The sequence below is a fragment of the Emys orbicularis genome, chromosome 6 (assembly GCF_028017835.1).
Source record: "Emys orbicularis isolate rEmyOrb1 chromosome 6, rEmyOrb1.hap1, whole genome shotgun sequence".
Taxonomy (NCBI): domain Eukaryota; kingdom Metazoa; phylum Chordata; order Testudines; family Emydidae; genus Emys; species Emys orbicularis.
Window position 1 is genome coordinate 82,805,073 of NC_088688.1, and position 72,089 is coordinate 82,877,161.

Genomic DNA, 72,089 nt, shown 5'->3' on the forward strand with positions numbered 1-72,089 from the left:
AAAAATTTGAGATGATCCAGTAATAACTTCCCTCTTTTTTCCCCGCAAGGAATGGTTCAGGAAGATTGAGGAGTATTTAGGAAGCTTTTACTTGCCTTATTTGCTACAGGAGGAGAATAACTTGCATTTTATACAACTTCTGCTATAGGAAAGGAAACAGAATGAGGTGGAGACAATAAATGATGCTTTGCATCTCCTGAGGTTTAGCTGGAAATTCTCAGGCTTGTCCTTGGAAGTGAGAGAGCTGAAGCCCTAACAGAGGTCAGACAATGCAAGGTAGAAACCAGGCTTGTGTGCTTAGAGCTCAGCCTCTCCCTTAGCGGAATTGACTTTTGATTTTTGCTTGATCCTGTGTTTGATAAATTCAAGCTCTCTCCTCTTGCTGTGTGCTCATTACCTATAGTGCTGGGAGTAAAGTATCATTTCTTCAGGGGAAAATTAAAAAAAAAAAAAAGTTTGGTTATAGGACCACAGCCTGGACCGTTGTTCCTGTAGAGTTAGGGTAAACTACATTGTATTGTTAAGTTTTAATATCATACAAATTTAAGCTCTCTCTTATCTGTGGTTCTTCTTACATTTTGTTCCTTTACTTAAAAATGATTTTTTTTTAAAGTACTGAAGGATCTTAATTTTCTGAAAATAAAGTGCAGTAACTCTTACTAGAGAGGCTACAGTTTGAGGATTGGTAGATGCACTGCCTGTACTCTGATCCTTGTGCATGGAACAGTTGTTGTCACTTAACTTACCCAGTATTGAGAATCTGTCAGATTAGCACTGTATAGTTTGCCATGCTTGAACACACACCTTTCTTTAGGCTTGCATTTTAAGGTCATGGATTTTTGGTAGAGAGAGAGAGGGTATATGCGCTGCACAGCTTTTTATAGCAGTGTTGGCATTCCACTGGTGGAGAATGAAGATTCATCTAGTGTTGCTGTAGGAAGTTTAGGGAAATCCTTATTGCCGGTAACCAATTATATAATAGCATTTTGACTGAAGCTAAAGTGAAACTACCCCCCAAAAAAAGTCCATTTATCAGATTTCCTCCTGCTCCTGTTTCAAGGCAAGGATAAACACTGGGCAAAGTCTATTGGTTTCCGTTCAGAGCTTTTTGTTATAAGGATAGTCTTGTCAATCTCGTCTTTTAGGACCTCGCTGCCCCCCCTCACACCCTCCCCCACATGTTTATTGTCTTTAAAGTAACATAAAATCCATGCAGGTCCCTTGGCACTTACCAGCTCATGTATCAGTTGTTTTAAAACTTTACATTTAATTGCCCTAAAGTATGCTCCAGTACTCTGCTACTTTTTCTACTTAACTCAAGCATTCTGGCTTGTATTTCTGCTTTGCTTTGTCTATTACAAGATGGACTTGTTATGAAACAAATAGGTAAGGTGTTAGTATTCTAAAATATCAGTACAGAGGTTCAAGGAGTATGAAAAACTGGCATGTTATGGAGCAGAGGTATAATAATCCCTATATGTATATGGTGCTTGTGTGACTGCACCTGAAATATTGTTCTAATCTGGGCTGCGAGTGATCAGAAAGATATTGCTAAACGTTGAGTGAATTCAGAGAAAAGCATCAAAAAATTATCAGAGCTGTAGGGAATGACATAGGAGGAAAAATTAAAAGACTAAATATATGTAGCTTGATTAAGCAGTGACAAAGGAGGTAGGTATATTAGGTTACAAATATCTGAAGAGTGTTAAGAGCAAGGAGGGAGGGGGATTATTTAGTGCGGTACACAGAGGTATAACTAGGGTCAATGGAATGAAATTAAGAAAAGGACAAAATAGACTCAGAAAAGCTGCTTGATTGAGAGACTATTAAGCTGTGGAATGCTCTCTCAAGAGAAGTTATGCAAGCTCTAGCTTGCAACTTTTAAAGCTAGATTGGACTAAGCTCTAGAAAATGTAGTCTATGGAACAGTCCTTTACTGGCAGGGCGATGGGCTGCATGATCCAATATATGTACCTTCAGTGTCTAACTTCTATCAGTAAATGTTTCAAAAATACCTAAGTCCCATTGACTTTTAATGAGACTTAGGCTGCCAACTAACTGAGGGCTTGTCTACACTGGCACTTTACAGTGCTGCAACTTTTTCGCTAAGGGGTGTGAAAAAACACCCCCCCCGAGTGCTGCAAGTTTCAGTGCTGTAAAGTGCCAGTGTAGACAGTGCACCAGCAGTGCTGGTAGCTACTCCCCTCGTGGAGGTGGTTTTTTTAGAGCGCTCGGAGTGCCGTGACTACACAGCCACATTAAAGCGCTGCTGCAGCCAGCTCTTTAACATTGCTAATGAAGACATGCCGTTAGGAGCCTGTGTCCCATTTTCAAAAGTGTCTAAGTCATTTAGGCACATCTGAAAATTTACCCCCTATGTCTACTATGTTTAAATGCCTAGGTTTTTTAATTTTTAAAAAGTTTGTTTAGTCTGATCTTCCATCCAAGTTTTTTGAACACCATGGAAAACAGTTACTAGTGGAGAGATTGATTAAAGGAATAGGGAGTAAACATAGATAGATGACCTGGTTAAGAGAGTGAAAGCCCAGCTGATGAGAAATCTGATTTGTAGCCCTTTCAGCAGAAAATGGTCAGTATTAAGTTGTTGTTTGTAGGCTGGGGAACTGAAAGCTAAAGCAGAAGCATGATGGGTGAACGGATGCACCCTTCCTGTTTAAAACACACACACTGGCTCACACCAAGCAAGACTGGGATAGAGGCAATTTAGCTGGCTTTTCAAACAGCAAAATGTACAGCCCAGCCAAAGTTCCTCGGTGACTGACTAAATGTACTTGATCGTGTCCCAGAGAGTTTGATTTTACTTCACTTACTGTAACTGATTTTTTAAAAGATTATTTTGTAAGTGATGGAAACTGACAGCAATAGTATAAATGACACATTTTTATGGAAATGAACAGATCTGATGGCAGACACTGTTGCAAGAATAAGGTATCGTACAATGTCAGATTAAATTAGAAATGGGAATTGTGTAAACTAACTTTGCTTAAATAAAATGACCTTTGGTGAGGTCTGCTCATATCAACTGCTGATGTTTTACTTTTAAGGTCTAATTTTTTTCCCCCCAAGGCCACGATCTTCCTAAGAAATAGCACTGGTGCATTTGACTCATTTTAAATTGGAGTTCAAATGCTATGAATGAATTATTATGTTGACTTACTGTACTAAAAATTGAACCATGCTCCCCCAGCAGACACTGACTAGTCTATTAAGTATTTGTCCATCGTGCCTCTTTCGCTCTATACCATAAATCTGCACATGCTGTTATACTGATTTGTACAGTGGCCTGCACAAAAGAACCATGATCCTGATTGTTGCCTGTAGATGCTTCCACAATACACAGAATAATAATTAGTAGCTATGCTTTTGGAAGGCTGCACCAATTTCCATTGCACTGCTTTTTGCCTTGGAATTATGTGTTAGGATTCACAAAGAGCTCTGTTGAGGAGAAGAAAAGATAGCCTTTCGTTTCATTCTCTCTAGATTGCCAAGTGTAATGTACTGATTTGATAATGTGATGACCCTCAGGAACTGAAAGAATTCTATCTATCAGGGAGTGGGTAGAGAATATGTGATCAAGTTTCTTAAAGCAAATGTAGCTGAAGAGGTTGTGTTTCTGTATTGCAGGACCTATAGAACTGGGTTCTTTGCAACTTCCAGTTGTACTTTAGTAAAGCTTTTTATTCCATTTTTAAATTACATTTTTTAAATGCTCTGCCTCAATGCTTTGCTTTTTTTTCTGCCTATATGGTTTCTGTCAACTGTTCTGTACCGTGCTTCTTGTTCTACTATTTTGTAATACTCTTGCATTAGTACTATACAAATATAAATTGTACTGCTTGTGTATAGGGTATTTGAGACCATATACAAGTTGTACATCAGCTGTTCTGGGAAACTCTGCTGCATGGAGCCCCCCCCCCCCCACGTGAAAACAAAATCTTAAAAATGCAGAGTTGGATGTGGTCTGCTGTAAAACATTGATCTGTGTGCGTTACTAATCAGCACCACTTTGCCCTCTGTTAAATTTGATTTGCATATATATTACTTTTACCCCCGGCATCTCTTCTGGTTAATAATTCCCAAATGTTGTTAATATGTTTTTGAAGAAGCCGGGTAAAATATTTTGCAAACCATTTTATGTGGATTAGGTTTTTACAATTCCCTCCTTACAGTATGGAAGATAATGAACCCACTGTAATACTGCTTGGTGGTGTGTGTTTGGCAGACTAATAAGATCTTTTGAAGCTGAGCTACTTTGAACAGAAATAACTGAATGCAACATGGTGTCCAAATGAAATAGTGGGGGGAGAAAATGATCAAATAAAATATGCAGAACATTTTCCTCAATAAAGTAAATCTCTGGAAAGAGTCTCTACCAGGCAAGGTGTTTCAAAAGGACACACACACACACTCTCTCTCTCTCTCTCTCTCTCTCTCTCTCTCTCTAGTTCTTACTTGCAAACACTGTTACCCACAAACTGAACTGGCTGTTCTTTCCCTGAACTGAATCACATGATTTCCTGCCTTTAACTAATTTATAGCTTCCTTTGACATACTATCATTTACATGTGAGAGCACAACTTTTCTCCCCTATACTTTCTTTCTAGCACTCTGTCCTTACTCCTTTTGCAGTCCTCTTTTCTCTCCTGTTAAGTTTCCCTGCAGCATACGTGTCCTACTATGACTGGGCACTTACATACTGAAAGCAATAACAGGTTTAATATCCTGCAATGTTACAGGGTAGATACCTTTGTCAATAAACAGACCTTTTAGTACTGAATGGAAATGCAAAACTTAATAATCTTTAGTATCCTCCCCTGTGAGCTGATATTTGGGTTGTGTTGATTCCATTAAAATTTGAGATTATTCTGAAAGGAATGTAAGCATGAAAATAGATTATTAGGGTTGTTAAAGGAAAGTCAGAATGGGGGGGAAATTGCCTTGGTTCAGAATAGACCATAAGAGATTAATAATAAAAAAAAGTACTATTATGTGCATATCCACTGCACCATTTTACATCATTTGCTTTTGAGCCAAAAAGTTTCAAACATGTTCAGAATAACTGTAGCCATGAAGGACTAAATCACTGGCAAATTTGAAGATCAACCTGTTTTCAAAGTACACAAATGTCTGTGAAAGTCTGAGTATTCCTTTGATGAAATTTGAGTACAAAACTAAGAACTGGTTATAGATAATCAGTACTCCGCATCCACAAACAATTTACTAGTGAATCCCTAAACCCACCTAAGGAACATAAGTCATATCTGTCAAAACAAAAACCACCAACAAAAAGACAAAGGTGTGATCCTGAAAATACTTATGCTCATATTTAACCTACTCATATGAGTAAAGGGGAAAACGTGGAAATGGTTGCACAATTGGGCCCTAAATTGGGCAAAAAAATTCCTTAGGGCAGAGAAATTTTAAAGGTAATCTAAATTTAGCTGAATCTCTTTCCCAAAGTTTTCATTCCTGGGTTGAGATTAAATTTAAGACATTTCAAGCAAAAAGCTATTCTGAGAAAGTTATGAGGAAGTGAAGGGAAGGGTTTAGGACTCTTAAAAGCTTTGTTTATGATGAATGTGTTTTCATGTGATCCAGCGGAGTAACTTGCAACTCAGGTTCCTCAGGATCTGAGAGAGTAAATGATTCGCAGATCTTGTTTTAATGTAGTGCTAATTACATTTTAGGAGCCAAAGTCCCATAGATGCATGCATAAAACTCCTGCTAACTTCAGTGGGGGTTCTGCATGTGCATCTGAGTGGAGAACTTGGCACTCAGAACAGCTACAGTAAATATTCTTATTGCCTCCTATCAGTTTTCAGAAAAATTTATGGCCTTTGGAAAATCCCTGGTTTTGATATAGGTATGGAATGTGCTGTCCTGTACTGGTAAACAAGGTTCAGGTGATGAGTGACATTCCCCTTTGTTGTCCAAAGTGTACTGTAATGGGGCGTGGAGACAGTCTTAAGTAAATTGATTTAAGACAAGTTGAGATTTAGTATGTAGCTGCATAATTGCATTGCTAGATATCAATCTAAAGAGCTTGTCCAAAGTCTGTTTTTGAAAACAGTTTTTCTTTAAATATAAATGTGGTCTTTCTGACATTGTTTGCATCACTTTAAAAATAGTTTGAAATGAAGGGGAAAAAATAAACATGTGCTTTTCTTTTAGGTTGTGTGAGCTAGAAAACATCCCCCTTTTGGTGAACAGTGGGCCTTCCAACTAGCGTTATACTCGTGTGGGTATGTACACAAAGCAGCAAACCTTTGTCTCCAAAAATAGACACATTACTTAACTACACCTTAACTACTATCTATCAGCTGAGCAGGCAGAGGAAAGGATGTGGGTGTATATATTCAGTTTCAGAGTGAAAAACATTGGGGGAGAACATTTTTTTTTACTATTTTTAATTAAATATTTTAAAAGATACATAAAAAAACAAACTATGCATGAACTTCTCATAATATGTATATTAACCATTTGCCACCTAACCTTAGCTATACACCTCTACCCCGATATAACGCTGTCTTCGGGAGCCAAAAAATCTTACCGTGTTATAGGCGAAACCGCGTTATATTGAACTTGCTTTGATCTGCCGGAGCGCGCAGCCCCGCTCCCCCGGAGCGCTGCTTTACCACGTTATATCCGAATTCGTGTTATATCGGGTCATGTTATATCGGGGTAGAGGCGTACTTGAAACATTGAAATATATATGTAATATGAATGGTTAAAATATAAATCCATGTTTTGTATTACACAATTTGCAAACAAACAAAATTTGTTTATAAAAACTGTGACAAAGTTCCTCCTCTGTCTTGGTGGGTCCTGCACTTTTTGGCGGATTTGCTTGCCTCAGAGTTTCACTGCAGCCCTCAGTTTGGCCACTTCCGCTAGAGGCTCAAACCTGCCATTCACTCAGTTAACCTCATCACTGGCCAGCATGGGGGAAATGAAGAACAATCCCCGCAGTCTCTATGTTCCACCTAGTGGGTCGGGGACAGGCCAGATCCCTTTCCAAATTAGACCTTCCCTTCTGATGTTGCTCACAGACCAGGTCAACTCCTCCTGTGTCCGATCAGGAGTTGGGGGGATAGGGGGAACCTAGGCCCGCCCTCTACACCAGGTTCCAGCCCAGGGCCCTGTGGATAGCAGCTGTCTACGTGTCCTGTATCAGCTGCATGACAGCTACAACTTCCTGGGCTACTTCCCCATGGCCTCCCCCCAGCACCTTCTTTATCCTCACCACAGGGTCTTCCCTCTGAAGCCTGATCACGCTTGTACTCCTCAGTCCTCCAGCAGCATGCCTTCTCACTCCTTGCTTGCCCTCCGCTAACTGATGGGAGGTCCTTTTTAAACCACGTGTCCTGATTAGTCTGCCTGCCATAAGTGATTCTAGTATGTTCTTAATTGGCTCCAGGTGTCTTAATTAGCCGGCCTGTCTTAATTGGTTCTAGCAGGTTCCTGATTGCTCTAGTGCAGCCCCTGCTCTGGTCACTCAGGGAATAGAAAACTATTATCCAGTGGCCAGTATATTTGCCCTCTACCAGACTCCTGTACCCCACTGGTCTGGGTCTGTCACAAAATCCAAATAGTTAAAGAAAAACTATTAAGATAAAATAAAGAACAGAAGCGAAGTTCAGAAGAGGGGTTTAGAGATGGAGAGGGAAGGAAGTGGGTATAGAGATGGGAAAGAAATAAGTGGGGGGAGTCTCAGGCATTTAATAGGCTCATTCAGATCCTTCCAGGAAAGCATCCCGTATCTTTGCTTGGGTTTTCTTTCCATAGTGGTCAAGCTTACAATGTCTGCTCCAGTCTTCAATTGTTGGTCACTTTTTAGATTTCTATTTTTTTAGTGGCAGTCTTTCAGCAATTATTAGTGGTCTGTCCAGCCAAAGTTTTTCAGATTTATTCAGCTTCCAATTCATATCCATTAAATTTAAAATTACATGTTTAGCTTGTAACATAATTTTATTTGGTAGGAAAAAGTTGACTCTGCAATTAAGCTTTGCCAATACATACAGGTATAGGAGTATTCCCACAGCATATGGGTTAAGTTAGCACCCGTTGAATCACAGTCCCAACATTTGTCTGACTTAGCAGCACCTGTTTTGAGTTCGGACAGGGGTCAAATGCCTCCTCCATATGATTTTCCACTGGATTAATCATAAATGGAGGTTCAAGGAACAATTTGGAGCACTGGCTACAATTTGTTTCCACCAGTTAGCAGAGAATAATTGGTCTAGTTCCTCCTCCCATTTCTTTTTTAGGAAATCTGTATTTAATTTAAATTTGCTGGCCAAATGTGCATATAGTGTTGCCATAGGGTTTAGCAATCTGGGTAATATTGGGAGAAATTAAAGCAGTCCAGATGGGTCGGGATAGCTCAGGCATTAGGGCTAAAGAGATGGGAGATGGTATGTTTAAGCTAGATATGTTGCCATTCCTTAGTCTCTAGACCAGTGATCACCAACCCGTTGATCGCAATCGACTGGTCAATCCTGGGGACTCTCCCAGTTGATTGCGATCTCCAGCAGTGTAGTGGGGCTGCTGCTAAGGCAGGTTCCCAGCCTGCCGCGGCCCCACGCCGCTCCCAGAAGTGGCCAGCATGCCCCCAGGAGCGGTGTGGGGCCAGGGCAGGCAGGAAGCCTGCCTTAGCCTCGCTGTACCGCCGACCGGGAGCCGCTCACGATAAGTGCCACCCGGCAGGATGCTGCACCCCAGCCCTGAGCCCCCTCTTGGAGCCAGCACCCCATACCCCCTCCTGCACCCCAAGCCCCAGCCCTGAGCCCCCTCCCAGAGCCAGCACCCATACCCCCTCCTGCACCCCAACCCCCCAGCCCTGAGCCGGTGAGCCCCCTCCCAGAGCCAGCACCCCACACCCCCTCCTGCACCCCAATCCCCTATTCCAGGCTTAGCCCAGAGCCTCCTCCCACACTGCGAACCCCTTGGCCCTAGCCCAGAGCTCACACCCCCTCCCAAACCCCAACCCCTTGCCCCAGCCCGGTAAAAGTGAGTGAGGGTGGGGGAGAGCGAGTGACAAAAAGATGGGGGGATGGAGTGAGCGAGGCAGGGCTTTGGGGAAGGGGCGGGGTAGATCCTGGGTTGCCCTTAAATTCAAAAAGTGATCTTGGGTATAGAAAGGTTGGAGACCACTGCTCTAGACTGAATCTTTCTTTTAATATTATAAAAGGGAGGAAGGTATAATTTCCAATAAATGGACTGATGGTCAAAGTCCCCTTCCTAATCCAATCTGGTCGTATGATGGGGTTGCCTGCTATATGGAGTTTTGAGTTACCCCAGAGAGAGGCCTTGGTATGTAGAAAGGGGTGATTTTTTTAAAAAATTTAGTAGACATTGTACATGAAGTATTTCTGGCTGCCACAGTTCTTTAGGGGATTGACGATAGTATGAATGAAGCACATTGGAAAGGGTTAAAGGAGCAATCAAATCTGCTTTCAGCAGGAGCCAATCCGGGGCTCTACAGCATAAGGGAACGAGCCACTCTATTGCTTGGCTTAGAGTTACTGTCTGATGGTAAAGTTTAAAGTTGGGGAATCTAAAAGCACCTGTTTCGACAAGGAGCTGTAAACTTTGTAAGGAGATTCTGTTTGTTATCAGCAACCCTCGTTGTGAGAGAAGCTCTAATGCCCCCCCCCCATATCACCCCCCAACACACACACACAGTCTTTAGAATTACAAATAAATTTTAACTTTTATTTCAATAAAATGAGGAGGACTTGTGTTCTGGTGAAATGTGGGAGGACCTTGTTTTAAAAAATAAGTATTTGAGCTGCAGAGTGTGGCATGTTGTTGTGGGGTGAGTATAGGGCTCCTTCCTGGCATAGAATAATAGAATGAAATGTTTCAGAATTCTTCAGAGCTAAGGGTATTCCAGGTACCCCAAGGACAAAAATAGCATTAATGAGATCTGATGAATTCTTAGTCTTTCATAAAATCAATATTGGACATTTCTGTGAGTCTGTTGCCTCTTAATTTATACAGTGGATTTTGAATATAAAGACCTGTAAAGATTTACGGGGGGAGGGATAGCTCAGTGGTTTGAGCATTGGCCTGCTAAACCCAGGGTTGTGAGTTCAATCCTTGAGGGGGGCCATTTAGGAATCTGGGGCAAAATCAGTACTTGGTCCTGCTAGTGAAGGCAGGGGGCTGGACTCAATGACCTTTCAAGGTCCCTTCCAGTTCTAGGAGATAGGATATCTCCATTAATAATAAAAATAAAATTTTGAAGATGGCCTGGGAGCACCTTGTTGAAGACCATGAACACATTGAAGAAGTAATGTTGTTAATGTTCTGCACTGGTCTGGTAGTATTCTCTTGCATTCAGACTTCAAGATGGAGGAACTATGTTCCTAGAATTTACTTCTAGGTTTGCTCAGACTCTTGCACCAAATAATGTCAGTAGCGGCCTAAGCAAAAAATTTGTGTTTTTATAAGAGAGTTGTTATTGCAAGTAGTGCTCTATGTGCTGAGTGCTGTACAGCTATGTAGGAAGACAGTCCAGCCCTGAAAAGCTTGACTGAGAAGACAAAGTGTGAGAGGTAGGGACTCAGAGTACAAGTAGAGTGGCTAGGGCAGTAACTGGCACATGGCTTATTATTTCCATTCTTTAATATATTAACTGTCTCCAGAGGTCCCTCTGTCTAGCTATTGTTAAGTGGTCCTCTTCTTTTTTCTCTCCTCCCCTCCAACCTCTCCTTGTGTGTTCCTTCTTGCTATCTGTCCTTGATACAATCATGCCCTCCTTCCTTACTTCCCATTTCCTCTTCTCCTTCAGAGACTATGAGTTGAGTGGGAGAGTTACCACAAGAGAGGATTAACCCCCCAAAGCAACTGTCCAATCAGGAGAGTCATGAAAGTGTTTAGAGTGATTTAAAACATCTCAAGATACTAACTGGGTCTGCAGGGGGAAGGGTATTGAGGCATCATCTCCTGCCCCCATCCAGAGAGTCTCTGGTCAGCTGGAGGAGATGGTTCTTCTGCTCTAGTGTGTAAGTTTGTAGGGCATTGGGGTTGAACTTCATTGTCTCCTCTGCCTCTTTTGTTGCCCACCTTCAGCCCTGATTTTGTCTACTTGGAAACTATTTGGGAAAATGGTAAATTTAATTTTGATTTTGCAATAAGGTTGGAGTAGACAAATGAGTTGTGATAAAAGTATGAATATAATGTTACACATAACTGACCAGATTAGAGCTGATTGACAGTTAATGGCTTGTTGGGAATGCTAATTATGGGGGGGGGTGTCCTTAAATGACCTAACAGTGTAGCAGAGCATGCCTTTTACTTTTTGATCTTTACATATCAAAAGCAGCAAATGTTTGATTTAAGCAGATTGGTCAGGCACCTCCAGTTGGCAGACTTCACAGCTTCCTTGCTGGGTAGTCCTCATTGCAGTTATCAAACAACTTTGACTTCCAAACCCAGCAGTACCCAGATGGGATGGATAGTGTAGACATAAGAGCACAAATATTTAAAATGGAGCTTCCTTTCCAATGACTATATCTCTGTGCAACCTGTGCATGAACTTAGTTGTTAACAAATTCATGTCCCATAAATGACTTAAGTATAAAATAATATTGTTGACAACTTTGTAGATCTATAATATGTAAATGTTCTTTTTGAATAACAATGTGGGTCTTGGTAACAGGGGAGGCTAGTTAAATTCAGATGTGAATAATTTTTCTTCCTGTGGTTTACTGTGCTTTGTATCTGCTGCTAGCAATCATCAAATAGCGCGGTTACCACACTTCCTGTTTGAAGCTTCAGCAAAGAAAATACAGCCAGAGGATAAGGAAGATTGACCTATGAAGGGAGCCTATTAAAGTGCAGGGCTGCCCGGGCGGGGGCAAATGGGGCAATTTGCCCTGGGCCCCACAGGGGCCCCCACGAGAATATACTATTCTATAGTATTGCAACTTTTGTTTTTATGGAAGGGGCCCCCGAAATTGCTTTGCCCCAGGCCCCCTGAATCCTTTGGGCGGCCCTGTTAAAGTGTTTTAAAGTGAGGAAGCAGTTCTTACACTGTAATTACAGAACAACTTGCTTTCTTCGAACCCTCCCCTCCCACTGTCAGCTTGTACTGTATTCCTATTCAGGTCAATTAAGATTAACACTGATTAGCCCCCTTTCTGTGAGGAGTCCTGGAGAGCCTGAAAAGAGAACTTTTTTCTTTTTAAATTTCTTTCTCAAGGTTTATCAAAGTTCAGTAAAGTTGTTAATATGGTTTTAATAAATTAAACCTCTGCTCATACTCCTAATTGCCACACCTTGCTCTACCCACTAATTGCCCGTGACATTTTATTTCTGCATTTTAAATTTAAGATTGCAATGTAACAATTCTGAGTAGTAGTTTCACTTTTGCATTCGATCAGCCATAGAACTCATTTTGAAACAGTGAAAATCTCCTTAGTACTTCAATTTGTGAAAGACAAAACAGATCTGTATATATAGGTATCCTCATCCCTTAGTACTGTTTGTTTAAATTTGCCACGAAAGGCAAAATAAAGTTTAAATATGATACTTTTAATCGTGATTGAGAGACCGTTTGTGTGACACTGTTTTATATGTTCTCTTTAACCCTCAATTGTATTCTCCAACTAAACTGTTGCAAAAGATGTTACTAGGATATAGTAATAAAGTATATGGTTCTCCCTTAGTAAGGCTCTTGTTAAGTTGGTAGTGGGGTCAGGATGAGGATATAGTCTGTCTCATTTGGAGCTGCATTACCCAGCTGCTCAATTAGAACAGCACTGGGAAATTATGTAAGAGCAAAAATTTAGGTTTTTTTTTTTTTTTTAAGCATTCATCTTGAACTGCATGCTTCAGTCTTGTTTAAGAGGATAACCTAGTGGGGCCCCAGTAATCTGGGAGGTCTAGACAGACAAATGCAGCACTATATGTAATGCGGTTTGCTACTCACACAATACCACATTAAGGGCTTGATGCTGTGGAAATGCAGAGCACTACCTGTGAGGTGCTGAGTGTCTAAATCCCCATTAAGCACGTGACGTTTAGGGTGCTCGGCACCTCACAGGATCAGGCCTGGGTACTTTCATGTGAGATCATGATTATATAATTATCTGATTGGTAGCTGTAAGGATAATCAATACCCTTCATATTTAAACCAATAATTAACAAAAAGAACAACTTACTCTCCTTGTTTGAAACCCTGTTTAAGAAGTAATTTAAAGGACATTAAGAGAACTCTGAGGAGTATATCGTTATTGCTAGCTAGAATGTTGATGTCTCTTTTGCCACCTGCTTAATTGCATTTTTTCCATTTTACACAGCAGCTTTGTGCCTCGCCCTACATAATAACCAAACCACAGTAAAAGTCATTTGTTTTACAGGGCAGTGCATATAAAATTCCAGCTTTTTGACAAATAGCCATCACTTTTATTTTCTTTCTTTCTTTTTTGGTAACCTAATTTTAAAAATTAGATAATTAAAATGCCACAACATTCAGTTGTTTCAAGACGTAGAAATTTATTTCTAAAGGGAAAAGGAAGGAAAAATTCTCTTCACATGGAGAGGAAGCAGACAAAAAGGCTTCTTGGCACTGTTATATAGAACTATAAAGACTGAGGTGAATTTAGCATGTACTATATAGGAGCTATCGTGTGTGCTTAACTTTACTTGTTCTAAGAAAAAATATTTGAGAAGTGCTATAAAAGAATATGATGCTCTTTGTAGGCTCATTGTAGTGTAACTTACACTTTGAGGTTCAGTTGTTTAGTGGGTTTTGTTTGCAGACAAAAATAAAAGTTTCAAATAGCATACATGACCAAAATCCTATTTATTAACAGCGGGGGGGGAGGGGGGGATTTTCACAAGCTTTGCAACCCAGAACAGAATTTCAGACGAACACAAGCATGTCCAAGTTTTGTGGATTGTTCCCAGGGCTTCAACTGACCGCAGCTCTTCAAACTGCAAAGAGCTGGAAGAGCATTCTGGGTATTAGAATGCAAATAAGACTATGAGCTGCAGAAGAATTTCCCTATATGTGTGGGTTTAGATTTAACCAGGGTTTGAAAACTGAACCACTGTAACAACAGGAACTTAATATATTCAGTTCTGAACCTGTGCCAAAAAAGCTCTGTTAGACTGAGGGACTAGTGACACTCTATGGCCTGATACTTCATGAGCTTCCACGGATACAGATGAATATGTTATACCATTGCTAGGGAAAAGGGAAACCCAACAATACAGTTCCACAGGGTATTTATTTCTAGCTCTAGTAGGTAATGATACATCAGGCCTTGTAATATTGTCACTGATTCAGCTAGCTTTTCTCTAACAGAGTCTTAGTAGTTAGTATCACCTGAGTTGCAAGAGCTAGAAACCAATGCCTTGCTTCACCTCTGAGCAACTTGGAATCCCAGCTTCTAAACACCATACAGCATTAAGCTTTAATTGTAGATGTTTGCTGTACTATCACAGAGCTAAACAAGAGTCAGAAGTTGCACACCTAACATAAATTAACCATATTCTGGTTGCAAAACCTAAGTTTTTTGACAGTATTGGATATGAAGAATTCTAGAAATCAAGTGGGATGCCTCCTGGGATTAGAGTTATGAGAACCAACTGAAGGTGGAATTTTCAAAATTTCTCTGTGCTGGCCTAATTCTGTTCACATTTAAGTCAATGGGAGTTTTACTATTGACTCCAAGGGGAGCAGAGTTAGGCCTGTGCAGTGAACTTTTGAAAATCCCAATCTAAAAGATCTGAGTGTGCCGTGAGTGTACTTGGAGTTGACTTTTAAAAAACTTCTCCATTGAAGTGCCTTGTCTTTTGGTATTTTTAAAATTTTAATCCAGTGAAATTTTACTGTCTTTATATTACACAGCCTAAGTACTTGAGTCATTCTGTTAATTCTTCCATTTGCATCAGTGTATGAAATAACGCTAGAACAAATATTTCTTCAGATCAGCAACAATGACAATTCTGGGGAATGCATAAAGACAACTCTGCAGTGAAGGCTTATGAACTAATTTCTTTTATTTCTTTGTTTTGGGGGCAGCCAGCTGTCATGGAAACTTGCTGTTTCTTGACTAGCTGGTAGTTGATCCACATTCACCTGGCTGTCAAGTATCAGAGGGGTAGCCGTGTTAGTCTGGATCTGTAAAAAGCAACAGCGAGTCCTGTGGCACCTTATAGACTAACAGACGTATTGGAGCATAAGCTTTCGTCAGACGTCTGACAAAGTGGGTATTCACCCATGAAAGCTTATGCTCCAATACGTCTGTTAGTCTATAAGGTGCCACAGGACTCTTTGTTGCTATTCACCTGGTTGTATTTGCAGATCTGTAACCTAGTGTCTTGATTATGGCTCCTTGAGAGATCAAAACAGGTAATGCACATCTGGACTTAATTGTTGTTGTTCTAGCATAATATAACATCTTGAGGCAGAATGGTGTTTGCTTTCTTAAGAAGCATTTTTTCTCTAGTGAAAATATTCCATGTTTGCATTGCCTCAGTTCCTCTGTTTGAAATCCCTTAGTCTGCTAAAATATTTACAAGTTGTTTTTTTTATTATTGTTTTTTTAAAGCAAAATTGCTTATTGTCGGTGGTGTTGGCAGTGGATTGAGGGAAGGGAGGTAGAATACCGTTTCCATTTTATCCTAATTCTGGGGTTGTTAAATGTAGGCCTGGTCTACACTAAAAAGTTAGGTTGACCCAGCTATGTTGCTCAGGGATGTGAAAATCCACACCTTTGAGAAATATAGTTAAGCCCACCTAACCCATAGTGAGGACCGTGCTAGGGCGACAGAAGAATTCTTCCATTAACCTAGCTACCACCTCTCTGGGAGGTGGCTTACAGCTGTGCCACTGTAGGTTTCAAGTGTAATCAAGCCCATTGTCATGTACAGATGCTGTCAATTATGTTAGTAGCTTCTTCAAATCAAGAATATAGAAATTAGTATTATTACCAGGGGTGCAAGTATGGCGGTACTCTCCAGTACACGGTACCGGGGAGGGGGGCTGCACTCTACTCCTCAAAGGAGCAGAAGGGGCTAGGGAGGGGTGGGGGGGCCGGAAGGTGTTTAAAGAGTGTTTTTGATTCTGTTTCTCCCCATTGGCCTGATTATCCATGACATCCATACTGCATCCACATAAAGTCCAAATCATTAGAGGAATGCCTCTGCTTGCACTGATCAGAGGATGTTTGGATTCTGATGTCAGTCCAGTTCTGCAGCCTGATGGGAATCGGGTGTTGTCCCCAGTGTACCTAGAATTCTTCTTTGCAGCCAAACTAGTCTAACATTCATTTTGTGAACTGGAACTGGAGCAGCAAAACAATGAAAACAAATGCCCCATTTTCCAGCTTTGTGGGTGAGAGAACTATAAGTGAAGATTATAATGCTGGACACTGACAGCCTTAAACCAGCCAGCTGCCTCAGGAATCTGGCAAGAACTTTGCTGAAAATATGTTCCTCATCTTAGCAACGGAGCTAAGACTTATTACGCATCAGTCGACCTTTATTTGAATGAAGCTCCTTCTGATCTGACAGCTCAGGCATTGTCAGTTTCATCCAGAACAATTTACAAACTTGGAACCTAATCCTGTAAACCCTTAATCATTTGATCAATCCCATTGAAGACAATGGGACTATTTGCATGACTATGGACCGCTTTTGTGGACTGGTAGGAGTTTCAAGAGTCTGTTCCTTTTAAAGGAAGTTGAATCCCCCATTGAAATGCAATGTTTGGGTACAATACCATCATAGGCGCTGACTTCCCCTCTGCCCGGTGGGTGCTCGACCCCTGCCCCTGCCCCGCCTCTTCCTGCCCCTGCACCGTCCTCACCACACCTCCATTCCACCCCTTCCCCCAAGTCCCCGCCCCACCCTGCCTTTTCCCACCCCAACCCCTTCCTTCCCGCCCCCATTCCACCCCCTTCCCCCATCCACCCCCTTCCTCCAAGTCCACGCTCCTGCCCTGCCTTTTCTCCGCCTCCTCCCCTGAGCATGCAGCCTCCCCACTTCTCCCCCTCCCTCCCGGAAAGTCTTAAGCACCGCCAAACAGCTGTTAAGTGGCAGGCGGGAAGCACTGGGAGGGGGAGGAGCGGGGACGTGGCGCACTTGGGAGGGGAGGAGGAGGGAGGAGCTTGGCTGCCGGTGGGTGCAGAGCACCTGCTAATATTTCCCCATGGGTGCTCCACGGCTGGAGCACCCATGGGGAAAAATTAGCAGGTGCTCTGCACCTATGAATACCATAATGCAGTTTAGGATACAGTTCTCCTTAAAATTTGTCTTTTAATAAGTCATACATATGCTGAAATGGCTCCTCACCCAACTCCCATATTCCATATAAACAGACTGAAATACTACATATTTGGGGTGAAAGTGAGTAGTTAAGTATGTTGATGTTTGTATATACAAAGGGGGGTGTCAGAGGGGACAGGGAGAGCATGGGGGCCCTGGGTTGGGGTGGGGAGGAGTCACATGGCAGGTCACGTGCCCCCCTTGTGTCCCTCCCATGAGTGCAGTACCACCAAGAAATTATTTCTACTTGCACCACTACTTGTTACTAGAGTTTCTGTTCCTTAGAACGACATTCCTGTACATGAACACAAATATCTAATTACCTTTATTGGAGACAAATTTCATGACATCTAAGTTTCCTGCAAAATTGGAATGCATAAATTTAGACTGTCAGTTCATCAGGATAGAATCTTTCTTTCTTTGTACTGTGTCTAGCCCAATGAGTCCCAAACTTATTTGAGACCTCTAGGTAATGCAGTAGTTTAAATAGTAATGTACAGCAGTTTGTGTATTGGATTTCCATAAATGGATTAAACCATTTATATAGTTACTATTTACATTTTTTAAAAATAATTGTGTAATTTTATAATTTTGTAATCATTTAATTTTCCATTTCTTTACAAAATAAAGATAAGACAGATTGTGCATGGAATGACCACAGTAAAATCACCAGGGAATTACTTGGGGGGCAGGGGATGGAGACTTCAGGTTAAAGGTTAAACAAAAAAAAACCCAATCTATAGTTTAGCAAAAGAATGGCAGGAATTTAATGTGTCAGTTGTTCCACGCCAGGAGTTTGTGTTTTAAGAAGACAGTCCCACATTTCACATGTGTTTTCCCATTATGAATGGAACTGTATACGGAGCGTCAGGGTAGAGGGGAGGGAAAGAAAAGTATTTGTGTTGACAGAATTTGTGCCTTATCAGCTTCAGTTTATTGGTAACGTCTTTTTCAGAATTAGAAAAGGGTGACTTGGATAGCAAGGTCCCCATCTGCATTACAAAAACAACCTCAGGGCAACCAGTTACAAAGCATTAAAATTTGCACTACAGGACCTTAACTGGTTGTTACTGGGCCTAATCTGAGTGAGCTTGGAACAAATTATTGCTTTTATTGAATATTGCTTTTATTTTATTTTATTTTATTTTTAAAGCGAGTGGGAGGAGATGTCAACAGGTAGATTTCCCTCTGAAGTTTTGTCCTTTTCTCCTTTGACTCTGATCAGAACTTGCTTTTTTTATTTATTTATTTTGCTTAAGGGGTTTGAAAGGGAGAATGGGCAGCCAAAAGAAAAAAGATGGCTAGTGTAACATTCTCCAAGCCAGGACACTATTCCTAAATGTAGATTCTGGTTACATTATCTGTAACTTTATTACAAGAAGTCATGGAATCTTTGTATTACTTGAGACTCTGCCTTACACAATTTTTAGTGGTGTCTCTATAGAAACAAAAATGTGATTGAAATAAGTGTGCATCTTTTGGGTCCATATATGATTCATGGTTTAAATATTTGTTAGGGCCTATCGGGTATATATTCTGAAATCTGTCAGCTTAAAAAGACCTATTTTCTTTCTTGCTGACGTAACACACTTTTCTCTTTCAGGTAATTGCCTTTAGAATAAGGACCAAGAGACCATTTATACATGCTTCTTCGGTGCTTGGACTAACACGTTTGGAGAGAAGACTCTTTTACATCTTTGTCACAAACTTGATTATCCCACGACTTAACTGCCATTGGGAAAAGCTCACAACAGAAAAAAAACCTTTCCCACTTTCGGTCCATTACACAGTAGTTGAGCTAAGGAACTTTCTACGTGGAGGCTCTCTAGCAGAGATTTGGAATTTTGCTGCTTGCTCTCATCCTCTGTGTTCACACTTCAGACTGTAAACAATGAGTGAGTTCTGGTTGTGTTTCAACTGCTGTATTGCAGAACAGCCTCAGCCTGTAAGTATGAATCTCTGCATTGTTTCTGTATGTAATCAAGTATATTGTTCTTTTTTTTTTATTCGTACTATTGACTAAGCTCAGTGAAAATGAAAAAATCTAGCATATCTGTTTAGCTGTGCTGTATGAATAATCATATCTATTTCAGGCTGACGTGGATATTTTGATTTGCAAAGATACTAAGGAAGATGGGGGTAAAGGGAGCAACACCACAAATGGCCCTAATGTAGGTCCCAAAAATGGATGGAAAATTGGAAATATAAAAATCCAACTTCAGCTTGTTTTGTTGCTGTTTTAGGCTAAGTTGAAGATGGGGTTGGGTGAGGTTCAGGGAAGGGAATATTTATATTTAGAAATCAAGTGTGAATTCCAATCCTGACCCCATTGAAATCAATGGCAAAACTCCCATTTTTTTGCCATTGACTTCAATTGTAAGGTCAGGATTTCACCCAGTGTTTAGTTGTCACTCTTTAGGATTTTTTGAGGAAATCTTGAGAGAATGTGTATTACAATCAGTTAACTTGATTTGCACCACAATCATTTGAATTTTGCTGAAAAGAGGAATGGATGTGATAATGGCTAAGTAAAGCATGAAGGAATACAAGACAGAAGCATTTCAAACCGTCATGCCTGGAAGACAAAATAAACTATCTAAATGCTGGAACAGTAGAGAAGTGATTTTTTTTTTCATATTGTGACTCAAAAAATAGATTTAGGGCCTCTGCTACCAGGTACTGGATCCAATACTGTTGTGCTTCTGGGAGAAAGCCTACCTATCATGCAGGTAAAGTAGGCCAGGAATTTGATTAGCAGCAGTTCTGGAGATGTCTTCACAACTACACCTGGGAAGATCAATCCTGTTGAGCAGTGCAGCCAGATCACTCCGAGTAGTGGGGTACAGAAAGGAGAGTTCTTTATTCCAGCCAATATGTGGGAGACAGTACAGTGAACATGGGAGAGTATGTTTGAATTAGAAGTAATAATAGAATCACAAAGTGGTGCAGCTCACAGCAACACAGATAATTTGGTTTTGTATTGACTTAAGAAAAGTCAAAGCCACTGAAAAGCGTAATGCCTACTTGCTTTTCTGAGACTATCAGGAATAGTTATTGCCAAAAGATTGAAAGCAAAAAGAATCCTGAAGTAGTAATGGAAGTATCAGTAAACCTAACAGTTTAAACCTCCTTGGTGCACAGTATAAATGTAACTTGCTGTCATTTTTAATGAAACAGAGTTGTGGGAGGAGTTCATACTCAGATACCAACATGGGGAGTTAAAATTCCTCTAATGTGGAATGAATACCTTGCAGTCTTTCTCAAGACTTGCTGTGTCAGTATCCTAATGACTTACATAGTTTGAAGACAAAATGTTTTAATAGGTTTAATGTGAGTTGTGATGGCATTCTGGAATTAAGAGAATGAATACACCCTTAGGCTATATAGTACAATTCCATGTAGTTTGCAGACTCCTAGCATTTTTTTAATTTTATAAATAACAGTAGAAACCAAAAATATGTTCCACTTGTTTTTAGGAGCTGTAGATAGCTGCTTTTCTAAACCCTGATTATAATTTTATGCTACAATAAAGTTATTGCATGGGAGCGCAAAATGAAATGTGTTACAGCTAACATAATACATTAGTACTACAGTTCTTAATCCCCAATAAAGTGTGGAGGTTATAGTTCAAAGCCGAATAGGGGCTGCAAGCCTTCACCCACTCCTGTCTCTGATGTGGATTTGCTCAGTAACTTGTGCTCCTTCTTCCTCCCTCTCGCCCCCAAGATACAAGCAGCACCCTGTAAAGCATTTCACTTGTTCCTGAAGTGCTGCATTTCAAGGGTTGTAGGACTTGGCTGGCACATATGAGTACAATAAGAGTTGTTGCAAAGGATTTTGCGTGTGACTGAGAAGTAGTTTGTGTGACTGCATGTGAGCTGTTAGTATTGTTGTTGTTAGTAACAGACCTAGAACTCTGAGGCCTGGGCTACACTAACCCCCAAATTCGAACTAAGGTACGCAACTTCAGCTACGTGAATAACGTAGCTGAAGTCGACATACCTTAGTTCGAACTTACCGCGGTTCAGACGCGGTCCACACGCGGCAGGCAGGCTCCCCGTCGACTCCGCAGTACTCCTCTCGCCGAGCTGGAGTACCGCAGTCGACGGCGAGCGCTTCCGGGATCGATTTATCGCGTCCAGACCAGACGCGATAAATCGAACCCGGAAGTTCGATTGCCAGCTGTCGAACTACCGCGGTAGTGTAGACCTGGCCTTAGATTCCATTTCTATCTGTGTTCCTCTTCTGTCTAACTGGGACTGAAATTTCAAGTTGCAGAATGTAAGTAAATTATTAACATTATACAAAAAAATGATCAAATCTAAATCAATCCCTTTTCCATTCTGGGCAGGTAGATACAATGACTTCTCTAAACTTCTTAAAAATAATTTCTTCAGAAACTGGGAATGATTCTCAATGCACATAAAACTACTTTGTCTCACTAGAGCCCAACACATATTAAGAGCCTGAATATGTCACCCTTACTAATGGTTGAGTAGTAACTCATTCTGCAAGCAGCCCTCGTGGAATCAATGGAAGTACTTGCAGAGTGAGGGTACTGTTCAATGTAAGGATGGCAGAACTAGGCCCCAGGATGTGCTGCTCCTGCAGCAGAGCCTCCTGTGGGATGGGTTTCAGCAACTGAGTCACTTCGTTGGCTTCAGTCTGCGCCTGCTGCTGGCTCCCATCACTCCCCATGCTGGGTTCTGGGGCCAGTGTGGCACCATCTCAGCTGACCAGCGCAGTGCCCAGAACCCAGTCAAACTCCTCCTAAACTGAGCACAATGTCAGCAAGGTGCCTGAGATGTGGTTCTGCTTCCTGATTTTCCTATACTCAGTCTTGAGATGCTTAATCAGATCTCTGCACTGGTCACCAGTCTGGTATATTTAAAGATTTGCCAGCTTCTTGTTTATTTGCTGGTATGCCTGGTCATTCCTGGTACTCGGACGGAAGTCCACTGTTCTGCTGGCCTCACACCAGAGGATCACCAAAATCTGGCTGTGCTCCAGTGACTGTGAAGCAGTGTGCTGCAAAGGCTTGTCAAGTTAAGTCTCCATTGCAAACACAAGGCTGCTGATGGTGTGTTTGCATTTCGGTGGTCAGAAGACAATGGAAGAGTTAGTGCTGATTCACTGAGCTGCTGCAGTACACCAAGGAGGGATGCTTTTCTTTTCATTGGCCTCGATTTGAGGATTCTTGGGATAGAGAGGACAACGGTAGTTGGCCCATGGGATTGTGGGATACTTTTGTTGGACTCCCAGGGCCTCAATTAGCAGGGGAGTGGAGGGTGGCGGGGGGCGAGGGGGGGCTGCATCTTCACTGCAAAGCAATAGGGCTTGAATCCTGGTTTGGATACTCAGTACCCACAGGGTTCTACAACTCTAGGGCCAAGCCTGAGTCTGAGAGATTTGTGTGTAGATAGAAGAGGGGTTTGGGCTCAAGCCCTAGTCTGAGCCTGGGCTTATGTTGCAGTGTAGATATACCCTTAGTGATCAACTCACTGTGAAGTTCCCCTCTACCATGAAACAGCTGGAATACATCGGTTGCGCTGCCCTCAACCATCGTATCGAATGTAGTGCTAAATTCTAATCTAATATGTATAACTCTGAGTTAGCACAATAGCGTTTTTGTATTTTGAATTATGTTGTAATGCACATGCTATTCGGTGGTGGTTAAAATTTGGTTCTTAGAAATTGATTATGGGTAGGTGAACAAGTTCCCTTGGCTTCTGAATTGCAGTGACCTAACATGCAAGAGATTTTTCTGGCCACGTGCCCTATTGTTGGTATATTTACACATTAAGACTATTGCTGATTAGGCACGCTGGCTTCAGACTTACTGTAAAATAATATTTTTGGTAGATTTGGAGTAATGCATTTCATATTTATTTGATTATTTTATAAAATAGTAAAATTATAGAAGACTGATCTTTGTATATTAAAATGAATCATTCTTAGTTGCTTCCTGACTGAACCCTCTGCCCATGAGAATAAATGAATTGCAGAAGATTTTTTCATGTATCCTGTGTATTAATGTGTAATGCAGTTGCACATTTATACATCTAATTACACCAGCATCATCTAGTATAAGGACTCTGAGTAATAAATCAAAGCCTCAAAAAAGATAAATTGCTTACGATGATGTATCCAGCTTCAGGCAGCACCTTATCATTCTAATCCAAAAGATTTCACGCTGCAGTTACTGTTCAGCCTGCATAATATTTTTTAAAAGAATCATGCAAATGAACAAATATGGAATATGCTAGATTTAGCATAAAAGATATCCACAATTAATGATTTGTTCCAAAGTAGGAAATATGTAAGCATTGTCCCCATTACTCAGGCTAAGCCACAACTTTCATGTCCTTGTCCCAATCTTGTCTCTATTTTATGTCTTCTACTGTGCCAACCACCACACCTTGAACCCATTCCCTAACCTGATCCACTGTTCCTTCAAGTCCATCACTAAAACATGTTTCTTCCAAAAGGCTTGTAAAGATTAATCCTCCCACAGAGAAGCGTTGACAAAAATTGACGATGTGAAATAAAAATCGTGGAAGCAAAATAGACACATACTTCACTTTGTTCAGTTATGTTGCTTATATTCCATTCCATGCTTGGAATGTATCATGTCTCTTAAATATGAAGTCCTTTCATCATGAATTCTGTGGCTTCCTTCTTTGTCTATAAAACATCTAGGAAATTTTGGATGCCACATAAATACTAACAGCATAGTTTTTGAGATTTTTAGCTCCATCAGGGGAAAGGTACGAAAGGTATAGAAAGTGTGTGCATGTGTTCTCCAGCATATCTAGGCTTGCCCTTTCAGTGATGAGTTTTCCTCTGCCCTCCAGCTCCAGGAGGCAGGATGAGACTGCTGTTCACAAGAAAGTTTGACTACCACTTCTGGGAATACCCCAGGTTATTCTTCCAGCCTGCTTCAACGGGTGGTCTCCAGGCTTCCTCCTGTCCTGGATTACAGAGCATTAAAAAAACCTTTAAATTAGGGCTGTCAATTAATCACAGTTAATCCACGTGATTAACTCAAAAAATGAATTGCGATTAAAAAAATTAATCACACTGTTAAACAATAGAATACCAATTTGAAATTTATTAAATATTTTTTGATGTTTTTCTACTTTTTCAATATTGATTTCAGTTACAACACAGAATGAAGTGCACAGTGCTCACTTTATATTATTATTTTTATTACAAATATATGCACTCTAAAAATGATAAACAAAAGAAATAGTAGTTTTCAGTTCACCTCATAGAAGTACTGAAGTGCAATCTCTATCATGAAAGTGTAACTTAAAAATGCAGATTTTTTGTTTGGTTACATAACTGCACTCAAAACCAAAACAGTGTAAAGCTTTAGCGCCTACAAGGCCACTCAGTCTTACTTCGTATTCTGCCAATCACTAAGACAAACAAGTTTGTTTACATTGACGGGAGGTACTGCTGCATGCTTCTTATTTACAATGTCACCTGAAAGTGAGAACAGGAATTTGCATGGCACTTTTGTAGCTGTCATTGCAAGGTATTTACGTGCCAGATATGCTAAACATTTGTATGCCCCTTCATGCTTCGGCCACCATTCCAGAGGACATGCTTCCATGCTGATGATGCTCGTTTAAAAAAAATGCATAAATTAAATTTGTGACTGTACTCCTTGGGGGGAGAATTGTATGTCTCCTGCTCTGTTTTACCCACATTCTGTATATATTTCATATTATAGCAGTCTCGGATGATGACCCAGCACATTTTTGTTTTATGAACACTTTAACAGCAGATTTGACAAAACACTAAGAAGGTGAGATTTCTAAAGATAGCTACAGCATTTGATCAAAGGTTTAAGAATCTGAAGTGCCACCCAAAATCTGTGAGGGATGAGGTGTGGAGAATGCTTTCAGAAGTCTTAAAAGAGCAACTGATGCTCTGATGCGGAAACCACAGCACCCAAACCACCAAAAAGGAAAATCAACATTCTGCTGGTGGCATCTGACTCAGATGATGGAAATGAACATGCGTCGGTCTGCACTGCTTTGGAGCGTTATCAAGCAGAACCCATCATCAGCATGGAAGCATGTCCTCTGGAATGGTGGTTGAACCATGAAAGGACATATGAATCTTTAGCACATCTGGCACGTAAATATCTTGCAACGCCAGCTACAACAGTGCCATGCAAACACCTGTTTTCACTTTCAGGTGACATTGTAAACAAGAAGCGGACAGCATTATTTCCTGCAAATTGTAACCAACCTTGTTTGTCTGAGTGATTGGCTGACCAAGAAGTAGGACTGAGTGGACTTGTAGGCTCTAAAGTTTAAAAATTTTTTATTTTTGAATGCAGTTTTTTGTACATAATCTACATTTGTAAGTTCAACTGTCATAACAAAGAGATTGCACTACAGTACTTGTATGATGTGAATTGAAAAATAATTTCTTTTTACAGTGCAAATATTTGTAATCTAAAATAAATATAAAGTGAGGACTGTACACTTTGTATTCTGTGTTGTAATTGAAATTAATACATTTGAAAATGTAGTAAACATCCAAAATATTTAAAATAAATGGTATTCTATTGTTGTTTAACAGCACGATTAATTGCGATTAATTTTTTTAATCCCTTGACAGCCCTACTTTAAATAATTAATTTTGCCTGAAATGCTTTCCTTTTCGGCCTTCTACCACTTTTTAGGTTTTTCAGGGGTGCCTAGCACCAAAAAATGCCTCTATTCTCCATCCTTTTCTCCCTAGTTTTGGGCCCCAAGATGGCAGTAAAGCCCTCTGAAGTGAAGAAGAAAGCCAAAAGATGCAAAGTACATGTGTATTCTATCTTCTTTAGAGACAATTTTAACTTTGTAGCAAAATCTTTATATAGTACAAGAAATAGTCCTGCCTTTATCTAATCTTTTTAACATCACCCGTCTATAATTCTGTTTCATTCTGTAGTATACTCTAGAACACTATATTAACAATATTGTGAATTGCAGAAAAAAACGCTAGAGCCCCCTTAAAGCACTGCCACTGCTAGCTGTTTAGAAGTCTAACTGAAGTAGAACCTTCAGCTTATAACCCTTCTCTTTCTGTCCATGATCGATATTAAATGGATACACTGTACTGCGGGCTAGATAAAAATTGATATTTTTTAAATTTAAAAAAATCAGATTTTTCTGTTTAAATGAAATAGTTTTCTTTTTTAAAATAAACACATTTAAATTTAAGTTTGAAATTGACAACTTATGTTAGATTATATAAATTTAGACTTTATCATTTAAATAAAAAATATACTAAACAGTACATGTTTGCTGCCAAGTTTTAAAGAAAGTCAGACCACTGAACTGGTGGAAATCACTGGCTAAGCACCTGGAACTAAAGTTTAAAAAAGTACTAAACCAGCTTTTGATAGCAGTAGCCTCTTTTGCAGGCACAGAGAGCATATTTTCTTCATTTTGGTTTATTCAACTAATTAAGTTAAATGAATAGTTCATTCAAAGTTAAGAAACAAAGTTGGGATTTGAAAAAGCAAGAAAATGTGTTTTCCTCTTCCAATCTATGAATACAAAAAAGTGTGAGAGGATGAGATCTACTGGTTCTAAAATCTTGAAACAGTCAATTCAGTTCACTAGCTACAGATAATGTTCTTTGTTTATTAAACCAGTTTTAAATGTAAAACATATTTTTGATAAACTTTTTGATGAACTTCTTTCTTATGTATTCAACACACTTAAGCTTGCTTTATTTAACGAATAACATTTAAAAATGCTGTTTTGTGCATTTTTAATTTGAATTTCCATTGAAAGAGCTTGACACAAATCACAAGTAAAAAGTTAATCATGTAGTAAAAAATGCATCACTCACCATTTTCTAAAATAAGAATGGAAAAATTAAGACTGAATAAATATTAAGCTGTAAAATTGCATTTATAAAGTGTATAGTTATAATGTATGCACCTGGTTAGCAAAAAGAAGCATCATATCTAGTGTAAAGGCTGTATATATTTGCAAATCAACATGTTTTAATGATTACCAACTAATGAGAATCAACCTTTCTTTAGGAAAATAATTAAAAAGTACAGATTCAAAACAAGATTAAAATCAATGAGATAAATCAAGGTTTCCTGCTTGCTAATTTAAATAATGATTAAAATAAGTGATTTAAATCAATCTGATCTGATTGCTAGTGTATTGGGTAAACAGCGCTACACAAAGTGTGATAGAAACTATGATTATGGCCACCAGAAGGGACCCAATGCTGACAAACGCTTTCAGCGGCTAGTTGTATTTCTAATGGAAGAGATTTCTATGGTTAAGGCTGAAAAATATTTTGTCATTTGTGGGTTTCTTGTCCCTATTTGTACAAAAAGCACCTATCCCCTTGGGCACATAATTAACATAATTAAGGCTGCGAGTTTGTCACGGAGGTTACGGGTTCCGTGACTTTCCGTGACTTCTGCAGCGGCCGGTGCGCCTGGCTCTGGGGCAGCTCACGCAGCTCCTGCGCCAGGCGCACCGGCTGCTGCTCGGACAGTCTCGGGCCTCCATGGCCCCCCACCCCCAGCAGCAGAATTTGGGTGTGGGCGGGGGCAGGGGGTTGGGGCACAGGACGGGGTGAGGTGGGCTCTGGGCAGTGCTTACATGGGGGGCTCCCCGGAAGCAACGACATCCCCCTCGCTCAGCTGCTACGCAGATGGCACCGCCCCTGCAGCTCCCATTGGCTGGACCGCCTAGCAGCTGAGCGAGGGGGATGTCGCCATTTCCTGGGAGCCCTCCAGCTAAGCGCCTCCCAGAGCCCGCCTCACCCCATCCCGTGCCCCTGCCCCCTTCCACACCCAAACTGCTGCTTCTCGGGGAGGAGGAAGGGGAGGCGTGGAACAGGTAGGGAGCCTGCCGGTCCAGCCAACCCTCCCTCCCCCAAGTTTTAGTCCTGGGTATTTTTAGTAAAAGTCATGGACAGGTCACGGGCCATGAATTTTTGTTTACTGCCCATGACCTGTCCGTGACTTTTACTTAAAATACCCATGACTAAAACATAGCCTTAGACATAATTAATATATACAACCATACAATAGAATTAATTAGCAAAACCAGCATAAACCAACCCCAGCCCACATAGCAAATAAAATAAAATTTTGATAGTTCAGGGTATTTCTAAAACTAGTGAGCCAGATTCTGCACTAGCGCTAGCATAAGCAAGTGCAAGTTCTTACCCAATGTGGCCAAAACACAAACATTCAGTGCCCTTTAATCATTGAAACTTTTTTGACCTACAATATAGTATAAATTTTCAGTGTTGAAATATACAAGCTAGAACCTTCAATTGGCACAGTAACTCAGACATATTTAGCTTTTGTATAGGCTGTAGCGTAGAATTACTTATCAAGCCATCAATCTCAGATGTTTCAGAGGTTTCTGTATTATATAGCTCATTAATGGCCTGTCAAATAAGTTTGATAAAGGCATCCTTTATTAGAAGGGACAGTTTGCCAGTTTATTGCAGGTTTCTACTGGTCCTGACTTTGTTTGCCACTTCTACATATTGCATTAACAGTTAATAGGCTGCTTTATTTATTTGTTTAAATGACCTATCTTGTGTCTTACTATCTCTGGTGCAGTGTCAAAATATTAAGGTAAATAATATTCTGCATATTTATGTAAATGCGGGGAAATCATTGGATATTTCTCTTGTACCTGTTTGTGAATAAAATGGTGATCTCTGAAGATCAGTTAAAGACAGTGGTACTAACATTGTACATTTTTATTGGGTTATTAGTGAAATAGGTGTTAAAACCAGATATCTTGAAAAAATGTGCAAGAATTATGCCCAGTCTTCTGTTGGAGGAATGAAATGTATGTATGTATGTATGTAAGTGTGTATGTGTGTGTAAATAATATATAAAGTAATGTATAATTCTACAATTGTCAGCACACTGAAAAAGGGTTTGGCATTTTTTTTTTTTTTTTTTGTTAGATTAATTTAAGGACTTGCTAGGAGGAGCACAGGTTATTTGCCTAAAAGTCTGTTTGAAAGAAAAACTGATTTGAAGCTTCAGCTAATCAGGGCACCATTTAAAAAAGAATTCTCAAATGTTTTCTGATCTCTTGTAGTCAGTTATGGTCCGTAATGCTCTGTCACTGAGAATGTATTTCCAGAACTAATGCCTAGTGTCGGTCACAAAGAGACGCAGTTGCCTTCAGAAAAGCTGAATTGGACCAGCAAGAGCTGGTAGCTCCGCATAGTATTTGGGGATGAAGTGAACCACCTTTGAAACAAGTTTTGTATGAAAGCTCTATCTTAGTTTAAAATATTATATAGGATAAGCTCCAAATTTTGATTTTTGCCTTAGTGTTTAACAGTAAAATATAGAAGGTTCCTCCTCTTTCCTTGGTGTTTCACAACCACCTAGCTTGCCAGTCTGGCTTTCATGTAAGAACGAGGATAGATTAACAACCCCAAGATGTCAGTATGTACCATTAGGAGCATTTATACTTGCCACTTCCTCTGAATCTGCTGTTCCTTACACACATTTCTCCTTGCAGAAGGTTTTTGTCAGGATCACCAATGTAGTTAATAACATATCAACAGTTTCACATTCTATAGAAGAATGTGTCATGTAAATGGACAGATAGACTGTGGAAAGAAATTAGAACTGTTGCCATGTGGCTTAATTTTCCATGCTAAAACCTTGTACTGTGTGTAACATAGTAAAGCTAATATCCTTTAACTGTTGCTGTCCTATGCCTTATATTTTTAGTGTCTAAATTCTGTGCTGGCTCTAAGATTTTTTTTTTTTTAACAAACTGATGCTGATATAATTCTTTTCTTAATAAGAATGCTGTGCATATTTTGTGGATCTATTATGTCCTGTGTAAAAAAGTGCAGGCCCAATTTTCAGATTTAAGAGCCTAGATAGCTTTCGGTGCCTAAAACAAATATTTAAGGGCCTGTCCTTAGGCATCCAAGTTTGTCTTGATCAAGGGTTGGAGGTTTTTTGTTTTGTTCTCTCTGTGTCTCTCTCTCGCTCTCTCTTCCCCTCCCCCCCCCCCCCCCCCAACTTGTGAACCTGCAATTCCCTTCTTGATTCCTACTCCCATATGCTGGACAGTATAACCATTGCATGAAATTCTAGTTCCTATTAAACTATTTTGTTATTGGCCAGCCGCCTAATTTTTAAGGCACTTCTCCAAAACTGGAGAATCAGATAGGCAGTCTTTTAAAATTATTTTCTCTTCCATCTCCCAGGCAACACTTTTTTGTGTGTGCGTGATTATACTAAAATACTAGCTTTGCTATTCTTGAGTCACCTCCTCTCACCACCTAAGAGAGGAACAGCAGGGCTTAGTTTGTGCAGAAAGACTGTCATTGTGAACCACATGCTAGTACAGATTCAGAGAATTAAGTGGTTTTTTTGTGTGTTTTTCAAACATGTTCAGCTGTATCTGTAACTCTTCACTTAGTTAAGTAAAATAAAAAAGATGTAGTATGTACAGCAATTCCCTGATGCAAGGGTCATTTCTCTGGGCTGTATACACTTCGGATGCCGTAACTGATGGCATTACATATAGCCTATGCACAGAAGGAAAGAAGTCATCTGATGGCAGCTCTTATTGACTTCATAAATTTTTTTTTCAGTGTGGCTAGTCATAGAGCAAAGTACTACTCAACAGGAGTAAGAATGGGAAAATCTATCCCAAAAATAGGAAGAAACAATTCATAGGAAATCTTAGCTTTTTAGGATTAATAAAGATAATTAATAAAGATGAGAAGTGAATAATACTTTGTCCCCTTATTTAAAGTTTTAAGTTACTTTAGTTTTGTTGATATTGGAATTGTGAACATGTTTTACAGTCCCTTTCAAACCTTAATTAATGCCTCAGAAAATGGTGTAAATTGATAACAAACTACCTTATGAGTATTCAGCAGATTTAGGCTATTTGTGATTATTTTTAGCCTTGCTGCTGTGGTATGTATATAGGGTGACCAGATGTTCCGATTTTATAGGGACACTCCTGATATTCTGGACTTTGTCATATATAGGCGCCTCTTTACCCCCCATCCTGTCCTGATTTTTCACACTTGCTATCTGGTCACCCTATATGTATACTGAATTCCACAAACTTTTTTTAATGCAGTATTAACCACTCTCTGCAGCATTCTCTTGACCTGTGATGGTTTGAGGCTGCTACTAGGGGTCTTAATTCAGAAAGATTTTCAAAAGTTTTAATCCATCCTTTTCATTTTACAGTATCATAAAATAATAACAGGCCCATATTCAGAAATGTATTTTTGGTACTAGGCAATTCCCAGACTCCAGAAGCTCTTGAAATTATTCAAGTTTATATACAGGGCTAAATTGTGGCTTTGCTACAAGGCCACGTATGGGGCAGCACATAGCTCTGTTGTCCCAGGAGCAGAGCAGGAAGCAGATTGGGCTTTAAAGTCTCAATCTACCTCCTGATTTCCCCCTATTTGGGGAGGGAGGACAGTACCCTTTACCAGAATGGTATGGCATATCCTGTTGGTGATCCAGCACATGTGTGCTGGCTGGCCTGTTGAGATAGGGACGCAGAGCTAATGCTCTGCCCATCCTCTGCCCCTTTTCAACTCATGCATAGGGAGAATGTAATAGCCCCTCAGAGGCTCTCTCCACTCTGTGCTGCTATCCATACTATTGAACAACAGGAACACCTTACTCCCCTGGGTGGGCATGTGCTATGTCCCAGAGCTTTTAGTGTCAGCATTAAAAACTCAGTGACATTGTCTGAATCGTTTTATTAATCTACTAACTAATCTCAAACCTGGAAAACCACTTTCTTGAGTACCCTGTGTGTGGCTGAACTAGAGTAGTATAGTAGTGAAATTTATATTGCACTTAAATACCTTTTAGTACCTTTCCTACAATGATATCAAATTGTTTAATTGGGTGAAATCCTGGCCCCATTGAAGTCTATGGGAGTTTAGTCATTGAGTTCAGTTAGGCCAGGATTTAACCCAAGAAGTCCTACAACAACCTTGTGAGGTAGGCCAGCATTATTATTCCCATTTTACAGATGGAAAAATTGAGGCAGGTTACTGTTATCTGACTTGACCAGCTTGTCACAGCGGAACAGTGGCTTCCAATACCCTAGTGTAAAGAAAAGCAGAAACAGAAGTGGGTTGGGTGGCATTCAGGAAAAAGTAATGGATAGAGAAAAAAGGAATGGAAAGATTAGGGGAACATAAGACAGTAATGGTGTTAAGTGGTATCAAAGTTTGTACATTTGTTAGGCAGGAGGAATGGAACAACAGACGTTTAGAAATGTTCTTCATAAAACATCATATTTTGGAATTTTAAAGAGAAAATGGGTAAATTTTAATTTTGAATCTCTACCTGATTATGTATTTTGCATGCAACTCTCTTTTTTTACCTTGTGTTATCAGGACATAAATACTACAAAGTTCAGTTTACTACATTGGAACCAAAGCAATGTGGCAATGTAGTATATTGTATAAAGTTTGAAATTGTACTATGATCGCTTATAAATTTGAGTCGTTCTATATGACTGACAAAACTTCCTTGAGGGAAGATGGAATTCCCAAGCCAAATCTAAATCAAGTGAGCTTCTTGAGAGCACTTCTGTAAAATTAATCTCGACAAGTATATTTCATCTAGCCCTTCGTTTCGAACAAATCTTTTTTTAAATGTGTTGTACCCCACTTCTGCTGAACTAAAGTAATATGTCTGTTAAAATTATGATTGAATGATAAACCAATGTTAAGGTGGGGCACTGAATCCCTCTAGGCATATATCCTTAACAAATCTGATAGAATATCCTACATACCTGGATTGCTTGTACTGTAATAGTATACTTTACATATATACTGGATAGCTTATCTGTGGTAAAAGTTGGTCATTGCAGTATTTGTAAAGGGGGGGGATTGCCAACCAGAGAATATGCATGCTGATCTTTAGCACAGCAGGCCATAGGGAGCTTAATTGGTCTCCTGTTCTCCAGGGAAAAATATTAAATACCTACTTATTTTGCTCTATACTATGTAAAATGGGAGTCAAGCTTTGAGCAACATGAAATGTCAGTTGAATTTGTAATGTAAAGAAAGCAAGGCTTGAATAACACAGCAGCTAATTTTATTCACTGTAGCTTTCTGTCTTTGTAGAATAAGGAAAAGGGATTGATATGGGGGGGCTGGTATGGAGAAGAAGGGGTGAGAGAGAGAGAGGTGCTAATCTTTATACATCTTCATCAGTTTTGATTACTGATATTAAAATCTATGTGAGCTTCATTTAATCCCTGAGTATTCTGCTAATACCCAATTTTCAAATTGATATATCCAGAGTGGTTCAGATCTGTGAACCTTACTACTTCACCCATGCTAGGCCGCCATCAGAACTGGCTATGAGGAGGAAGAGAAAAGCAGCTAAACTGGCCATACCAGAAGTGTCGTGAGGAGGCAGCAGCCCTTCTGCCTATTTGGTTCAATTAGGTATTTGAAAAAGTGATTTGGCTGAAGCTGACTATTGGAGATTAGGCTGGACTTTGGCTGGATGCCTATTCAACACTGAATTCTTTTACAGCACTAAGCCCCAACTAAGCAAAGTATTGAAGCACATGCTTCAATCTCACTGAAGTCAACAGGACTTGAGAACATGCTTAAAGGCATGCATGTGCTCAAGTGCTTTGCTGAGTCTGGGTCCTGATTGGTATGAGTGAGAATCTTGCATGGTTTAGCTGCTTTTTATTCCTTTGTGGAACTATGATTTGAGTTAGATGAGGGCATGAGAATGAAGGAAATAGGAAATGTTAGTGGTCACATCATAAAGTATGTTATATACTAGTAAAGGGAAATCACCTTGTGTCTGTGTATAGAGAAGAGATTGTGTGGTCTGGTTAATGTAGAAGGGCTGAAAGTCTTGGGTTCTGCTGCTGGCTCTTGCACTTACTTCCATGTTAAAGTTGTTTTGTATCTCAGTTTCCCAACCTGTAAAACTGGTATATCTTTTGTGAGATGTTATTTAAAGTTGAATCTTTCAAAGACTTAAGCAGATGCTTAATTTTAAGCACCTGAGTAGTCCCACCAAGGGCAGTGCTTTGAGATCATCAGATGAAAGGTGCTATAGCAATGGAAAGTATACAGAACTTTGGAATGTAGGAGCTAGGGGTGTGTGTGTGTGTGTGTGTGTGTGTGTGTGTGTATAATTATATGTATAATATAGTATGTGTGCAGCAGGATTTTTAAGTCTACATATCTGTTAATTTACAGATGAAACCTTTTAATAATTTTAAGATAAACTTTATTAAATGAAGTTAGTAATTGAAATCCAAATGATCATATCTAAGAAAAAAGTGACTGAAAGCTTTTGTCACTTTTTTTAAAAAGCACATTTAAAATGTTTTCCAAAGGAAACAAACCCATCCACAATAACAGATTAATATAATAATATAAAACAATATAAAAGGTCCGCCTAATGTGGATGAAATATTAAGTATATTAAGTTATTGCAGTTTTTTCAATGATAGCTGTATGTCACAAATATGAAGGTTTCCAATTGTGTGGTAAAGAATACTATATTGGCATGTGATTCCCATGGGGCAACAGACCTCTTGAGGCACAAAGTCACCATTATACAGTTAACCAATACGTCATGCATTATTGTCATATGGTTTATGTCCTTAACTGTTTACTTTTAACACTTAGCCATTTCTACCAATTTATAAAGCTATCTGATTGACTGAAGTACTTCTTTTCACCTTAGCCTGATTCCCCAGTTTATATAACGAAAATTAATCATGTGCTTTTGATAAAATTTCCGTAATATTTTATAAACTGGAAGATGACTGGAATTTAATTGCACAGTCAAGAGGAAGAGAGAAGTGATTAGGTGAACAGGGGACTTTGGTTTGGTTTTTGGGTGTGTTATAACTTTCTGAGTAATGGTAAAGAAACAAAAAAAAATTCTCCCTTTTAAGTGAAGCTTACTCTGGAAGGTGACTCTAAAAATGGTAGCCTGTTGTCTGTCAATGAAGTCCATGGCACATCATAAATAAAAATATTTTCCCCCCAACTGCCAGCCCTGCAAACTCGGTCGAGGCTCTGACAGTCAAGCTGGGTCCTTTTCACGTGTCGTCATAGTAAAGTTTCTGCAGGCTAGATTACTCCCTCCGTGACACATAGGGAACCCATTGCTCTCAGCTAATTGGAATTTAGTAAACAATTTGTTCATGCTCAAGAAGGAACAGAATCCAGTTTAGAAACTTACCTATATTGGTACTGCAGGGTTAATGGGAATACAAAGCAGTAAAAAAAACATTATTTTTGCCCCAAACTCAACAGATATGATGCTGAAAACACGACGGCAAAGCTGCTGAGTAAGAATTATTTTAACTAAGACATTAAAATTGGATAAAATTTACAAAACCTGTCATACTCAGACATACAAATAAATTAAGATTTAACATTCATCATGGTTTCGAGAGTTTAAGGGACACAAAATAAAACTTCCTGCAGTGTTGTGAACCCAGATAGCATTATGATAGTGCAGGTGTTTCTCAAACAGTGGTCTGGGGATCATCTGTGATCCACAGAGCTCTTCCTGGGGCTCTGCAGAATGAAACATTTGGAAAACAAAGCAGTGAGGGATTGGAATTGGGAGTAGGGGACCATAAACATGCGTTGTGGAAGTATTTTTGTATAAATGGTCCACAGAATGGAGATGTTGGAGACCCACTATACTAGTGCAGGGGTTTTCAACCTGTGGTCTGCGGACTGCTGAGGGTCCATAGACTCTGAGATTTCCAAAGGGGTCTGCACCTCCATTTGAAATTTTTTAGGGGTCCACGAACGAAAAAGAGTTGAAAATCACTGTGCTAGTGCATAAGAGATAGAAAGTGAAAAAGCTTTTTTCCCGCAGCTACAGAAACCCCTAATGGGGAAAATATAAGTGCTCCCTTTTTGAGCTTTAAAGCCTTCTTATTGTCTCAACAAAAATCCTTACTTGAGGTTTGTATATGCTCAGATAGGATTTTGGTACAATTAGCAATTCGTTGCAATTAACTTTTACAGCTTTAAGAACAGTAGTGGGGAACTTGCTGACCAGAATGGCAAGATGGTTAGCAAGATCCCATGGTTATTTCTGAAGTTGTAAATGATTCTATTTTTACTCAGAAAATCCAGCTGGAGTGTAAAGTGTACATTGTTTTAGTAAAAATAAGTTTTTTAAGCTTCTGAAAAGCCTGATCAATTTCCTTCCTCTCAGGGGGAATTGAACATAGCTGTTGCAAGTGATTTAGGGCAAGAGAAACTGGGGGAATTGCCAGATGTTTAAAGTGACAGCACTTCTAAATGTCACTCTGTATCCTTTTATATTTATATAGTGACTTCATCCCAAAAGATCACAAACTTATATATTAGCCATCATTCCAGTGTGAGAAATGGATGGCATCTGGGGAAGTTTTTAAAAAGTTGTCAGATGAGTAATAGCAACTGTAAATACTTTTTTGTTTGGGGGTGTTAGGGAAGGAATAGCGAGGGCTGGAACAGGACTGGTGGACAGTTGAACAGGAGCAAAATTGGTGTCCAATGGACAGGACTCGTATGCTGTTTGCTGCAGATGTGCCAGTCAGCTACAGGAGGAGCTATAGTCTTGTTCAGTGGATTCGAATGCCAACTGACAGGTGTGGGAATGAGGCACTGGAGACCTGATTCTGTGAAGCTGACCACAACCTTCTGATGTTTGAAGCTGTTTCTGACGTGTCATTTTTGAACATCTGGAATAAAAATTTAAATAAGTCATGACCGTTTTCACTGGGGTGGTGATATAGTACCATTAATTCCACTTTAGGTAATTATATTCCTTTAACCAAAATGGATACATCATTGTTCTTCACTTCTTGTCATAGCCTGTCACGTAGTGCTATTTCACTGACAGCTGCGATGCAGCTGCCTTTGGGGTGGAACACTGCAGCTATTTAACATCACACAACACTACTACACAACTGTTCAGGACAGGAATTGTACAATAATACTTTATGCCTTATATCCAAGGATCTCACAGTTCTTAACACATCATTGAAATGAGCTTCATAGCATCCCTGTGAGGTTGGTACATATTGCCCACGGTTTGTAGATGAGGAAGTTGAGGCACACAGCCTGCACCTACCGAAGATCACACAGGAAGTCTGTGGAAATCTGAGAGAAGAATAAAGCTCTCCCAACTACCAATCCTGTGCTTTAACCTTAATACTGTGCTTTCTCTCCAGCTGAAATTACAGTGGAATTTAGGAGGGTGAGTAACTAGTGATCTCGTCAGATTTCACAACCTGACTTGATGTGGGTGCAAGCATTTGCCAGAAAACAATTTGCTTGACATGGTTTTGGGGGGTGAGGGAATCTCCATATTTCACAATAACAGTAAAAGGCCATCAGGGGACTAGGTGTCTGACATCCAGACTGTGAAATATAGCTGCTTTTTCTTTTCTTTTTAACCCAGGAAAAAGACTGTAGAAGTTGCCATACTGTATCAGGGTAGTGGTCCAGTCCAGTAGCCATAGTTGCTATATGTGAAAATGTTTGTTGGGAACAATTTGACTATAAGCCGAGAGTTTGTGAACCTGTGGACTCTACTTCCCTCCTCTGCCCCCCCTCCCCCCCCCCGGTCGTGATTCACTGGAAGGTTATTTGCGTGTCATAATAAATTTCACATTGTTTTCTTCTTCAACGGGTAAGAGGAACAACATTCAGTAAATATAAACTAAATTTTACCAATATGCGGTTGTCCTGCAGTCCCAAATCCTTAGTTTATTTGAAATGGTCCCTTGAAATGATTGTTTTCTTCCCATTTTGCTGCTTTTCCCTCCTCCCTCCCCATTTGACCTATTCCTTTTGCCATGAAGGACTGTACACTCCCCAGCAAGTACTTGGTGCTGGCTGCAGCAGGTGGAGCTGGGAAGTGGATTCTACAAGCTGCAGATGTGGCAGCCACATCTGAGGAGTTGAAATAGGCTGTGCTGTGCTTATTTGCTTGGTGCCACAGTTCAGCCTCCAAGCCCCTCCCCCCTTCACAGCACATACAAACACACCCCTTCCCCTCCAGTAAAACAACTCGTTGCTCTGAACAATCTTTTACTGAAGGGAAGGGGCAGAGCCCACAGTGCAAAGAACCAAAGAAAGAGGCCCACAGTGGATCCAGTTCCTGAGCGGTCAGCGCCTGCTGGAGAGAACGGGGATAAAGAACGAGAAGTGAGGAGGAGGAGTCTGCAGTAGCAATGGTGATAGAACTGCCCGGGTCTGACTGTGGAAGTGCTGAGAATGAAGTTCCAAGTCCTCTGTCACCACACGCTAGCTGAAGACTAGAATCATAACTCCATAGTGCATTCAGCTGCAAATTTAAAAAACTGGAAAGCATCAAAGGACCTGGAACTTGGGAAAGATAAAGGCAAAGTTAGCCCATTAGCTGGATACAAATTGGAACATCCACCTTCTCTCAGAAAGGGAATTAGTGTGGGTTGTTTTGAGAGGCTCCCCAAAAGTAGCATTTTGTTGCAGGCATAGTTGGGGATTCCTTCCCCTTTGTGATCACATTTGGGGACTGCCTAAGGGCAAATCATCATGTCCAGTGTTAAATGCTGCTTGGGCAATAAGTGAAGGGATAGGTTCAGGACTCTGCCCCATGTTTGCTGCTGTTGCCCTTCCTGATGCCAGGGATGTTTTAAGGTGCTGGCCCAAAGGCAATTAGATTGCTGCCTGGTTAGTTGTACTGACGTGTACCTGAAGATTCTATTTCATTCATCTCCTATTTCTGGTGGCATGTTTGGAGGCAGTATTGAGAAGCTCCTGCTGTACTTTATTGAAGCTCAGTATAAACTGATGTTTCAGATGTAGGAGAGTGTGGTTACATTTTTTTTTTTAAATGATGTCCCCTTTACATGTGTATGTATACTGCTGTATGCATATAAACAAACCCAGAGATAAGTATCTCTACACATGTGTATATGTAGTGGATAGAACTACCAACTCACTTCAGCTACCTCCAGCAAGTCCCTATTTAATTATTCGCTAATATGAAAGACAGCTTCTTAACCAAACAGGCTTTAATATACAGATTTATCTAAGGTCAACTGGCTGCTTGTGTTTGTTTTTCAGTTGGGGGTGACATTTATTTGGTTGAATAGGAAGGGTTTCATGTTTTAAGTACTGACACACATCCTGTCACAGAGCTGTCATTTTTCATCATGTCAGTTGACCTCTCTGCTAATATTTCCTGTGTTAATTTTCAGGAGAGGCTCAGCAAGTGGAAATCGATTTTTTTTAATGGTGCTATCCTCTTTATATTCTTATAAGTACTTAGGGCTGGATTTAAAAACTTATTTGGGCGTCTAGTGAGATTTTTCAAAGATGCCTAGGTACCTAACTCCTACTGAAATCAATAGGAGTTAGGTGCCTAGGTGCTTTTGAAAATTCCCTTAGGTGCCTGTCTGCCTGTTTAGCTACCTAAATAACTTTTAAAAATCTGGCCCATATCTTATTAACAGCCAGAATTATTTAAATATCACCTTTTTAAACAACACTTTAAAAAAGTTTTTAAATGTGATTATTTTTATCAGTAGGTAGCATTCTAATGTTAATTTCCCTATTTTTCCATGGTTTTCTCCTCTGTGAGTACTCTGTATTATTTCTTGTCCCTACCCTTCATTGTGACTGTGAAATTCACATTGAAAGCTTGTTTAATGGTGTAAACCTTCACAGTGACAGCTGTTTGATTCAGTGATATGCACCAGCTCAAGTGAGCAGCTTTAGTGTTAAAATCGTGCCCTTCTGAGAATTGTCATAAAACTTGCCTATAGTAAGGAAAGGGCACGTGTTGGAGATCTTGCAAACTCTAGGTTCAGATTGCCATTGGTATTGCACAAATCAGAATCTTAAACTTGTTTGTCACTTCACTTTTCTGCATTTCTGTAGCTGATACATCGATGTTGTTACAGGGTCACAACACAAAGATTATCTCAGTTATTGTCTGAATGTACTGAAGAATGGTATGCTTAATGCTGTAGAAACCCAAGATCTTGATTTTTGTAATGAGAAAACTGTTGGGTTTTGTTTTGTTTGTTTTTTAACAATCCTTTATCTGGTATTTGCTAAAAGGAGGGGAAATTAACTCCTGTGGGGGGAAAAAAATTATGATAAAGTTTCAAAATTATAAGACCTGGAAGGTTATGTTTACATGCCTCTAGGAAAATACAGTGGTTTCTAGCTTTACCAAGAAGTATGATTCACTATTTATTGCACATTTTAAACAGAGCCTGTTTAAGCCTTTAGAAAAGAACAAGATCCCTTTACTGTTTGACCTAGACACGGTTTCTCAAAAGACCTATTGTTTTCAGGAGTCATCTGACCTCATCTGGCAAATTTTCCTGTTTATTTAGACAACATAGCCTGAAATTGCCAGTTCTGTCATATGATCAGTAATGCCATCATAACATAATGAAATATTGTGTAAACAGTTCAGAAACTGCGAACTTCAAAAAATTCCAGAAGGTGGTGATGTGCTGAATTGGCTTAAAAAAGGAACTTTTTTGAGGCATCAACAGTATGCAGTCAGTGTGAGGTCTTCACTTACTAAGGGCACGTCTACACTGGCAGAGTTACAGCGCCGCTCAGAGAGAGCTGAAGGGAAACCGCTATCCCACAGAGCATCTCTTGCTCTTCTGCCGCTAAGACTTGTGGGAAGGCGGAAGGGGTCGCAGGGCATCTAGGATCTTGTCTCAATGCCCTGTGATGCATTGCTTCGCATCCCAGCAATCCCTGTGCTTCTGTCTGCATTTGGCACCATCTTTCAACGGTTTGTTAAATTTAATTACATCACACTGGAATTATCAATGTAAATTACTTTGTTGTCCACGGTGATAAACCCATTTTATTATAATATGGATTTAATCTAACCAAAACCTATTTTTCATTGGGCTCCTGAGCCTGCAACACCAGTGGGTTTGCTGATTCAAAAAAAGCAATGCTGGCAAGTAACTGACCCCGTTCTCATTCCCACAGAATGTGGGAATGTCCAAGTTTAACATACGTTTGGAAAAGTATCATTAGTCAGATCCAGCTGATTCTGGATATCGTGCTTCCTACAAGCCATATGCCATTTATTTTTAAGGGATTTATTAATGTTGTTTTTTCATAGAATTAACATGGTTCAAGGAACTACTATTATAAGATTCCTTTGTGGTGACAAAGACGAATCCTTATACAGTAGAAATAATTCTCTACATCTCAGATTAGGTGCTGGAATATGGGATTACTGGCTGTGGTTTTTAAAACTCGTATGAGAGTAGACAAATTTGATAGATGTAATATACAACATTATCTGCTTTTTTTAATCTGAGTAAAATAAAGTATAGTGCCTCAATATAATTCACAATAGAACTTTCCTGTATATGTGTCTGTATTGGCCTCCTCAAATGTTATCAGAAACTAACAAAATATTTAAACAGAGAGGCCAAAATATTATTCTTTTTAGGAATCTATTGTACAATAATGTGGAGATGTTGACAAGTGTGGAGTAGGACACCTAGTCTACAAATAACTAGAGAAGGGTGTGAAAGCTGATGACCATATCATTAATTAATTAAAACAACATAAATTTGGTCTTTTGCATGTGCACCACATCACATCAATTTGTGTTAGAAATAAGAAATCTCTACTGACTGCTTGCTGAAGCCCTGGCATGCTGGATCAGGTGAGATCCCACTACTGAAGGCGTTAACACTAAAGTATCTTTGTATTCAGGCAGAGTACACTGTTACTCCTTTCCAGCCTAGCCTGGTCTATTCCAGAAGTTCTTGTGGGTAATCACAGAGTATGGAAAATTGTCTGCATATCCAATCTATGTATCAAAATCATACAATGGTCCTTGAAACAGACCCAGTCAGTTGCCTGTATGTCTTCTGTGTGGTCAAGGACACTTTTTTAAATATTCAGGAATTCATATTACTTACTGTTACATGTCTTTTGTTTTCTCTAATTTACCTCCCTTTTCTTCAGAAAACTGACCCAGTGAAACTATCCCTTTGTTATTTGGCTGCAGAGAATGGAAGTAATTAAGGTGCTTACCCCCATTTTATTTATCTTGCTACTATGTTTCCCAACTACCTACCTAACAACTGAGGAAAGACATGATCATCCACTTTATTTGGAAATTCAGCAAGATTCAAAGAAGGATTGGACATTTATATGGATAACAAAAATATCCAGTTATTTCCTTTCATTGTCATTTATCGTCATCATTTACATCAAAATGTACCATTAACTATATTAAGCCTCATGCTTCATGGCTTAAAACAGTCTTTAACTATTAGGAATTAGGCGATTTCTTGCACTTTTCTCTGAAATATTTGGTGCTAGCCACTATCGGAGACTGAATACCAAACTAGGCGGACCATGGGTTGGACACAGTATGGTAATTTGCTTGTCCCAGTGAAAGATGGTCCTAGGTTAAAATGGTCTGCTCCTTGTGTCACAAGAGATTGGATGGTTTGGACTCCCTAACTGTAAGTTATCTTACTGGCCACCATGCTTTCTGTAGCATTATTTATTTATTTATTTACAAACATTGTCCATAAAGCTATGCCCACTGGGTCCAAAAAAGAGCACAATCCTAAAGTGCCCCACTCGGAGAAGATGTTAGTGCATATTCTTAAATGTAACACAAAGCAAGTAATCAAATGTTTATATGCCAGCATTGCCATTAGAATCTCTAAAAGTTAAGGGGGGAAGGGGCTAATGTCTCTGGACTATCTTTCTTAGTTGAATAAAACGATCTCGTATATGCAAAACTCAACATATATTATAGTTTTAAAGCTGTCTGGTGTAGACAAATTGATCTTTATGTGTTTGGACTTATAATGGTGAGTTTTGATCTCTTGAGTTTATAATTTTAGCACAGTGGAAAGCAAATTATATTTGAGTCCAGAGATTGGTTAAAAAATGGTGATATGATCAAATTCCCTTTGTTTAATTTACTAATGGGAATTATTTTCATTTTTACATACTGAAAATGTTAGACATGCTGTGTGTGTGTGTGTGTATTAATGGTTTTTTAATTAATTTAGTTTTTATATATTTGTTGTGATTTCAAGTTAAATTGTTTGTGAGAAATTAAACAATGTTCATAAGATTTAGAAAGCAAAGAGAACATTTAGTTAGGGGAAGGATGTTGTAGGGAAATCTCTATTAGACTCCTGCATCTCCGTCTGTGGCTATATGATGAAGAAGCAGGTCACAGGAAAGAAACATTTATCCTTTTTCCAGCTTTATGAGAAAACTCAAAGATCCATTGTTTTAGAAAATAGCAAACATTTACTTATGACAATATCTTGTCTTACTCCTTGAATTTCTTATTTTTGGCTTCTGCTACAGATGACTCATGCATGCTTTTACTACCTATTCCTGATCTGCGACTGGCACCATCATTATGCCTTCTTTTAAAGCACTACTCCCAGCACACAAGTAAAGAGATGTATGCTTCTCCAGCTGATATTATAGCTTTCTGTGTTGAGGGGGCTGATCCTGTGAAGTGCTAAGCAACTCCTAGGCTCTGTCTAGCCTCTAGTCTAAGGTATAAAGGTGTGTTGTTAGAAGGTATTAGCTCAGGCGGTCTAACAAATACTTTCTAAAAGTCTGGTATAGATAAGGTCGTGCATGCTAAACTGATCAAGTTAAATCCAGGGTGAGCCTAGGCTTTAATTCAGAGAAATAGTCCTTAGAGTCAGGATTCTATCTGTCTCTCCCAAAACAAGCAATCTGCAGACAGTTTGCTAGGGGTCGACAGGCACCAAGAGGAGAATGACTCAGAAAAGGACTCTGGATGACTTTTTCCGTTGTATTGCTTGAACAACGTTTTCCACGGTTTGATTACTTTTAAAATATATTTTGGAAATGGAATGTTTCCTGAGTGTTGGATTAAATTGTCCTTTATGAGAGCGATTTGTCTCTTTGGGTGACAGACTCTTACATGGGTTTGTGCCTGCTTTTAATTCAAACTCTTTTGGATTAAATTTGGTGCAATTATTGTTGTTAAATTAGTTTAGAACCTTTTTTTTAGTATCCTGAGTCATTTGCAGATTTCCCTTCTCAAAGTGGTTAATAAGCTGATCATCTGTATGAGAAGAGATGCCTGACATTCCTATTGAAATATTGCATTTTGTCTGTTTTTTACTTTTTTCACATAACCTTTTTTTGCTGTGTAAGCAGTCACTGCTCTGTCTTAGCTGGATATTTCTTGGCTCTCGATGCTCTAAGTATTCAGGCTACTATTAGTATGGTTTTTGTATTGTTGGGGAGGTGGGGAATTCTTTAAGCATTAGACCTTTTCCTCCCAATTATTTTGTGGAAGACTTTAGAATAAAATTACAAGACTGGTGAGAACTCTCCTAAATTGTCCAATTCTTCTCAGGAGGCCAGTGGCATTTCAGTAATTTTCCACTAAAGTAGCAAATTCAGAAATCCTATCTGAGTGGATAGGATGAACTTCCAAAATGTGTTCTTTCAAGTATTAAATCTTTTTTGAGAGCACAGAATCCTGGCAACCATATCCTAATATTAAAATATTATCTGAAACTGATTAAAAAGCATGCCTCTTACATACTGTATAGTAGTAATCCAATGATAAAAACTGATTCAGGAACAACAGTTGCCAATTCTTCTCCAGCTAAGTGAGTTTGCTTTGAATTAATTAACTTTACTGCCTGAGCATAAACATCCTGCTCATGAGAGAAGGTGGAAAAGTGACCTGTGTTTGACTGAATACTTTGTCTTGCTCAACTGTCTGAACTATGCAGGCTATGAAATGGCATGTTTATTCCCACAGAGCTTGTAACTTTTGAACTGGTGGTCATGCCCTTCTGGAGGGTAAGGGATATTCTTAAGATTGATAGGTCCAAAATTTTAATTCCTTTCAACTGTTAGCTCTTATTTCAGGCCTACCAGCTTTAGTAATGTCCCATGAAAAAACTATCAGTTTAAAAGTTGACCAATATCTTTATTTTTCTAGGTTTTTCTGTATTTAAAGTCTATGACATTATTTGAGTGGGGGACGTAATTTTTTGGGAGGAAGAGAGGGGTTTCAGATTGAACTGTAAAATGTACCGAGGCAATTTTACATTCATTGAAGGATTGCAGCAGTTTGGTTTGCTTTTGTTTTTTCCCTGCACTTCACCCCATTTCTTTTTGCCATTAAAGTGGAAGAATCCTGCTGAATCCTCTATCTGCCTACCTGCACTATCTTCCTGACATGATGTCACGACCACCATAGCACTGGTGACTGGGTAGTTGGTGTTACTACTGGTGCCTGCTCCTGCAGCTTATCTCGATGTGGTTCTTATATGGCCCCTCTCACCATAGTATCTGAGCATCTAACAGTCTTTAATGTATTTATCCTCACAACATCCCTATGAGGTAGGAAAGTGCTATTATTCTCATTTTACAGATCGGGAACTGAGGCACAGAGAGAACTAAGTGACTTGCCCAAGATCGTATAAAGTCTGTGTCAGTGCATGGAATTGAACCTGGTTTCCTGAATGCCCTAACTACTAGACTGCCTGCTGATACTGATAGAGGACCTGCTATACGGAAACTGAAGTGTTCCTCCTCTTGCTGTCGTGAGTGGGAGGTGACACACAAACTGAAGTGTGGGGCGAGAAGGAAAGATCTGAAGTGAAAAGGAGTGGAAGGAGTTGTGTAACCTATGGAGAGGGGCAGAAAGATTCACAAATACAAGATGAACAGAAAAAATCAAGTGGGTGGAGAGATGTGTATGAAACTTAGATAGAAGCTGTGATGCTACTGATTGGACTGATAGCTGGAGAAACTCAAATAATCTCCCGCCCCCCACCCCCCTGAGAAAGTCAGGAGAGATCACCTGACTTCCTAGCCAGACAGAAATGAAATTGAACACCTGCCTTGCTCTAGGACCCTACAGTAACGATTATTTTGGTGAAGAAACAGTTTTCAAGTTCCCAAGGAGCTATAAACTACTAAAGTATTTTCTTTAAATTTATGAGAGATACCTTGACTGCTTGCTGTTTAATTTCAATAAATAATGTGGATACATACTGTATTTAGACCTTTTAATCTCACTTCTGGGTCTAAAGTGCTAGAAATGTGCAGGATTTTAAAATCATCTTGCTAGGACATCCAAACATTGGTCTCATCCTGAATCCCGATTTCATACTTTAAAAGGAACAGACAATACAGTGTGTGGGTGTGAAGTGTGTTATTCACAGCTTCAAAATGGGAAAGGCTTCAACTGTTGCCCTGGCAACTATGGCAACTAGCATGTGACATGGCATCTGTGTAATTCTACTGTATGTACATATTAATTGCAAAAATTCTGAAACGGGCCTCAGAATTACTTGTTCTGTCTCTTTCCCAGGAACCTTTTTTTAAAGAAGGAATGTATTCTTTCCTTTCTTGAGTCTAAGGTTACTTGGTGTGTTGTCACTTCTTTGTAAAAGGGAGTGAAGAGGCCTTGGGGAAGGCAGGAAAGAGGAAGAGGTAAAAAAATGAATACTTTTCGGGCTAAAGGAAGTCTTCAGTGTTTTAAAAAAAAAAGTTTCAGTAATTTTAGCCACATAAATATGGAAAGTTATTACCGCTCTTTAAAAATTATTCAGGACAAGGCAGCAAATACATTTTTTAGATTTTGTGAAAGATGGATGGCATCTAACTGCTGTTCATCTATCATGGAATAAAGAATGAGATTTAGTTGCAGCAGTGAGGCACTGGGATTTAGAACATCTGAGTGCTGTTCCTTGCACTACCATAGACTCACTCTGTGCCCTTGACCAAGTCATTTAACACATTTGTGCCTTGTCTTCTCCATCTATAAAATGAATACTTACAGTACTTCCCTGAAGGCTTTATTAATGTAGCTACAGTGCTGTCAGATCCTCTGAGTGGCACCATATGCATATATTATTTTTTATTTCTATTGTAGTGAAGCCCCTACATGAGAAGATCCCATTACTATCCCCAAGGGCAGGAGATATTTCATTGCCTTGTTTCTAGCTTGGTGTGTCTCTTTTGCCCCTTTGTTCATAATGAACAATAGTAACATTGCTACAATGGGACATAGATAAGTAGTTAAGCATGTGCCTGAGTTGGGTAGGGTTACCATATTTAAAAAATAAAAAAAGAGGACACTCCACGGGGCCCTGGCCCTGCCCCTTTCCCACCCCGGCCCCGCCCAACTCCGCCCCTTCCCCAAAGTCCCCGCCCTAACTCCACCCCCTCCCCTGAGTGCCCGCATTCCCCCTCCTCCCTCCCAGCCACGCGAAAAGGGCTGCCCGAGCGATACCGGCTTCACGGTTTGCCAGGCAGCCCCCAGACCCTGTGCCCCCAGCCGGCGCTTCCCCAGCGCAGCTGGAGCCCGGGAGGGGAAGCGCCCAGCTGGGGGCGCAGGGTCTGGAGGCTGCCCGGCAAACCGTGAAGCCGGTAGCGCTCGGGCTTCGGGCAGCCCCCCTGCCTCCGGACCCTGCGCCCCCGGCCGAGCACTTCCCCTCCCGGGCTCCGGCGGCTGCTGTGCTCCCTGAACTCCTGGGCTCTGTAAGTGCCGAGCTGCCAGAGTGCTACCGGCTTCGGGCAGCCCCCATGCCTCTGGACCCTGCGCCCCCGGAGCCCTGGAGGGGAAGTGCCCGGCCGGCGGCTCAGGATCCGGAAGCACGGGGGCTGCCCGAAGCCGGTAGCGCTTGGGCAGCTCGGCTCTTAAACAGAGCAGAAGAGTCAAGGTAGGGAGCACAGCAGCCGCGGGAGGCTTGACGGGGGTTTGATTACCAAAAAGCCGGACGTGTCCGGGAAAAACTGGACGTATGGTAACCCTAGAGTTGGGGCCTTTGACAAAAGCTAGTGTAAACAACGTGGTAACTCAGCTTTATGTTACTAAGTTCCTGTCTCCACTTGTATTAAAAACAGGGTTTCTTGAAGCTTTTTAGAATCCTGACTTACAACCTTCAGGGAAGGCCAGTTGGGGCTCGCTATGTATGGCTTTTTTGTTAAGAAAATGGGATTGGGACTCAGGAGATCCATTGTTCCGTTCTTTGCTGAGTTGTGGACTATGCCGCCTTGGGCAAATCACTTAAGGGTTGGAGGAAAATGATTAACGCTTTGTTTCTAGGCTTGAATCACATTGATATAACTAAATGCACAGCATCTGATTCTGGTCTACTTTCACTAGTGGTTACACCAATGTAATTGTTTTGACTCATGGTATGTACTGGAGTCAGGCCTGTTATGGCTGATGCTTGCACTCTCACTTTTCTCCTCAGAAAGGGAGGCGTTCTGCTACTGATTACTATGAAATATGTACAGCTGTGCAGAGGACAGAGGCTCCATTTTTTTTGCAAAAGATTTTGAAATTTTGGCATTGTTCAGAATAAGAATGAAAACCAACATTTTTTTCAGTTCTCTGCAAAGGAAAATTCTAAAGTTTGTATATGGGTATATGTATTTTATACACATACACATATATTTTGGGTTGAATGAAATGTTTGGTTTTTACAAAAATGAAACATTTCATTTCAATTTTGACTTCTATTTTAATATATAACACAACATAAAATTTCAAAACAGTCATTTTAAACTAAAACATCTAAACATTTTCTTCTGAAAATGTCATAATGGAACATTGTTGAAACGCTTTGCAAGTTTTTCCTCCAAAATGAAATTGCAGTGAAATCAGCCTGATTTTTGAAGCATGTCAGTTTTGACAGAACCAGATATTCCAACGGAACACAAGTCTGTTAAAGTTTCTCTGACCAGCTCTAAAAATCAGGTTTATTTGACACACAAAAAATTAGTCTAGTTAGTAGTTGAAACCTTGCAGTATATGCACAATTCTGTCATGGTGGGAGATAAAAGAAATGCTCTAAACTCTGAACCATTTTATTATAGTAACTTTAATCAATGTAAAGCATTATTCTGAAATTCTCTTCTCTCAGGTCGGCCGCAGACTATTTCCCTATTTATATCATGAGTAACTTAGACTTTAATACTGAACAGACTATTTCCTACATGAGCCTATTGCTCTTCTCTAGGGTTCAAGCACTAGTTCAGTGGCCTCCTACAAAGTCTGTTTTAAACAGCGTATTTTTATAAAATATATTTTACATTAATTCTTCTTTGAGTGTTTGCTTATGTCCATTCTATGCTAGGTGTGCGTGTGCCATGTGTACAGTTGCCGAAAATTTTTCCCTCAGTGGTATCCATTGGGCTGGCTCTAGCACCTTCTGGAGTCACACACACGTGCTGGTATAAAGGTTGCCGCTGGCTCCGCCCCCTTTTAGTTTCTTCTTTCTGGCCATTACGGTTGCTGGAACTACCTCTCTTGCTGTAGCAGGGCAGGGGCGGGGCTAGAGCAGGGCTCCTCCCCTCCCCCCCCCGTCCTCTTTTTTGATTGTGGAAATATGGTAACCCTAGATTTGATTTAATTCCAGAAATATTTTGCTCTTGTTGGGCATATCCTGTGATGTATTCTCACAGCTGTGGCTTTGATTCACAGTGACTTTTAGCTGGAGTTGTATTTTGACAGGAGTGATTCCCACTGATAAGACATGTAAACTTCCCACCCGAAACTTCAAATGATCCTAGTATCTATCACAGACCAGAAAGGGTGAGATACTGATCCTTTAAACTGTGATAGATCAAGCCTTGATAGACAGGGAAGCTTTGACTGAGTCAGGTAACTTCTTAATGGCAATTGTGTTATACTTATTCAATTTCAGTTTAGTGGTTAGCTTAAACTGGAATGTTCAGTGTGAAACCCATGGCCACTCTCATCTTTTAATACAGGAGAGTGGCCTGCAGCAATGACTGGTGGCAGCATATGATGCTGCATTAGATCTAACCAGCTCCTGTATTAGAGATAAGGGCAGCTGCAGTCTGTTCCATTTTATGCATTTAAGTGCAGACTTTGGTCTTGTGGCAGACTGCCAAAGCAGCCTTTATCAGGATAAATTTTGTCTGCCTTTGATTCATCATTTACCTATTATTACATTAACAAAAATTGAGGCAGCAAGTCTATGCGAGAAAGGGGAAACTGAGGTCAAAATTGTTATGCTGTCCATGCTGTGAGGGATGGTAAGATATATTATAAAGAGTATGCTGAGCATGTAATCTGACATCCACTGCCATGGTATTAAGGCCTGGTATTATAACTGTGCTGCATGAAAGCAGTTTGAATACACAGAGACCTTTGGGAACATATGTTTAGACTGTGTAAATCCATGCAGAGATACCTTAGAAATGCTCCTATCAGAGCACTTTCACAAAATGTGTTCTTAGTGCTATGAATTCATATTGGAAATAGTGTAGGATTTCTGCGCATTTGTGTGTTTTGTATGGACATGAAAGATAGTGATTAATGGTTGATTAAACCAAGAGCATCTGATGTGTCACAACTGTAAACTAATAGGGGACAACTGATGTGCAACTCCAAATGTCAAAGATAGTTAGAACTTTTTCTGTGTAAAGAATTAAGTATGTTGTTTTGTTTAATAGGCATTAGATTATAGTAAAGTTACTGATGTGTAGCTGGTTGCATATAGAAAGTTGTCTAATACTAGGAATGTTCTTATTGAGCTGTCTTCTAAACACAATACTTGACCACATGCCCTTTGGTTAATGCCAAGGTATTGTGGATGACGCCGTGTTTAACTTAACCAAAAAATTGAGCTCTGGTCTTCTTATGCTAAAAATACATTTAACGCTCTGTGGGGGCAGTTCACTTTTAACTATAAACCAAATTTTATATTTAATCCAGGTATTCTTTGCTTTTTAAGTAAGTGGCAATCACAAAACTTCTTTATCCACCTTTCAGAAAAGGCGACGGCGGATCGACCGAAGTATGATTGGAGAGCCAACAAACTTTGTTCACACAGCTCATGTAGGATCAGGAGACTTATTCAGTGGAATGAATTCGGTAAGTGTGTATGAATGAAGAAAACCCTGTATCATCTTAGGCTGCATCCATACAAATACTAGAACAAAGACCAGAGAAATTATAGTTAGAAGACTGATTCACCACTGTGTTACACCTGTTTTACTATTGATTTCAATGGAGTTACATCATTGTAAAACTGGAAAATAACACAGTGCTTAAAACATTCTTAAAAATATTCTTAAAACATGCTTAAAATAGTCTAAATCAGAGTGTAAAGCTAGTAAACTTTTAATGTTCTGTTTACTGATATTATCATCTAGCAATTTTTGATGCCATATAAATTATAAGATAGTCACTGAGTAAGCCTCTTTTTCTTTCCTAATGGAAATGAGCCATTTGTGTATTCACATAAGCTCGTATTGCAAAATAGGCTAGGAAGAACTAGAAAAAGACTATCCTTAAGACCAACAGACAATGCATATATGAAAAATGGATAAAAATGTTTCCATAGTATTTCACATTTTTGGTGTTTCTCTTCATTAGTTTATTGATCTTTCATGCAAATGTTATCAGTCTTGTTGTTTTATTAAGAATTCACATTTTTCCACCTGAAGCTATAATCCTATTTGTGACATTAGTTATTCTCACAGAAAACTGTTGTGATGTCACAAGCAAAGACTTGCAGCTTCCTACGGAGGAAAAGCATAACAACAATGAATATATGTACTACCAAGAGACAAAGTGCTTGTTTTCGTGCACATGTCCTTGAAAACAAAGAACAAAGATGGAGAAATGTGTTGAGAATGATTATATAAAGGCAGACTTCTATACAGAATATTATTTCAGTGTTTTCTGTGAAATGTTAACCAGTCTTTAAGATCTGATTCACCTCATTAAAGTTTTAATGCAAGGCAAGGGAGGTGTACTCACAGAAAGATACCTTTATGTCCTTTGAAATTTGATATATTTATATGCCTCTAATGGTACACTTAAAAGGAAAGAGATTTGATTGGGAACAGTGAGTTTTAGTGAACGGGGAGGGAGGACTCTAGGGCAGGAGTATAGGAATTCAAGGCATGTGGGAATCTTTGAGCAGAGCTATGGAAATCAATCACTTTCAGTTGTTAGGTAAGCAAAAGATGACATTTGTAGCTTCCTGGAAAGGAAGCAGCTTGTTTGCCTTCCCAGCTGTAGTAGAGGCACTTGATAGCAGTTGGGGGAAGGGCAAAAGGAGATGGTTTGATATTGCAAACAAAATATCAAGGCTCCTTGAAACAATGTATTGGCTAGGGCACAATTTTAATAAAACAGTTGTACGCATACCATTATAAATAGATGTATAGCTTGATAAATATATAATTAGCTTTTACTGCATTTTAATGCAGTGTTTTTAGTTTCATTAAAAACAGTTTCTCTGCCTGCTCATTAGAAACGTACATTTTCTCTTTAATTTCAATTTATAATTCTTTTGAAGGATTAAGAACCTTTGAATCAGTATTTAGTTGTTCCATCTTCCTTAGGACGCTTTTCTTTTCCCACAGCCACCGACCAGAAGTTTATGGTGGCATGGGACTCCTTTTTCTTCCTGTCACTTTCAGCCCTCATCCCTCTTTCTTACAGACTTTAGACTTGTAGACTTTAAGGCCAGAAGGGACCATCATGATCATCTATTCTGACCTCCTGCACATCACACGCCACAGAAGCTTACCCACCCACTCTGGCTGAGTTACTGAAATCTTCAAATCTTGATTTAAAGACTTCTTACAAAGAATCCACTATTTACTGTAGTTCATACCAGCATGTGGCCCATGCCCTATGCTGCAGAGGAAGGTGAAAACTTCCCAGGGTCTCTGCCAATCTGACCTGGGGGGAAATTCCTTCCTGACCCCAAATATGGTGATCAATTGGACCCTGAACATTCGGGCAAGACCCACCAGCCAGATGCCTGGGAAAAAATTTCTGCAGTAAGTCAGAGCCCTCCCCATCTAGTGTCCCATCATTGGCCATTGGAGACATTTGGTTATAGTAGTTGCAGATGGCCATATGCCCTTGTGGGCAATCTCATCATGACATCCCCTCCATAAACTTATCAAGCCCAGTCGTAAAACAACTTAGGTTTTTTGCTCCCACTGCTCCCCTTGGAAGGCAGTTCCAGAACTTTATTCTTCTAATGATTAGAAACCTTCATCTAATTTCAAGCCTAAACTTATTGATGGCCAGTTTATATCCTTTTGGTTTTGTGCCAACATTGGCCCTTAACTTAAATAACTCCTCTCCCTTCCTGGTGTTTATCCCTCTGATGTATTTATAGAGAGCCATTATATCTCCCCCTCAGCCTTTGTTTTTGTTAGGCTAAACAAGCCAGGCTCCTTAAGTCTCCTCTTGCTATGTAGGTTCTCCATTTCTCTGTTCATCCTAGTAGTCCTCTGAACCTGTTCCAGTTTGAATTCATCTATTTTAAACATGGGAGACCAGAATTGCACTCAGCTCTCCAGATGAGGAAAGACTACAAAGACCCTTTCTCTATTTCTTCATCTTTAAACTACATATGATACAGCTCTTCTTTCTCTCCAGATGGTCATTATTTACTACCCCTTAACCTGCTTCTGCCTTCGTCTTGAACATTGACTGGTTGTCCTTCTTTCTATCTCCCCAGTCTCCTTCCTTTATTTTGAGTAAAATCATATCTGTGGCCAATATGATTCATCTGCCTCTTCTCTCCTCTGGTCCCCAGGTCAGGATGGACTCGCCCACTCAGCTTTGGTCTTTTTTTTTTTTTTTTTTCCACTCTCGCCTTTGAGAAACACTGATTTCTCCATTCTTGATTCACCTATTTATATTATTGACATTGCCCATTCTTCTCTCTCTTGCTCAGCCGCTCACTCCTTCTGTAATATTCAGTTCTCTAGCCTCTGACTTCTTTCTCCTCCCAGCCCTCTTCTCCTTTTCTTACCCATCCTCCACAGCGTATATTACAAGGTCACAACTATATATCCACCCTATCTGCCACACTTAATACTCTGCCCATTGCACCAACTATTCATCTAACTTTCCTGCTCTTTCCTTTGCTGTTGCTTTTGTTCTGCTTAACAACTTTGAAGGAATTCCTGTTACCTCATCATATAAGTTCCTTTCTTCATTCAGCTGTCCCCCATGCTTGCCCAGCAATACTTATCCATTCCTATGTTCCCAGTACCTGGCAACTCTTTGTCACTTTAGGGCATGTCTGCACTGCCCCACAGTTTGAACTACTTGGGCGTGAATGACGGTACACAACAAAGTGCTGTGCTGTAGCTCCCTTGTGTGGATGCTGCAGGCGTGAACTTGTAGTATAGTAGTGCAAATTAGGGACTTTTACATTCACACCCCCATAGTACAAACTGTGGGTCTAATTGTCTTTCTCTTCATTCTCTGCATAGGAGCTAGCTGTTTTCGCAAAGACAAAATTGACAGTATTCAGTTGGAGCTCTCTATCCCTGCTCCCCATCATTCCACATTACCACCTCCTTCTTTTGACTCTGTCCTCCTTTACCTCTGTGTCCTCTGTGAGGCCTCCCAGGATTTGATTTTTTTTATTTTTTTTTTGCTTCAAACACCTGCACCACCTATTTGTATTTCTTAGTACTTGAATCGCTTTATGAATCCCTTATTTTTTCTATGTGTAGTTCAAACTGTCTTCTCTTGTGCACAACGCTGGTCTCACCTACACCTCAGTCCATATTTCCCCCAATCCCTCTTTTGCATCCTAAGCTCTGCTTTCCCTTGTCCCTCTGTCTGTTACTCCCACTTGTCACTCCCTGCCTTTTTACCAAATGACCACCCTATTCGAGGGTGCCAAACACTCTCCCACATCTACAAATTCCTCCTCAAAACTCATTTTGCTGAGTAGCCTTCCACTGTTATCTTCCACTTCAGTGCCATCTGCCCTGCTCCCTTATGCTAACAAAACTAAATAGAAATTACCAAGACACATATGCAACACAACAGCTCATGTAATCTTTATTTGCTGTAATCCTGACCCTCTTTTTTCTTTCCTCTTCTTCCCCCCCCCCTCCCCAATTGCCTGTTTTATCCCTCTGCGTGTTATGTCTCAGTTAGATAGTAAGCACCTCAGGAGAGCAACCTGGTCTTACGTGTACAGCATCGTAGGGACACATAGTGCCTTTAAGAAATATGGCCTTAATTGCACTTCACTGCACTCACTCTAACATTTTTTGATAGACTCAGAAGGATGATACTTCCAAATGAGTATTACCAGGGCAACATTTTAATAGACCTGATTTTCAGTCAATGTTCTTGACAGTTGTATATCACTTACATAGATTTTCATACAGGATGCCCCATTGTAGAGTTATGGTGGTAAGCCTTTAAAACTTGCTGATTTTTGCCTTAGGTGAATAGATATGGTTACTTCAGCATCTGTACTGATACCCTAACTTCCCGACACTTGCTAACTGCAACACCTATGCCAGAGAGACCCAAATATTGAGACAGTTTATTTTATTAACAACGGCACCTGGCAAGACTTCAGAGGTGGCCACTGTTGAAAGTTTACTCTTGGTTTGTTCAGCAGTGTGACTTGTTATTTGTATGCTGTTTTAAAATAAAGCAACATATCAAAGTTTTACAAGGCCACCAGGTGAGCATGCCGCCAGGGATATGCATAGGAAGACCTATACTGAAGACCTGTGTTTGGAGGAATAATCTATTTCCAGGCTAGTTAAGGCAAGGTTAATCAGAAATGAAAGAAGTGTGCCATCCTTTTAAGTCTTTTGTAGTCACTCCTGCCCATACACTGAAAGTTTCTGAAGTGGGTTGACCACCTGCAATCCCTTTGCTCCTAGGCTCAAGAGAAGATGCTGTGGTGAAGAGCACTGTTCAGTGAAATTGAACAATTTATTTCCTTGGGTTGATGTGGGAAACAGCCATCATGTTTTCTTCAGATGTTAATTTTTGTCCTGCTCCCCCTGGTATCAGAACCATGCTGTCTAAAGTCTTGTTTAAACATGGTTGTTGCCAGCTGAGTTCTAGCATAGGATCTCTTCATGTTGCTTATGGAAACTTCTACACATAGGAGAGAGCCATGTTAAATGTGGTTTTCAACTATGGGTGTCTACATTATAAAACATTTGTCTGTGTGAACAGAAAAAAAAAAGTGCTATTGCCCAGTCTTAGCTTAGGGGTTGGGTCACTAACATAGTTTTAATGTGTTTTTTTTTTACTGACGTTTTTGAGTTCTCTGTGGGAGGATACATGTGAAATTATTGTAAGTATCACACTTGAGGACAGGGCCTTATTGCTATGAGCCCCATTTCAAAAGATGGAGACTGAAATAAGTGTAGGGGGCGGCTGGGGGGGACGGACATAAAGAGCTTTTTCCAACCATTCTTAACATTGAAATGATCTGCCCTAAGGCATTCAGAGAGATGTGATTATTTTGATTTATACTGCATGAGCACATGAGAATTGTGGTCTCACTAGCTTTTTACGGATATAGGCTATGAAACCTTTTTTTCTTCACGTATTTATTTGTGTCAGCCTAAAAAGTACCTTCAAATAAATCCTCGCCAGAGAAGTTGATACGTTGAAGCCTCATTTAAATAAATCCTCTGTTTATTGAAGAAATAGGATCAGTTGAAGGAAAAATAAATCTGTGCTCCAGACTACATCACCAGAAAAAATCCTTCCAAAGGGTCTCTAGTAGTTTAGGAATCTCTAGGCAATGAACTGTTGGATAGGCTTATACAACTATATCTATGGAATCTATATTACAGTGCAATATTCTGTATAAAAACATCATCTTTTTTTAACAGTACAGTATTGTTAAATTCATTGTTGCACAGCAAAGAATCCCTGCCTAATTCTAATCTGAAGCCAAATTTTCATCTTGATATACTGAAGCACTTGGATTAGAATTGGAGAGCAGTAAGAGATTTGATTAGTTTTCTTGAGACTAATCAAGACTGGTTGATGAAAGACTGAAACAACCAGTTTCCTAGTGGACCAGGAAAAAAAATAATCAATGAGTACCAGTTCTTCCTTCATCTCTCCTGCTTGCCTAAGTGCAAGATGTGAAAATTCCAGCAAACCTACTTCCGGAAATGTCCTCAAACAAACATAATGCCGCTGTAATAGGGAGAGGGCACTTTAAAAAGCACCAGTTCACGTTTGATCTGCCTTATCATTTGCTATCGCCATTCCTTTCCTGTTTCTATAGGTGAGTTCAATTCAGAACCAAATGCAGTCCAAGGGAGGCTATGGAGGTGGCATGTCTGCAAATGTTCAGATGCAACTTGTAGATACAAAAGCAGGATAACCTTGGGGAAACATTTCCAGTGAGTATTACAGACATTCCAATGTTGTGTTACGCAGTCTGGTATGGCCTTTTTATCACTGACACAGAATGCTAAAGGAGAATATCCTACAATGTAACATAAACAATTCTCTATAAATAACTCTACCCTTATGATGCATTATTTTAAGCATGTTTCTGGGTAGTGGGCTCCATACAAGGAGAGTATTTATATAACAACGTATTTTGTATTATGTGATGAGCGATATGTTTAATAATTCAATACTGATTACAAACATGTTTAATTAAACTGATTTTACACCCATCTATCAAGATATTACTGTAGGGAGTTGGGCTTCTTTGTATGTTGGATGTCTTAGCAGCAGATGCAGATTGCATACTAATTTTCATTATAACTGTGAGTGGTATAATTAAATAGCACATTTAAGAGGAATGTTGCAGGAGTGCTGCATACTAAAATAAACATAATATGAAGGCTATTAAACAGATTAATGTTATATAGTGTTTAGAAAGCTGTCATGATCATATTTTCAAAAGTCTTGCTTTTGTTTAACTTTGATTTTCTCTTTGTTTCACAGGTTCTTGTGAATTTCTGTATCTTCTTTCCTGTGTTCCCCCTTTTGCCCTGGTGACTGCTTTCTGTGTTCATGACAAGAGAGAAGTGATGGCTCATTGTTCACCCCTTGTGATTATTCCAGTGAAAGTTGCTGTTCTGCTCTGATGATATCATTTGTCAGATTGGTCCTACCGTGCCTTTCAGTGGCATGCACACATTTGGCCTCTATCAAAACCATGGACATATAGCTGTTTAGGGTTTGGGGAGTTTTGTTTGTTTGTTTTGTTTTCCTTTTTTACATTTTTCAATATTAAGCAAATTAATGCTCCAATTTCAGCTTGGTCATCTTTTTCTTTTCTTTCTGAAAGTGCTAATGTGCAGCATTCTTCTTTTGCTGGGTCTCTTAATTTCCCGCTCCCCCTCTGTTCCTATTAATGTGAGTGAGTTCCTATTAATGTTTTTAATCTGTCATTGTTTATATATGTTTTTGAAAGGTCTGGGACCTGCAAGCACAATGATCATTTCATACATTTGAAAATCAGCAGAGTAGATGACCGCATGCTTTGTGAAGTTGCTTTGTATGGTGGCCTGTTTAGTGCCAGAAAAAAAAATGTTTGTTACTGCGGACTGATGATACTGTTGCTGATTAAAAGTTTAGCTGTGGCACTGGGTCATGGCAGGCTCTGAAGAAGGACTTGTAACTTAGCTGCTTCAGAGTTATGTCTTAAGTTTTCATCCAACTGGTCTTGAAATAATAAAGAGTGAGCTTGCATTCATAAGGCATTTTGTTGTAAATGTTTAGTATATTTATTTTGAAAGAGCTGACCTCGAGATTGTAAACCAGTGTAGTACCGTATCTAAGTGTTGTGGTAGAGCTTTTTGTCTGTTTAAACAAGCATCATCATGTTTGGCTGCTTTCTTTTTCTTTTTCCTTTTTTAATTTTGCTTAATTTTTAGGTTATATGGTCATTTCTAGTAGCAGCATGTCAAACTGCCTGCGATATTAGCTGAAGTTTAGTTGACCTCTCTAAGTAGTTGGCAGTTTCTGTGTACTAAATATTTAGGGGCCATGTAAGTTGCTAAGAGCAACATACTGATCTGGCAGAACAGATGCCAGGGAAAACAACATACAGGGTGACTTTTTACTATGTCAGTAAGAAGCCTTTTGCTCAGGTTCCAAAGCATGTTCTTCTTTCACATGTTGTGAAAATTGTATTTTAATATTGCACTGTTCTCAGATTTTTCTGTAAATGGTCCTTTCCTTTTTTTCCTCCTTGTTGGTGATATGAAACAGAAGTCAATGGTTTGAATTCTAACTGACTTCAAAAAATTATGTGAAAAATCATCCTCAACTACATTTAACATTTTAACTAGCAAACTGGGCATAACTGAGCCTAATCAGATGAAAGCTAAAATAAATATACATAAAAACGTAAATGTGATACACTTAACAATTATTGTCCTCTCCTTTCTAGCCCCTCTCCTAATTTCCATTTCCATTTTGTGTTGAAACAGACCCCAGATTGGTATAAACACATACACATCTGCTTTTTTTCCTGGTACTAAACAAAAAGTCATATTCACACAAATATACTGGATATTGAGGCCATTGACTCTCTTCAGGAGTATTAAAGTTGTAATCCGATGGTAGACGTAAATTATCTGGTTGGATAGTTCTGGTAAACTTGGATAGTCTTCACCGCTGGAGGTACTGATTCATGATGCCACAGGATTCAGATCTGTTCAGTTGTCTGGAGTGCATAAACATGACAGCACGGTGATTTGGGGTCAGCATTTCAAATGCATCTTTATCAATGAGCCTTTAAATACTCTAGGCTTACAAAATGATTTTCACTTTTTGTTATCACTCTACGAATTAATTTTAGTGAGCAGGTTTACCTTGCACTTGTCAAATGTCTTCAGCTCAGTAGCCAGAAAAAAAATTGACATATTTTTATAACAAACATACTTTTTTTGTACATTGTGTTCATTCTTGAATAAAGTCAGTTCAGTGTTGACTTGTAGATATTAAAAGGAAAGTATTGACTTTGATTCAATAAATGTTTTCTTTCAGTTGCTGGTTGACCTTTTTCTTTTTCAGAAATAATATAACAGTAATACTTACATTAGGAAAACACTTGTGTTCTGTAGACAATTTCATGGTGATATTATTACACTGCTCTACAGCCAAAATGCTTCTGAAATAAATGTAGTCAAACTTTACTAATTCTGGGTCACTGAGAACGAAAATGATGCTTAAAATTGTTGATTGGCTCTAGTTTTCAAGATATGCTATTGGGTCAGTATATACGACCCTTGACTTGGGAATGGCGGAGGATAAGTGAGTTATAAAGGGAAGGGATCTCAATTTAAACCAGAAATGACTAAAATACATCTTTGACTGGATCTATGAATAAATCTATGACTGGGTTTGGACAGTACTTGCTTTTTAGGCAAAACAATGAATGATGCAATCTGAAGCTGGTATTGCGTCATACATGATATGAATTGCATCATGTTATTCCTAGAAGTCATGGATGATGCAATCATAACGAAGCTTACATCACTCAGCTGAACAAATTGCCCTATATCAGCTCTAGAAATCATAAAGTGTCGTGCTCTCTTATTTGTCAGTGTTTGATTTTGCAAAGGGACACATTTCTGTTTAGCCAAAGTGAGCAGAGATGCCTCGTACTTGTGTGAACAGTGCAGATAACTTCTGCTATGTTTGTGGTGAAGTGACTTTTGCATCACAAAAGCGCAGTATAACCACTATGGTTAAGAAAGCCTATCACCTTTATTTTGGCTGCAAAATTGGAGATCAGGACAAGAGGTGGGCCCCACACATATGCTGCAACACTTGTGCAACAAATCTTCGCCAGTGGTTGAACAGGAAAAGGAAATCTATGCCTTTTGCAGTGCCAATGATTTGGAGAGAGCCAACAGATCATACCAGCAATTGTTACTTCTGCACGGTGCCTCCAGTTGGGAAAGGTGTGTCAAAGAAGAAAAAGTGGACTGTGCATTATTCAAACATTCCATCAGCTATACGCCCAGTACCCCACGGAGAAGGACTGCCGGTTCCTGATGCACCAGAATCATTCTCACTTGAGTCAGACGAGGAAGAGGAAGAGGATGAAACTTCTGGTCCTGAACCATCAATGTCACAGGACCCACATTTTCTCCCATCCTCCTCCTCTGAACCACACCTCATAACACAAGGTGAACTGAATGACCTTGTCATGGATTTGGAACTACCCAAGAGTAAGGCAGAGCTGTTGGGATCCAGACTACAGCAGTGGAATCTCCTGGCAGGTGATGTTAGGGTTTCCATGTTCCGTGACCGTCAAAAGGATCTTGTCCCATTCTTCTTCATGGAAGGTGATCTTGTAGCCTGCAACAACATCGATGGTGTGATGGCAGCCCTCAACATCGTTCACGATCCAGATGAGTGGAGACTGTTCATTGATTCATCGAAGACGAGTCTTAAAGCTGTTTTACTGCATAATGGCAATGTTTTGCCATCAATTCCAGTTGGTCATGCAGTCCATATGAAGGAAACCTATGACAACATGAAACAACTTTTGAGGTGCATAAACTATGACCAACATCAGTGGCAGCTTTGTGGCGATTTGAAGGTTGTTGCTCTCTTGCTTGGTCTGCAGACTGGATCCACAAAGTACTGCTGTTTTCTCTGCGAATGGGATAGTCGTGCAAGCGATTCCCACTACATCAAGAAAGATTGGCCACTCCGACAGTCATTGGAGCCTGGGAGGAAAAGTGTTCAGCATCCACCACTTGTTGAATCAAGGAAGATTTTGTTACCACCCTTACACATCAAGCTGGGTCTGATGAAGAACTTTGTCAAGGCCATTGACAAAACCCAAGCAGCTTTCAAGTACCTCCGTGGAAAATTTCCAAGGTTAAGTGAAGCTAAGATAAAGGAAGGTGTCTTTGTTGGTCCTCAGATTCGTGAACTTCTTCGAGATGATGCATTTGACCATGCACTGCGTGGCAAGGAAAAGACGGCATGGAAAGCCTTCCAGTTAGTGGCAATCAATTTTCTCGGAAACAACAAGGCAGACAACTACAGGTTGTTGGTGGAAAACCTCCTCAAGGCATACAAAAGCCTTGGTTGCAACATGTCACTAAAGATACATTTTTTCCACTCTCATCTAGATTTTTTCCCACCGAACTGTGGAGCAGTGAGCGACGAGCACGGCGAGCGATTTCACCAGGACATTGCAACAATGGAGAAACGCTATCAGGGCAAATGGAGCCCATCAATGCTTGCAGACTATTGCTGGACAGTGACAAGAGATGCTCCATTTCATGAATACAAGAGACAAGCCAAGAAGCGCCGAGTAGACACTGAATAGGACTAAACTCTGTACATAATAGTTTTTTGCCTTTTGTTTCATAATAAATTTTATTTATATAACCCTTTTGCTGATTTTTAAAGTGTTACATAAACAGGACAGGTGAAATATTATCATGTAAAGCAACCATAAACACATGAAAAGACCTAGGTTTACAATTGATGATTAACTCTACTATCTACACAATATACATAGACATAAAATGTAAAAACTTAAATATCTTAGAAACAGTAGCCAATCAGTTGTTTTAATTGTCATATTTGAATTCAGCACATCAAAATACATAATAAATAGCACATTTTATCTCTAAAGCAGACGACTTCTCAAAAATTGTAGACCAGTGCTATCTGAGTATCAACCCTTTACTATAACAGAGAAAGCTAGTATTGTTCAGGTTTAATATTTGATTTCTCATGCCATGTCACCTTATTTTGCCAAATGGAGTTTTGACCCTTATTTTATAATGAATTTTGTTCCAGTAATAGGTCTGCTTGGGATCTGCTGAAACACTGGGGTGCAAAAGTGGTTTTGCCCTTCCAGACACTGATTCATTACTGTTCACTTCTCCTAACAACTACAAACAGCAGAGCCAACCACTTGCTTTTGGATGCCTTTTGAAGCTTGGATTCTTCCCTCTTCTATGCTTCCCAGTTTTTCCTCTGCCTTCCCTAAAGACATAAAGGGACCATATGCTCTGAAGGCAGATGCTGAGGCCAGTCTGTGAAGGAATCAGCTGACTGTACCAGCTCTCCTCAGCCTTGCTTCTGTTCCCCTCCTGCCCTACCCCCATCATCTAACCCACACAGAGAGAGGATAGGACTGCCACATGAGCACTCATACTAGAAAGTTACTGCTTCTTTCCTGCCCCAGCACAGAGTTGGGACAGTTATTAATTGTTCTCTTTAGAGCAGGTAAGTTGCTGATGATGCCCTCCTCCTGCACTTTCTAACAGGCCCTCTTGAGCCTGGGCTAATGGCCCTCCTGAACAAAGTTTAGAAAGAGGGGAAGACAGAATCTGAGTACCACAAAGATAACATTAATCTAGAGTGGTGTCATGATCTTGATGTTTAACCCAGGAAATTGTTCTAAACACCAGCTATGCAAGAGCAAATCAGGGATTTACATACATCTATTCATATCTGTGCATGTAAACAAATGCACTTTTAGAAATGTGGGACATAGTTGTCAGTCTTATGGGACTGCTGGACAGATCCCAACTATTAAAATTAAATTTGGTGACAGGAAGTGCAATAATGAGAATGTTTACATATTAATTGGATTTCTGCATTCCCAGACACCACAATGATCTCTCTAGAGCAGGATTGCTGCCCATGTGCCACAGCTATGCTGATTTTGAGGCACTAGCTCAAGTAGACCTAGTGTTTGTACGTCTGCCTGAGTTGGGATTCACACCTCCCAGCCGCTGCATAAGCATACCTGAGGGCATTTCTATAGCTCCCATTCCTAGAGTGTCAAAGAGCTAAAAAGCCACATTCACCACTGGGTCAGATTAATAATAAAAAAAAATCCTGGCCCCATTGAAGTCAATGGGAATTTTGCCATTGACCTCAGTGGTGCCAGGATTTCTCCTATTGTATAGACTTTTAAAAAAAAAAATGTTACTGAAACTCCAAGCCTGGTAAAATTGATAAATAATGAATGGGTTAATAACTTCAGTACAGGAAGTGTGGAAGAAATACTACAAGCTGGATTTTATTATGCTTACATGTTACACATCAAATACTTCTCAGTTGTGTATTGATGAAGTACCAGTCTTTCATTCCTACCAATATGACCAATTGAATTCAAGCAAATAGAATCCAGGGACAGGAGCCTATGAGAGCAAACAGTATGATGAGGTACAAAGCAGGTTTCAAAAAAGAGGAAATGTCCAAGGTGAGATTTTGTTCTAATGAAAATTTGGAGAAGAATAAGCCTGAGCAAAGACAGAAGGTGTGGAGGTGGTGTGAGAATTAGGCTCCTTGGATTTGAGTAGTGATTAGAGACTGGGAGTGAGGGGGAATGACGGGGGAGACAGGCAAGCTGGTTGGAGAATTAGTGGGTAGAGAGTGGATGAGGCAGTTACGGAATTGAAATGTTCTAAGGTGGGATTGAAGCGTGATTGGAGCTATCTAGGCTAATCCAAAGAACAGAATGAATGGGCATTTACTGGGAGAAGGGAAACAAGCATATAGTGAGGAGCCAGTAACACAGGAGAATTCTTTAAAAATGGAATTCCTCGTAATGTTTTCTCTTACCAAGCGGTGGCTGGTTCTTAATCCAAAAAGCAAAAACCTACACACTTTGCAAACAACTTGGTGCAAACACTTACTGATCTGAAGATGTCACCTTTCACATAATCTGGGTTCAAGATTCCAGTGATTCGAGCCTTGCGGCCAAAATTTTTGAACATTGGAGCTTTTAAGTTAAGGAGTTAAAATCCGTATGTAGGCATCTAAATAAGTGGCCTGATTTTTAGAGTCACTAGGTATAGACAACATTTATGGAAATGTGTATAAGTAGAGGATGATCAGTACCTTTGGAAATCAAGCTACATATCTAAATGTTCTCCGTACAAAAGAGTTGAACTTTAGGCACCTGGATTTGAATATTTTGGTCTAGGTTTACATTTCAGATTTTTCAAAGGATCTTTCAAAAAATGTTTTAAAAGTAACATTAAGCTGCCTCAAGATAGATGCATCTAAATATATTTATTAATATTATCATCTTTAGACCTTTTAAAACAGGATACATTACATAGACAAACATAGAGGGAGAAGAAAATACAGAGAAATTTTTCAAAGGACTTAAAAAAAAAAAAAAAAAAAAAAAAAAAGAGAGAGTATATTAGCGGAGGTTGCCTTCTAATAAAAGAGGAGCACAGCTGTACTCATTATGGCCCTGATCCTGCACCACAGAAGCCCATGGGAATTTTGCCATTGACTTCTGTGGGAGTAGGATCAGTCCCTCTTTGTGCGGACACTTGGGAGAGGACTGTAAAGACAGGCGGTTGCATAATGAGGGGGTGGTCTCTCGAACAGGTTTTACTCTATGTCCCTTAAGCCTGTTGTAGAATTTTAGTTGTCATATAAGATTCTATGCATATTATTGTGGTGATCAGCAGATAGAATTATATTTAAACATAAAACACACTAATTTGTACACGTCTCAAGAAGGTGTCTGGGGTGTCATATGTTCCCTGGTTGCCACGTAAATAACCAAGTTAACTGCTTATTTTAGTCAAAGTAATAGGATTGGAATAGCTAAGACTGAATTACTAGATATATTTTAATATAAAACTCAGAAAGAAAGAGAGCAACAGCAAAGACCCACTAAAATATCCAAAAGGATCAAAGCCTAAGGCTTGCCTGAAAAAGGGATTTTTTTGGTACTACTTAAACTGGGGTGTGGAGGGAACTGCTTTTACTTGGTCTCTTCACAAAGGTCATCTCACTCTTAAGGACTAATTAAGACTGTTTAGTTGTTTAGCACTGGATCTAAACACCATTTTTAAAAAAATCAACCAGTTTGACAGGCCCATTCCATTTTTGAAATGGGAAAGCATTACATTTTAGCTCTGTAATATGTATCACAAAATAAAGTCAGAACTGCAGCTGTGAGACCCATATAAAACTATTTTAATTTTATAAACAAAAGGCTTGTTTCTAAGCCTTATTATGGTTGCTATGTGACAAAAACATACGGAACCATCACATAGTTTATAAAACCCAGTCACTTAAAAGCAAGAAAATTAATAATTAAGAAAATTCATAAATCTTACACTGTCTACATAATAAACATAAACCCATTATTCTTTCCCAGTACAAAGACACATAGCTTTCATCATGACACATTTTATCTTGATTTCAGGATCTAAGTATTTTCTTTTAGGGATAAAATAAATGGGAAATTAATATAATTCATTGACAACAGCATTTTTAATAGGACTTATGATTGCTGTTTCATGACAAAATTATTTGTTACTAGAAAAAGTACATAAAGATGATTCCTGTTACAATTACTTATGTATGTTGACTTGGATTGAGGCTAATCAACGTGTTTATGAATATAGTATTATCATCCACAAGCAGTCAGAATTACAAGTCATGCCCCCCAAACATATAAGATTTGGTTAAAAATCAGGAGATCTATTTATTTACTTTTTAAATTGCCTTCTGGTTCGGAATCCATAGGTTGTCACATTTTTCAAGTTTTCTCCACGACCATAAGGGCCTAGAAACTTACTTTAAAAAAAAAAAAATGAAGGCTAATAGTCTCATATGCCATGACTCCAAAAGCTGGAGCTTTAAGGAAAACACTTAAATATCCCAAGACTTGTGATACAATTGCAAGAACTGGCATCACTGTATGTGTAAACAGAGAAGAACTTGGTTGCTTTTTCATAAGAGGTTTGTGTTATGCTTATATTTTGAGATTTTTAATGAAAGAATATTCTCTTTTGATAAAATATGTATTTCTTTGTTCTGGATGAAAATCATGTGCATGTGTCTTATGTGGTCAGTGTAAGATTTATGAATTTCCGTAGTTATTCATTTCCTTGCTTTTTCAGCAATTGGGTTTTGTAAATTTGTCATAGTTAAGTACATTGCTGTCTCTTAGCAACATTTACTGGTTATTGAAACATTCTTCTTTAAGGAATTTCCCAGGGATTTTTTTAAAACATCCTCCATCACCCAGCCATAAGGAGGTAATGAACTCCTGTACTATGCATCTTACCAAATAAACAAGCTGAGACATACCTGGCAAGATATGCACATTTATTATGCAGCTAAGTTAACTGCTTTCACTCCAAGCAATAGTAAAAAATACTGTTTTGGGAGGAAAACTGCAATGAGTTAAATGTCAGAGCCAGGTCTCTGGGTTCCATAGGAAATACCTAGTCCACTAGTGCCTTCCACTGAAGTCCCTGAAACTCACTCTATCTTAATACTCCATTTGAAAAATATGGCTATTCTGGTGCTTCACATTTTTCATCTGTAGATATCAAAGTGCTTTAGAAGGGTGAGTAAGCATTCTTAGGCCAGTTAGCCTAAGTATGAAGTATTGAAGCACTGTTCTAAGACATCAGTCTAGTGCTTCAGAGATCAGAGGGCTACTCCCAGCTTTGACACAAACTTCCTGGTGCCTGTCATCTGGAAAATGGAGGTAATGAGACTACCCCTCTGTAACACCAACCCAGTGTGGTGTGAGGTCTCACTAAACAAGGGTTATCACATTCAGATATTTACTAAGGCTCTTCAGTGGAAAACTTGGGCCTAAAACTCAGAACTAGTACCTGTTCCCCTAGTCAAAGAGACCTTTGGCAGGGACTGCAGGAGGAAGTGGTCATTTTGCAGGATCCTGGAGTTTCCATTCACATTTGGAAAATTCCCCGGCTGGTTTGGAGGTCAATGACAAGAGGCTTCTCTGTTGCCATGTCACTTTCTCAATCAGCTTCACCAATGGAATATGGTGTCTAGTTTTCATGTAAAGGCAATTTCTTAAACATTCTATTATTCCTGACCTTGAAAACTGCCGCTTTCAATGTGAACATCTTGTCCATGTTTCAGATTTTGTGCTATAATGTGATTTCATTGGACAGATACAGGGACACAAAGAAATGACAATTTGCAAAAATCTCAGATGGAGCCATTTTAGAGTCTTGATCTCAAAGTACTTGCTCAGTTTACTCAAAATCTTCAGAACACAAAGTAGATGGATTTTTTTTGTTTTGTTTTTGAGTTATAAATGGGATCAAAGTGATAATAGGACGCTGGTTGCAGCCATAGAGCCTGATTCAGCAAAGCACTTAAACATATGAATAAATCCCTATTCAGCAAAGCACTTAAAAATGAAGGTGAGCAATAACTTGTTTCAGAGGGAGTCATGTCAAGCCATCTTGGACTAGAAAGATGGCAGTTGCACCATGAGTCCTTGGCGGTTGAGGAGCTGCTGAGCATGGTTAAATGAGGGCATTCCCAAAGTACTAACTACGACACACACATCCCAGAGCAGGAAGTAATTAAAATTTAATTTTTGTCCCCCAATAATAATCTGGGCACTGGAACAACAGTAAGTGAATTTGATATGGTCACTTAAACTCATTAAAGTGTGTTGGAGGTGATAAGCAGATATAGCTAAATGAAGCAGAATAATTTTGCATGTCCTTGATTCTCAGAAGAAGATGTATTTAGTTTCACTATTTTTGCAGTGTGATCCAAAGTATATTGCAGTTACATGAATATCAGATAACATTGTTTGTCAAATAACATTTGATGAATAATGCATCACTTGCTGACTATATTACTTGACTGATGTTACTCAGTCAGCATACAGTGGCTTGAATAATGCAACATTTTAAATAATATATTCAAGAAATAACGACATAATGCATAAATTGTTTAATAGTATTTTGCCACGTCTAATTGCAATGCACAAGCATGATGGAGGGACCATGATTGTGGATCCATGCATAGGAACTGTCATACTGGATCAGACCCAAAATTCATCTAGTCCAGTGTCCTGTCTTAGACAGTGGCTAGAACCAGATACTTCAGTAGTAGTAGGCAGATGTGATACTCTGCCCCACCCCATATTAGGTCTCATTCTGGTGTCTGATAATAAGAGATTGGCTTAAACCCTAAAGCATAAGGTTTAATATCACTTCCAAAATTTGTATAATTAATTATGATGACTTCGGGTATTCTTGATATCCGTATAAATGCCCAATTTCTTGGTTAAAGTCACAACACCTATTCTTAACCCCCTTCCACTTTTTTCACAAAAAAGCAGATGATAAAATCTTTTGTCCTGAAAATTCTCCTGCCATGTCTCAAGGTGGATGTTCTGTACAATCACCCAGGCCGACTTTTAATTTCTGGGAGCAAATATTTACCATATTTCTAATTTTCTGAACGGTCTAATTTTTTGGAGCACTCATAATTCAAAAGAAGCTTTGTTAAAAGAGCTCTAACTTCTTAAAGCACATAATCCTTACAAAAACCTGCTTTTCAGTGATATAAAAAAGAGGCATATTGCAACTTCTAATTCAAACTGGGAGGAATATGTGCCAGCTATTCCAGCAACAAACAAATATACCTCATTTGCTTTGTGAAGAAGCACAAATGAACCAGCAGCTGCAACAGAAAAATAAAGTCTCCATCCGAGTCTGCAGAGAACTGGTGATACATCCATGGCTGTACATCTGCAGCAGTGAACAGGATATGCGTCTGAGTCTTCAGGTGAGAACTTGAGTTTGCAGCCCCAACTCACCACTTCCTATCCTGTTTGATATATCCCTTTCCCCTATGAAATCCATACTGTAGGAGTAAAGAAAAAGCACTTCTACAGGAAACACAATTATTATCACCTACAAGAAGGCTAGAAAGTCAGAAGGTTGTTAGACCCGAAGATATTAAAGATAGTAAAAACAAGGAGTCCTTGTGGCACCTTAAACTAACACATTTATTTGGGCATAACATAGCTTTCGTGGGCTTATAACCCACTTCATCAGATGCATGGAGTGGAAACTACAGTAGCGGGTATAAATATACAGCACATGAAAAGATAGGAGTTGCCTTTCTAAGTGGGGGGGTCAGTGCTAATGAGACCAATTCGATTAGGGTGGATGTGCCCCATTCCCAACAGTTGACAAGAAGGTGTGAGTATCAACAGAGGGGAAATTATTTTTTGTAGTGACCCAGCCACTCCCAGTCTTTATTCAGGCCTAATTGATGGTGTCAAGTTTGCAAATTAATTCCAGTTCTGCAGTTTCTTGTTGGAGTCTGTTTTTGAAGTTTTTTTGTTGAAGAATGGCGACTTTTAAGTCTGTTATTGAGTGTCCAGGGAGATTGAAGTGCTCTCCTACTGGCTTTTGAATGTTACAATTCTTGATGTCTGATTTGTGTCCATTTATTCTTATGCGTAGAGACTGTCCGGTTTGGCCAATGTATATGGCAGAGGGGCAGTTGTAGTTTTTTCTAAAATCTGTAAATTGCTTGTTGACTTTTTTTCTTTCAATAAATTTGAAATGTAAAACAAGATAGAGGAAAATTAGCTGGTACTAAGAGAGTTTCAAGAAGAGGCCACTGAGGAAGAGTAAATAGGGATACTATCACTCCAGCAATCAAGCTTTCTGGGTAACAGCCAATGTTGACTGACAAATCTTAACGCCCAGCTTTCAAAGGGTTAACCACGCTAAACACAGCTACTCAGATGATGATGAATTTACCCTTTAGCAATAATTATCCTGAAATACCTTCCCTGAGGTGTAAATGCATTTTGCATTTGTGTGTCACAGAAGGAAGTGGCAGCTGGCAGAGTGAACTGAGTGACTTGTGCTCTTAAACAAAGGCATGAGATAGCTTTAGTGTTTCATTTGGACCCTGCTCACTTCTCCTGGTCTCAGTATGAAATTACTCACCAAAATTATAAAATAGACTATTGAATATATACTAATCTCAAAACACCACACCAGGGAGGATACAGGTAATTACTTTTATGGGATAGTTTTAAAACTCTGAACTCAGAAATGCTGTGACAGTCCCTAGTGAATACACTATTTTGAAATAGTTTTCCTTTTTATTAAAAAAAAATTCTGTCTTAGCAATAAAACATTTTAAAATGCATAGGCCTTGGAGAGAATTGCACTCTTCAGGTGGCTAACGTTATTAGAAGTTTTGGCACTGTGCATCAGAAAGCGCCTGATGACAGGAATGGCTTTCTCCACAAAACATCATTCATCCAATTGGAGCAATACCATAATCCTCTAGCAACTCAAAGTGCCATGCATTAATTAAATAACTGGGATAATGTGAAGGGCAGTGTTTGTGGGTTTGAGGTGGCACTTCTTTTCACACTTGTGAAAAAGAGAATTGTTTTGGAATATAGAATTGGAGAGCAGAGTCAATGATTGTGCCAAGGAGAGCAATGCTAAGGATGTGATTGAGGTAGAGTAGAAAATGAGAGAGGAATCATATAGGTCATGTGTGTGGAAAAGAAGGGAGGGTGTAATGGGGTGGTCTGTCCCCTTTAAAGGTAATAGAGACTAGGGATCAGCCAACCCCTGTTCCTGGGAGCTGGGATATATACATGGGCCTAAGGAGTTGCAGAAGTAGATACTGGGAGAGAGGAAATGGTCCTGGGGGAATAATGTTTGGGGGAAGCCATGCTACTATTCCTTTAAGGGCCCAGGACCTGGAGCCTTGTAGTGCAGAGTGTGACAAAGCTCCTGTCTGTCCCAGCCAATCAGGATGTGCCCTGGGAAGGAGGGCAGCATATATGCTGCTGCTGCCACCTCCTCCATCATAATGGAGACTAGCAAGAAGAAGATTGTTGCCCGCTAACTTCTCCAAGTCAACAGATGAAAGGACTAAGTAAAAGGGGGCCAGCTGGGGGAGAAGATGACAGGGCTGCAGTTGACCTGGATCATAGCCCAGCTCCAGAGGGAGAGCTGTGTACTCCTAATCTGAGCCTGTTTGAAATGTAACTCTACTTCAGGAAGAAGGGCTGGTATTTCCTGAATCTGGGGAGAAGATACTTGTCTAAATTACTGCCCAGGCCCAGAAGAAGGGTTAGACTCAAAGGGGCTAAAGAAGAGCTTCTGTGTTC

General features: G+C 39.6%; 1 protein-coding gene across 1 annotated transcript; it reads left to right on the forward strand.

Moving 5' to 3' along the window:
* Positions 1-18,913: 18,913 nt before the first annotated feature.
* On the forward strand, positions 18,914-60,157 carry CDC42SE2 (CDC42 small effector 2). Its single transcript, XM_065406539.1, has 4 exons — positions 18,914-19,249; positions 51,170-51,271; positions 57,450-57,567; positions 58,124-60,157. The coding sequence occupies exons 1-3, from the start codon at positions 19,196-19,198 to the stop codon at positions 57,546-57,548; spliced, it is 255 nt and encodes an 84-aa protein (XP_065262611.1). The 5' UTR covers positions 18,914-19,195; the 3' UTR covers positions 57,549-57,567; positions 58,124-60,157.
* The last annotated feature ends 11,932 nt before the right edge of the window (positions 60,158-72,089 follow it).

What these genes read in the sequence shown, in the direction of transcription:
- CDC42SE2 (XM_065406539.1), top strand. Translation starts at nt 19,196, where the DNA reads ATGAGTGAGTTCTGGTTGTGTTTCAACTGCTGTATTGCAGAACAGCCT. An exon ending in TTGCAGAACAGCCTCAGCCT is followed by an intron (nt 19,250 to 51,169) that starts GTAAGTATGAAT and finishes TCCACCTTTCAG; the next exon opens with AAAAGGCGACGGCGGATCGA. An exon ending in TATTCAGTGGAATGAATTCG is followed by an intron (nt 51,272 to 57,449) that starts GTAAGTGTGTAT and finishes CTGTTTCTATAG; the next exon opens with GTGAGTTCAATTCAGAACCA.